Genomic DNA, 72,089 nt, shown 5'->3' on the forward strand with positions numbered 1-72,089 from the left:
ATTCAGTTTAGTCTTTCCCACTTACCTCTATTCTGCCTTGCATAGGCCCAGGTCAGTTTCTTTATTAACCAAAGGTATTCACAGCATACAGAGGGGAATCCCCAATCCCCTCTCATTTTCTGTTTAATCAAAAAGAATGTTTTAACTTTAACATAGTAAAATTACATAAAACAAAACAAGTATCAAGTAAGAATTACAATTACAACATTTATATCTACTTTATCTTCTATCATAACTAAGAAAATCTATAATTATAGCTATCCGTTTTTCAATTCCATCAAATTGGCACCCAATGTGGGGACACCCTAGTTTGTCTGCCATTTTTAAAGAATATGTAGCTCTTCAAAAATTCTTTCTATGCTAAGAAGTTTTACATCTGCAAGGAGAAGTTATGTAACTACCTGTGTGGAGCACAATGACTGTTTGACTGTTTTGTCAGATGGAGCTGAGAGGGAAATGATTTGGGGACACTACAGGGTATTAAACACCAGAGTTCACTAGTTTATATGGAATACTAGAAAAAGAAAAGTCATTAGAAATGTAGTGGTTCTCAATCTTCCTAATGCTGAGACCCTTTAATACAGTTCTTTATGTTGTGGTGATCCCCAACCATGAAGTTATTTTCATTGCTACTTCATAACCTTAATTTTGCTACTGTTATGAATCTTAATGTAAATATTTGATATGCAGGATATCTGATAAGCAACCCCTGTGGAAGGGTCATTTGACTCTCAAAGGGGTTGTGATCCACAGTTTGAGAACCATTGATTTAGAGATAGGATTGTGTCATCATTTGAATGGGTTGGTTCAGTAGTGTAAAGGTCTTGCTGCCAAGTCAAGTGATCTGAATTCTATCCTTGAGACCCACATGGTGCAAATAAAAACTGACTTCAGGAAGTTTTATCTGACTTCCACACCATGGTACGAGTGCAAACACAAACACACACATGCACACCACACAAGATACACACACTAACACACACAAATTCATGCAGACAGACACAGAAACACTACACTCACACACACATGCACACACAAAAATTAATAAATGCAATTAAAATAAAACAACATGGTCATCCTGTGATGTCCTGTGTTGGGGCTCATGATCTGACCCAGTAGCTTCAGAGCACAGGTAGCATTAGAGAGGTTTGAAATAGTTGAGGCTGGGCTCATAAAACACATGAGTGGTAAATTAAACAGACTGTTTTAAATCATTCTACGGTGGAATGTTATGGATGGTGCAATCATCTCCATTGGTATGTTCTTTTGAAATTATTTTTATGTTTTATTTGTTTGAGACAGTGTATCTTGTATCCCAGACTAGCTTTGAACTTGCTATGCAGCTATGTAGCTGAGGAGGGACTTGAACTTCTGCTTACACTTTGTCTCAGGTAGGGTTTCTATTGCTGTGAAGGGACACCATGACCATAGCAGTTCTTATAAAGGAAACACATTTAATTTGGATGTCTCACATTTCCAAAGGTTTAGTCCATAATCATCATGGTATAACATGGTGGCATGCAGGTAGACATGGTGCTGGAAAAGAAGCTGAGAGTCATAAATCTTGACCTGAAGGCAACAGGAAGTGGTCTGAACTAGGCGTAGCTTGAGCATAGGAGAACTCAAAACCCACCCCCACAGTGACACACTTCCTCCAACAATGCCATATTTATTGAAACAAAGCTACATCTCCTAATAGTGCCTCTCCTGTAGTTTTACACTAGACCTCAATTGTTCGATTTTACCAATAAATACTGGGAGTCAGATGCTTGTGTGAAAGTACCCAGTTTACCTTCCTCCTTTGCCGACATCCCAGAAAAAGCTTTCTCCTATGCTGTCTCAAACAAACTCTTCCAACCAACGTACCTCCCTTCTACTTCTTATGTCTGTCGTCTGTCTGTCTGTCTTTGTTCTCCTGACTTCTTACTCTCCATGGTTATTTCCTGTCAACTAGTTGCTTGCTCCACCATTGGACCTAAGGTTGATTTTTTTATTATTTTTTTCTCAAGACAGAGTTTCTCTGTGTAGCTTCTGGAGCCTATCCTGGATCTCATGCTGTAGACCAGATTGGCCTGGAACTCACAGAGATTCGCTTGCCTCTGCCTCCCGAGTGCTGGGATTAAAGGTATGCACCACTACTGCCTGTCTCTAAAATTGATTTTATTTAATCCTCTTTATAATAATCAGGCAGAAATCTCTTGGATTAAAGGTGTATGCTAGGGCTGAATCACACCACAGCTAGATGCAGGTTTTTCCAGTATATAATGCAATCACAGTGTGATCAAGTATCCTGCAGCACACTCCCTATCAGACTATGGGGACCAATTACATTTAAACTACTATATACTTGAACCTCCTACTTACTTTCAAAGTATTGGCACAGTAGGCATGCATTACTGAATCTGGTTTATGTGGTGTGGATTGAGCCCAGGGCTTCATAGATGTTAGGCAAACACTCTACCAACTGAGCCACATCACCAGTACCAACGTATAATCTAGACTTGTCTTGAACTCATGATAGTCCTGCCCCTGCCTCTTTAGTGTATCCTACCAGCATGCACCAACACAAACTGACTGTATGTTTTTCATATGGAGAGTGGAACACGTTCTGAACTAGACAGATGAATCTGTGGAGGAGTGTTGCAGGATATTTGATCACACTGTGTGAAAATGTGTCTTTGTTTTATTCTGATTTGTTTAAAAAAGAGCAGAATGGCCAATAGCTAGGCAGGAGAGGTTAGGTGGGACTTCCAGGCAGATACAGGACTGAGGGAAGAAGAGAAGTGGAAGATGCCAGTGGAACATAGATGGTGTGGAAAGTACAGAATGAAGGACAGGTGGCAGAACTTAGATTAATTTAAGTTATAAGAGCTAGTTGGGAACAAGCCTCAGTTAAAAACCTCCATGTCATTATTTGGGGGCTGGTGGTCACCAAAAGAGAGTCTGACTACAGGAGAGATATTCTCTTTCCGTGGAGAAGTTTTGGGCCAGACACCTTAGGTTGAAGGTCAGAGTTGGTTCCTTTCTTTGCGTGTGTAAAACATTAATATCTGTTTTGATCCACCAAAGGAAGGATATCTGAATCATTATATAAATTGGGCAACTATCAAAAGTCTATTTTTAAAAGTTCTTAGAAAAGTCTGTATAATGTTATTTGATCATATTCACCCCCTTCTCCAATTCTTTCCAAATCCTCCCTCCTTTCTCTGCCTCCACAACTTTTGTGTCCTTAAAAACAAAATCAAGTCAAATTTGTCTGTCCATATAAGTTTGGATGAATGGCCCAAATGTGGTGATATTTTGTTTGAGATCTAACAAATAAAGCTTGCCTAAAGATCAGAGTACAGATGTAACCACTGGCTAGCCATAGATGCCAGGCAGTGGTACATACCTTTAATCCCAGCACTAGGGAGGTGGAGACAGGATGGGATATGGCTGGGCAGAGAGTGTAGTAGGAGCTGTAGGCTGCGTTCCAACCCAGATCCGCACGGCTAGCTTTACCCGAAATAATTACACAGAAACTGTATTCTTTTAAATACTGCCTGGCCCGTTATCTATAGCCTCTTATTGGCTAATTCTCACATCTTTCTTAACCCATTTCTATTAATGTGTGTAGCACCACGAGGCCATGGCTTACCGGAAAGGATTCTAACCTCTGTCCATCTTGGAGAGGAGAGGAATGGCATCTGACTGACTTGGCTTTCTTTCTCCCAGAATTCTGTTCTGTCTATTCCACCCACCTAAGGGCTGGCCTATCAAATGGGCCAAGGCAGTTTCTTTTTTATTTTATTTTATTTATTACTATTTTTTTTTGTGGCTTAATTTAATAGCAGCATAGGGGTAGGTTGTGAGTTCCAGGGTCCCACAGTGGCTGTCACAGCAGCAGGTACCTCCTCCATGGGACCCTTTATCAACTTCCCTCGTTGATGTTAGGTCATCTTACACTTCTGTCATTCTGCGAAACTGACTCAGGATCCTGGGCTCACCATGTGGCCCTGTGGTTGTCAGTTCTTTTTTTTAATTAATTATTTAATTTATTAAAGATTTCTGCCTCCTCCCCGCCACTGCCTCCCATTTCCCTCCCCAATCAAGTCCCCCTCCCTCATCAGCCCAAATAGCAGTGAGGGTTCCCTGCCCTGTGGGAAGTCCAAGGACCTCCCACCTCCTTCCAGGTCTAGTAAGGTGAGCATCCAAACTGCCTAGGCTCCCACAAAGCCAGTACGTGCAGTAGGATCAAAACCCCGTGCCATTGTTCTTGAGTTCTCAGCAATCCTCATTGTCCCCTATGTTCAGCGAGTCCAGTTTTATCCCATCCTTATTCAGACCCAGTCCATCTGGCAAGGCAGTTTCTTTATTAATCAATGAAATCAACACAAAACAGAAGACTCTCCCACATCAAGAGAGAAATAAGGCAGATGGAGATAGGAACTCATTGCATTCTGTCTGAGGACTTGTAGAGACAAGATACCCCCTTTGGTCTGAGGATTTTGTAGAGATAAGAACTAGTGGCTAGTTGCTCTGCTTCTCTGATCTTTCAGTTTTCACCCCCTAATATCTGACTCAGAGTTTTTTTTTTATTAAGACCAATTAGAACTCTCACTACACCACCAGTGTAGCATGGTAGACCTACCAGGAGTCACACCCTTTAAGAAAACTCACCCTCTGACAGCATCAATCAGCTGTCAATAGCTCCTCAGCTAGAGGTGAGACTGTGCCAATGTCCCCACTCTATGCTATTATCTGGTTTGTCTTGTGGATGCTGTCACAAGCACTGTGAGTTCATATGTGCAGTTGCCCTGGTATGTCCAAAAATAGCTTTTTTGTAGTGCCCCATCATCTGGTTTTTGTAATCTTTCCACCCCCTTTTTCTCATTGATTCCTGAATCTCGGGAGGAGCGGTATGATATAGATACCCCATTTAGGGCTGAACATTCTGCAGCCTCTTATTCTCTCCACCTGGACTAATGGTGGGTCTCTGTGTTAATCACCATCTACTGCAAAAATAAACTTCTGTGATGAGAATTGATACATGAATCACCTATGGGTATAACTGTAATTCATGAGGAGTCAATTTAATTCTATTCCTATTTATCAGATCAACAGCAGTAGGCTCTCTCCTAGGGCATATGTCCTACCTAGACTCAGGATCTTGGCTTGTTAATGGTGTCAATATGGGCTCAATTTTATGGAATAGGCCTTAAATCTAAGCACAAAGTGATTTCTTGCTTCCATGACATTTGTGCCATTATTACACCAGTGGGCATGTATGAAAAACATGTCATTATTGTTGCATTCAGGGTTCATAGCTGGGTATGAGTGATGATTGCCTTTCTTCATTAGTGACATATCTCTATGTATGTATGTATGTATGTATGTATGTATGTATGTATATATGTATCTGTATCTTCCAGCACCATGATCTGAAGCCAGAAGGTCAAAGCTTTTGTGTTAGTAGCTGCTTGATTTCTTCACAAACTGGTTTGTAGTATCCTCTGCGACAGGGTCTTACTGTTAGTTTCTCGAGGCCAACCAAGAACATTGGCAATAGCTTGTAATGTTTGGGTGTCTATGAAATATCACTGTATAACACTCTCAAAATAGGTAACTCGTGTCTATCAATTGATGAACAAATAATAATAATAATATATATTTTAAAATTAAAATTTAACATATGTGAATGTTCTGCTTGCATATATGTCTTGTATCATGTGTGTGTCTGGTGCCCATGAAGTCAGAAGAGGGTGTGGGAACCTCTGGAACTGGAATTACAAATTGTTCTACGCCACCGTGTGGGTGCAGGAACTGAACCTGGGTTGTCTGGTAGAGCCAACAAGTGATCTTAACTGTTGAGGCATCTCTCAAGACCCACCTATCCATTCTAACAACACTGACACAAGTATAACTCATAAATTATGACTGTTTTTCTATTTAAGGTAGGCTACATTTATTTGGGGAAATTTATTTGTTGAATGGTTATCACACATTCTTTAGAAGAGGGCTGTTCAAGTTGGGTGTCACAGCACAGACCCTCATCCCTAGTACATGGGAGGTACAGTCTGAGATTTAGAGGCCAGCATGGTCTACATAGTGACTTCCAGGACTACGTAGTGACACACTGTTTCAAGAAACAAAAATAAATAAATAAATGAAAAGGATTGTTCAAAAGAAGTTTTATTCAAGATACAATTAATATATTTCAAATCTTCTAATTACAAATTTTAAGAAAAAAATCATGAAGGAGAATAAAAAACTTATAAAATAGTCCAATGTGATGGTGCATACCTTCATTCCCAGCACTCAGGAGGCAGAGGCAGAGGCAGACAGATCTCTTGAGTCCCAGGCCAGCCTGGTCTACAAAATGAATTCCAGGAAAAGCCAGGGCTATATACAAAGATCCCGTCTCAAAACAAAAGAAAGCAAAATACATATAAAATAAACATTTTTGTTTTTTAATTAATTAAAATTTTTATTAATTAAATGTATTCATTTATTTTACATCTTGATCACATTTCCCCCTCCCTCCTCACTTCCCTCTCCCTCTTTTCCATCCCCCTTCAATCCACTTCTCTATTCCTGTTCAGAAAGAGTGAGGCCTCCCAAGGATTTCAACAAAGCATAGCATATCCAATTGAGGTAAGACTAAGCTCCTCCCCTTGTGTTAAGGCTGGTCAGGGAAATCCAGTATGAGGAACAGGTTCCCAAAAGCCAGGCAAAGCGTTCGGGACAGTCCCTGCTTCCATTGGTAGGATTCCCACATGTAGACCAACAGTCACACATATGTGGAGGGCCTAGCATATGTCACACACATGCAGGCCCTCTAGCTGTAGATCCATACTCGGTGAGCTTCTATGAGTCCTGGTTAGTTCTTGCTGTGTGTTCCCTTGTCATGTCCTTGATCTCCTTGACTTGTACAATTCTTCCTCCTCTGCAGTAGTATTGCCTAAGCACCATCCAATGCGTGGCATTGGGTCTCTGCATCTGTTTCCATCAATTACTGGATGAAGACTCTCTGAAGACAATTGGGATGGTCATCAGTCTACGAGTACAGCAGAATATCATTAAGCATCTTTATATTGACTTTTTCTCTTCAGTTGTGTTTGGTTCTCTCCTAGGTCTTTGGGACATCCAGTCTCTGGGTCCTTGGCACTTCAGGCAGTGTCAGGAGTGGGTTCATCCTTGTGATACGGTTCTGAGGCTGGACCAGATATTAGTTGGCCGCTTCAGCAATCCCCTCCTCCCTGCCCCACACATCCCAGAGGCAGGGCAGACTGTAGGTCAAAGTTTGTGTGACTGGCCGTGGTCCCAATCCCTCCATTAGAAGTTCACCTGGTCACAGGAGATGGCCAGTTCAGGCTCCACATTCACCATTGCTAGGAGGCTTACCTGGGGTCATCTTTGTAGATTCCTGGGAGTTTCTCTTCCAGTAGGTTTCTACCTGACCCTGAGATGTCCCTCTGTGGTGATGTTTTGTTTGTGCTCTAACAAATAAAGCTTGCCTGAAGATCAGAGGGCAGAGCTAACCATAGTGAACCATAAAGGTCAGGCAATGGTGGCATGTAACTTTGTTTCCAGCTCAGGGGAGGTGGAGACAGGAAGTGATATGACTGGGAAGAGAGAGGAATATAAGGCAGGAGGAGACAGGAGCTAGGCCCTTTTTGGTCTGAGGATTTCATAGAGGTAAGAACTCTCTTGGCTGGCTGCTCTGCTTCTCTGATCTTTCAGCTTTCACCCCCTAATATCTGACTCTGGGTTTTTATTATTAAGACCACTTAGAGTTTGTACTACATCCTTCCACCTACCAGTCATCTCTTTCAGTACTCTCCCCCTTCTTCCGCCCACCAAACCGATCCTGCACGTTCTCATCTCTACCTGCCCCCAGCCCACCCATGAGATTTCTTGTATTTCCCCTGCCCAGAGAATTTCATGCAGCCCCCTTGGGCCTCCCTTGTTAAATAGCCTCTCTGGGTCTGTGGATTTTTGCACAGATATCCTTACTTTACGGCGAATATTCACTTATAAGTGAGTACATACCATGTTTGTCTTTCTGGGTCTGGAATACCTCACACAGGATGATTATTGTTCTGGTTCCAACCATTGATCTTCAAATTTCCTGATGTCATTTTTTTTTAAAGATTTAGTTATTTATTTATTATGTATACAGTATTCTACCTACATATATCCTTTAGGCCAGTAGAGGGCATCAGATTTCATTACAGATGGTTGTGAGCCACCATGTGGTTTCTGGGAATTGAACTCAGGACCTCTGGAAGAGCAGTCAGTGCCCTTAACCTCTGAGCCACCTCTCCAGCCCTGATGTCATTGTTTTTAACAGCTGAGTAACACTCTATTTTGTAAATGTACCATTTTCTCATCATCCATGTTTCTGTGAGGGTCATCTAGGTTGTTTCCAGGTTCTGGCTATTACAAATAAAGTGGATATGAACATAGTTTAGCAAGTGTCCATGTGATATAATCAAGCATCCTTGGTTATATGCCCAAAAGCGGTATAACTGGGTCTTGAGGTGTATCGATTCCCAATTTTCTGAGAAACTGCCATATTGATTTCCAAAGTGGCTATATAATAATTACTTAACTTTATATCCTTGCTACAGTTTTCCCTTTCTCTTCTCATCTCACTCCCTGACCCCCCCGACCCCATTCACTCCCCCTTCATTTCTGTTCAGAAAAGAGCTAGCCTCCCATAGACATCAACAAAACATGGCATATCAATTTGCAGTAAGACTAAGCACCTCCCTGTGTATTAAAACTGTGTAAGGCAACCCAGTATGAGAAATAAGGTCCCAAAAGTCAGCAAAAGTGTCAGAGACAAACCCTGCTCTCACTGTTAGGAGTTCCATAAGAAGACCAAGCTACACAGCTGACAGGGACATGCAGAGTGCCTACATCAGTCCTAAGCAGGTTCCCTGGTTGTTGATTCAGTCTCTGCAAGCGTCATGAGCCCAGGTTAATTGATTTTGTGGGCTTTCTTGTGATGTCCTTGACGCCTCTGATTCCTACAATCTTCTCTCCCTTTCTTCAGCCAGATTCACTGAGCTTAGCCTGGTCAAAATATCAAAATAGAAAACCACATGTTTGCCGGGCGGTGGTGGCACACGCCTGTAATCCAAGCACTCGGGAGGCAGAGGCAGGCGGATCTCTGTGAGTTTGAGTCCAGCCTGGTCTACAAGAGCTAGTTCCAGGACAGGAACCAAAAGCTATGGAGAAACCTTGTCTCGAAAATAAAAAAAAAAAAAAAGAAAACCACATATTTGAAAAGTCTATCTCTCTATCTGTCTGTCTCTCTGTCTTTGTATGTGTGTAGAATTATGTGTGTAAAATGTATGTGGGTGTCACAGAGTTAAACATGATGATCTTTTTTTCAAAGCTCCAAAGTATTATAAATTAAATGGACAATAAATATGAAATTATCGAAATGTTATGGACATACTTTTTATTGAGACATAATATTAAAAATCTAAAATTGGTAAATGTACAACTTGTGTGAATTCTAACACGGACCAAATCAAGGATTCAAGAGCCACACAGCTTTCACCTTATCACGTACATCATTAGAGAGATTTGTTTGTTGAGGAGGACGTTTGGCCTTCATATCATCCACCAAATGCTCTTTGAAAACAGGTAATTCTCAGTATTGATAAAGAATAAATAAACTGGGAAATTATTTTATTATTGCTCATTAGTAGAAATGGGCAGAGAGTGGGGTAGAACGACGACACAATTACAACAATTATCCCCAATGTTGGTATTCTTTCATGTGAATAAAACCCATAAAGGGTGATGAAATTGTTCAACCAGTAAAAGATCACAAAACAGCTCATCATCAGCAAGATGCTGTGAGTGGCTCTGAGCTCAGGAGATTGCTGGCTGGAGAGGCTTTGGCTACGGAGATACTGGGCTCCCTTGCGATGTTTGTAAAGGAGAGTCACCATGTAGAAACTGGTCAACATCATGATGATCATAAAGAGAACGTCTCCTGTTATGATAACACCCAGGAATAATTCCTTAGTGCGGGAATCGCTTAGTCTTATTTCACAGTAAACATGATAATATCCATCACCAACATCAGTGTAATTGATTTTTGCTACCACAGTCTCAATGACGTGCACATATATGAGCAAGTTGATGAGCCAGGAAAACAGGAAGGAGCAACAAGTCCATGTAGAGAGTTTAGGCTTAAGCCATGCCCACTTAGAGTTACTGGGAATGATGGTGATGGCTTGGAACGTGCTTAGAATGGAGGTAGTGCAGATGGACAAACCCCGGGTGACTCTGAACACATATAAAACTGCCTTACAGCCGGCATCATCCAGAAAGTGTCTGACTCCAAAGGATGACATGATATATGATATCATAGCAAATATGACTGTCAACATGTTGACAACCACCAGGTGCATGAAAATGGGATTGATAGGTCTGCTAAAGCGGGATCTGACTAAGAAGCTGTACACATACAGCATGAAGAGCAGTGAGTTCCCTATGACACCCACACAAAGCTGGGATACGAGGAACCCCCGCAAGATGGTGTTGCTTGGAGACATCACCTCAGTGATGTTTTAGATATTAATTAGGCTTGTCAGGCCTTCACTGAAATCTAAGTGGGTTCAATCATAACTAATTACATACTGATGTTTGTGGGGAAATATACTGATTGACACTTCAGGAGGAGAGAAAGTTGGAGAAATGCCAAACTCCTTTGTTTCTCAGGTCCAGACGTGGTGCCTCGTGGAACTACATTCCAGGGAGTCTTGAGAACATCAGAGGACGGAAGGTGTTGAAGCAGGTGTGCTTAATGCAAAATTCTTCTGCGTGCTGTTATATTAAGTGGCAGGATCTGTTAATAAGTGGAAATGCAAATTTGCATGTCATAGGGTTTTTATTCAGTAGCTCATCTTATGTATTTTAAAAATCCTGTTTGAAAGGTCTGATCTTTCCCAAGAAGACTGTATAAAACAGAGACAGTAACATGAATATTTAAACATCTTTACAGTTTTGATTGCATGCAACACTCTCCCAAGGTATTTATCTTTAAATTCTCAGTAAAGGGGCTGTAGAGTTGGCTCAGCAGTTAAGAGCACTAGTGGCTCTTCTAGAGGACCCAAGTTTGATTCCTTGCATTCACTTGAGGGCTCACTACTATTTTTATCTCCAATTTTTAGAGGATCTGATACCTTCTTCTGGCCTCTGTGGGCCCCAGACATGCACAACCACACAAACATACTTGCAGGTAAAACACTTGTACACGTAAAAAAAAAAAAGAATAAAAACAATTATCCCCCAAAGTAGATTCTCCACTTGGGTTTTGTCTCTGAGTCCAATCCTCTGTCATTAGCAAATTTCTGAAGCAGTTTAGGAGCTCAGTCCCTGTGAAGAGCTGCAGAACACGAAGGGACAGTTGCTACTATACGTGCCCCAGTGTTGACAGCATTCTCAGAGAAATATATTTTCTGTCACCATTTCTATTATTTGCCAGGAAATGAACAAAACTGTAGGTTATAGTGTTATGTGAAATAAGGTAGTCTCACACAGGTAAACACCATATATGTGCTCACATGTGGAACCTGGTAGAGAAATTTACAGACCCAATGGGAGACTCTTAGCAATGTGTAAGCAATGGAGGTTGGAGAGTGATGTAAGCCATGGGAGAGTATAATGAAAGTCACATTTGTGGATGTGTGTAAATGTCATAATAAAACATGCAAATGTGGTATGTATTTGCCAATAAGCCTTCATAAAGGCTCAATAAATTAACAACAATAACAAAACTGAAATTGTACTACAGAGACTAAATGTGTAGCAAGGAGGGTGCTTGTTTGTTCCCGGCCACTTTTCCCTGAAATAATCACACAGAAACTGTATTAATCAAATCACTGCTTGGCCCATTAGCTCTAGCTTCTTCTTGGCTAACTCTTACATAATTTAACCCATTTCTATTAATCTGTGTATTGTCACGTGGCTGTGCCTTAGTGGCCAAAGTTTCATCTGGCTCCAGATACATGGCTTCTCCTTCACTCTGCCATCTTTCTCCCAAGCATTCAGTTCTGTCTTCCCCACCTAGCTCTGTTCTAACCTATCAGGCCCAGCCAGTTGTCTTTATTCATTTATGGTAATCACAGCATTCAGAGGAAAATCTCACATCATAAACGTATGATTTTTCTATCATATTTCAAATGTAGCATATATCATCACTCAAGCATGACATTCCAGCTACCTGTTATTATATCCATGATTTAATAAAAATGCAAACAGGTCAGAGGTCATTGTTAGGTACAATTACATTGTGTAAATGCTGATGAGCACATAACTCCAGTTCTCATGGGTACATTAGATATTTGCTCTTTACTACATTGCATATGCTGTATGAGATTTAATGTTAATGAACATGTAGACAGTTTAGGTGGAAAAAGAATGACAGAGGAGCTGGGGAGATGTTGGCTCAGTGGTCAAGATAACTTGGGTTGAGTTTGCAGCACCCACATAACTGCAAACTACCATCTGTAACGCCAGTTCAAGGGGATTCGGCCTCTCAGGCACTGCACACATGGTTGCAGATATACATGCAAGCAAAACATCTGGCCATAAAATAAAAGAAATGGCCAAGCAGTGGTAGCACATGTCTTTAATTTCAGTATTTGGAGGCAGACAGATCTCTGATTTGAAGCCAGCCTGGTCTACAGAGTGAATTTGGGACTGTCAGGACTACACAGAGAAACCCTGCCTTGAACAAACACATACACAAATCAACAAATAAATAAGTAAATGGAATGACTTGGGGGTCACAAGGGCAGTGGGTTGGAGGTTGTGATGGGTCTAAATCATCCAAACATATTGTAAAAATGTATGAACATTTCAGAAGATGCATATAAAATAGTAGTAAAATGTTTTTCAACAAACCAACAGAAATATGTCATCTTAAATAAATAATGCCACACAAGGATACTGATAAGGGAAAAGAATTACTTTCTTAAGCAATCCCATGTCTTTTTTACATTCAAATTGTATTATTTATCTTCTTATTAATGTTTAATATATATATTTTTCTTTTGAGATTATAAGGTAATTACATCAATTCACCTTCTCTTTCCTCGCTCCTTATCCTCCCATGTATCCTCTCTCTTTCTCTCATTCAAATTCATGGCCTCTTTTCTTTAATTGCTGTCATGTACATTCATATAATGTATGTATTGTGGTCTGGGATCATCCTGGACCATAAATTATTTCTCTGGACCAGCGGGGAGGCATGAAAAGAAAGACACAACTACATCATTTTATCGGGAGGAGTTTTCAGGGGTCCCTCATGAAATCCTGAGTTCACATCCTGAAAATTCACACGCGTTTATTCTCCAAACAGCTTTTATACAAAATGTAAACCGAGCAAAAAGTTCATTCACGTTCTGTTTCCTAGGTAGCCAAGGATCACCCCTTTCTAGGGGATCTCCCAAAATTAGAAAGAAGGAGCAGAGCAATATTAGCATATCCTGGTAATGTTTAGGATGGCTTCAGTTTGTTTAGGATGGTGGCAAGGTGACCACCTCCTGTGTGGCCAGGTGCAAACTGTGGCCTAAAAATTTGGCCGCCATACAATGTAAAATTATGGGCCTGTATAAGATGGCCCTACAATGTGTGGAATTCCTAAGTACATAAATACGACCTGCTCAGTCTCTATAATGTTACTTGCATGCATGTTTTCAGGGATGACCATTTGGTATTGGACAACCAATTGCTGTGCTCAACACTGGGAAGACTATTCTTTCCATTCCCAGCATTCCTTGCATTTCCATGTCTTTAATTATAGAAAATTTAAATTTGGGTACAGTTCAGAGACATGGATAAATTCAGACCCCTCTAGCAGAAAGAGTATAGCCAAAAATCTAGCAGGGAGAGAAGAACCAAAAATCTAGGTTAGCTGGTTCAGTGATCCTGTTTTAGGAACTAGCTGACCAAAGAGTTAGATTATAACCTTGAGAAACAGGGAGTTACCCCCTTGTGATTATCACTAGTATTTTTGGAATTTTCCAATGATGCCCCCCTACCCCTTTTGGGTTATTGGGTTACGGTTTCATCCCTTAAACATCTCTTCTCCCAGTTACTCGGGTTGAATTCTACCCCTGTGTGGGAAATGAGTTTCGGCCCCAGTGCACTGGTTCTTGTCCTGTCAATAAACCTGGTGTGATTGCAGCAAGGATGCTCTCTCATGAGTTCCAGGGAGTCGTGTTATCCTGAGACTTGAGTGAGAGTCTCCCTGCTCCAGGGGTCTTTCACTGTTAGCATTCAGGCACCTGTAGTGGCCTACCCTAGGGGTCCTGAAGGAAACATCCTCAGCTCCAGCCACTAAGTGCACCCCCTGTGTACATTATCTATGTTCCTCTTTAGACGGTGGGTCTTGCCCACCTTCCATCTCTTTCTCTTTCTCTCCCTCTCTCTCTTCTGCTACTTTTGACCATGGAGACCAGTCACTGAACCCTTCTCTGTCCCCTTTTCTGCCCCTTCTCTCTCCTCTTCCAATAAACCTCCCATGAAAGCCCTGCTGTATGGCATTTTTAAAAATTTAGCAGGTACAGAAATACTATGACATGTGATTTTATACAGAATATCAAACTTAGAAAATTACAGAGTGAAAGCATATAATGGGATATTTCAAGAAGTCTTACAATACTTGACAAAACTAAAGGACATGAGAGAAATAGCATTTAAGTGGTCTGAGTGAGACCATTTATATAACTAACACACACACACACAAACACACACACACACACACGAGGAGAGGGTCTCCCCAAGTTTCCCTGGCTGTCCAGACTATGTAGATCAGACTGGCCTCATATTGGCCTGCCTTTGCCTCCTGAGTGCTGTGGTTAAAGGCATGTTCCAGTATCCCTGGTCTTGAGACCATTCATATCTTTAAGATAGGTAACTCTCATAGCACAATCACTACAAATACAGATCTGTCTCTATCAGACACACAGATGGGGGTGATAAACAACACTGAAAGTCATAGCTCATTTGCCCTTTTCTGTAGCAATTATGAATTTTAGAGAAATTACACAAGTATTTCTCAGTACATTGAAAACAGAAATCACATATTAGTAATTATGTAATGAATAACCTTATCATGAAAACAAATTACAGGGCTGGGGAAATGCCTCTGACTCCAGTTTCAGGGATCTGACACCTTCACAGAGATGAATGCACAGGCAAAATATAAATACACATGAAATAAAGTAAATAGTTATTTTTAAATAATTTTTAAAAAGGAAAGGAATTACAGAGTCTCTGTGACACGAATATGTGTGGATAATGAATGAGAGGTTTGAAGATGCAATGACATTAAGAGTGAAATTAAAAATGGACCCTTAGATTAGGCATTGAATCCAAAGACAAAAGCAGAGTAATAGGAAACAACTGAGAATGAGACGTGAATCTAAAGTCAATCAATCCTTGTAGAGACAGCATCAGGATTCAAATGTTGTTGCTGTGTGTGGTGTGCCACACCTTTAATCACAGCACTCAGGCGGCTGTTGGTTCTCTGCGAGTTTGAAGCCAGCCTGGTGTACAAAGCGAGTTCCAGGACAGCTAGGGCTACACAGAGAAACTCTGTCTTGAAAAGCAAACAGACAAACAAAAATGTTGGGGATGGTAACTGCAAAACTGCAAATACTTGTTACAAGATTATATTATAATTATCTATGCAACAAGTTTTGGAAGTTTGAGTGAAAGGGAAAATTTCTCTGAGCTGTAATTTCTTTTGGAAGACGAGAATTATAGAAGGAAATAAGTGCCGATGATCCTCATGAAATTGAATCTTCATCTAGAACAGATGCAAAGACAGAAAAGGAAGAAAAGGGTGAAACTATTATGGATTAAAGACAAGGACTGCTAAGAAAAACAAGAAGATACAATTTAAATAACTTGAGAGAAAAACGTGAGAAAAGAAAGCAGAAAGAAAATCCTAAGTCTAAGAAAGGACAGAGTGGGGAAGAGGAGCAGTGCGGTCATCATACCTCTCTCTTGCTCTGGGAGGATCACTCACAGCCCTGTGAATCCCATAGATGTGAAGGGGCTTGGAAAGTCTACCTAGCAGCAGGAGCCATGATGAAATCAAGGACAGGATGGCAGGACTCTTCCTCCCAGTGGACACAAGCCAGCTTGTGACCCATGATATCAACGACCTTGTTTACTGTGCATCGTTTGATGCACCCGAGAGGAAAAGATTTACTCTCCCAGATGAAATGTGAATCTCAGATAACTTTAGTAGGCTGAGTGTAAAGTCTGTATCTGAAGATGTGCATTTTCCCAAGATGAACTACACCAGAAAGTAAACTTGAGGACTGAGAATGTCATTAAAAGTTTTAAGACAGTGGTGGGAATTATCACAGCTGTTAGACCAAGCTGAGCACTGAGCAGGGCCACAGAGACCACTTGTACTGTTTTATTGGAGACAATTGTGCCGTCTGCTCCTACGGTGTATTTTAAGGTTCCATAGACAACATGAAACTACACTTGAAGCTTTATTTTGACCACAGAATATGTGGATTAGTCATAGTTTCATACATAGTCAAAGTATCACATGCTTTACTGAAGAATAGAGTTCTACCCTAAGATTGCTCAGTTTTGCAAAACAGACACTGTTTTCGGCCTTCCAAATATTTACGATTATACAGACAAGTCCTGCTTCAGCCTGGATTTGAGAAACTTCTTATCAGAGGTTGATGGTTAACACAGAAACTCCTAAGTATTCAAAGTGTTGAGAATACCTGGCCATTAAGTCCAGATTCATAAACGTGACATCTATTACATCCTCTCTAAGACTCAGGGAATACTGGGAGGAGAGGGGCAAAGATTGTAAGATCCAGAACAGCACTGTTATGAAACGCTGTCTGCTGGTTATGACATGGCCATGGCAACCATGAGCACCCCATAGTGGTGCTCACCTACTCAAGGCCTGCATACAAAAGAGACAGCCCAAAAGGACAGGTGGCTGGGTGTAGCGGATTCTTTTAATCCCAGTACTTGGGAGGCAGAGGCAGGTAGCTCTTTGAGTTTGAAACAAGACTGATCTACAGAGCAAGTTCAAGGCCAGCCAGTGCTGCATAGTGAGACCCTATAGAGAAGAGAGAGGAGACAGGGAGACAGAGAGAGAGAGAGAGACAGACACACAGAGAGACAGAGAGAAGACTAGAAATCCGGTCGGGGAAAAGAAACGTATTAGAGAAGGCAGTAAGAAGTATACAAGCACAATGATGATATACATAGATGAAGAAATAAATATTAAAAATTTTTATATAAAAATTAAGCAACTACAAAAGGTTACAGACTTCAGTTGAATCATTGAACTATTGAGGGTCTTTTTTTTTTCTTGGTAGGTTCTATCTACAGAGTCCCAATTGCCCTGAAACTTACTACGTAGACCAGGCTGGCCTCGAACTCACGAACAGCTGGCTGTCTGTGTCTCCAAAATTCTGGATTAAGGTGTATATGACCATGCTTGGCTGTATCATTAAATTTAATTGGATATCTCTCAAAATATTTTTGATTGAAATGATGTCATTTATTATAGAAACCATGTTGGAAAAAGCCCACTCAGGCAGGTGTGCTGGAGTGGAGCTTGCACGGTCCCTGTCCCCATTTTCCCTTGTGTCATCATCTAGCCCAGCTTTTCACACCCTATGCCAGAGTCTTCTCCAAGAAATCACACCCCATCAAGGACAACAGCCCTTTATTTTAAGGCAATGGCCGTTAATACTCTCAGCAGGATCCCAATACTCATCCTGATTCATGCAGATCTCTGCTGAGGTTAGGGACCACAGAAAAGCCTTACTGGGTGAGGCAGGGGTTGCAGGACACTGGGGCATTAGGTGAAGGTGTCTTGTGCCTGGTGTCTATAGGTCTATATTTCTATATGGTGTGGCAACCAGGCTCTAAAGCCATAGTCAGTATCTGAAGATGGTCACATAGCCTACCAAAGAGGCCTTCCCTACCTAAGAAAAGGTCAGGATGTTGTTGCTCCTTTCTTTGTAATTTGGAGGATGCTTGATTGAGATGCTAATTCAAACATAAGTGACAGCTAGCATACACAGCTGACAGGTAGTTGTGGACTTGACAAAAGCCATTCACCTGGTTACCTAGGAGATAGAATGCTGGTGTATTTCCACTCAGTTTATGTTTTGATATAAAAGCTGTTTGGAGAATAAAGCAAGAGGAATTCTTCAGGATGTGAACTCAGGACTTCATGATGGACCACTGAAAATCTCCCTCCTGATAAAGCCACGCGAGTTGTGTCTTTATTTCCACATCTCCACTCTGGTCCAGAGAGACAGATACTTTATGTTGGGGTCTGGTCAAGTGAAATAATGGAGGGTCTGGGCTAGCACCGGACTCCGACTGGTCTCTCCCAGCTTCATACCATCCTCCATCCCCTTGATCTGCTGCCTCAGGTCATAAGAATCTGTTGACAATTGGGGCCGACTGAGGGGCCAATGACAATGGCATTAGGATTTGTCTCTACTTCATGACTTCATGTACTGGCATTTTGGGATCCTATTCTCTTTGGATGCATACTTTGCTCAGCCTGGATGTAGGGGGGTGGGCCTTGGACTTCCAACAGGTCAGGGTACCTTGCCCTCTCTTAGGGCTGGAGCATATTGTTCAGGAGGGTGTTTGAATGAGCTGGAGGGAAGTGGATGGAGGGGAGGAAGTGGGACTTAGGATTGGTATTATTTATAAAGTAATAATATTAATAAAAAGAACTTGCTTCTTCACTTCATCTATCTTTTCTCTCTCCAGAGCCACTGAGAGCACCTTCCCCAGCAACTCGACTTTGTTCACAGTGATGTTAACACTTTCAGAAATTCTCCAAAAGAGTTGTCCCTGTTCATCCATTCACTGGCAGATTTCTTAGATTTCTTCTTCTTTTTTTCTTTTCTTTTCTTTTCTTTTCTTTTCTTTTCTTTTCTTTTCTTTCCTTTTCACTTTCACTTCTCTTCTTTCCTTCCTCCATCCTTTTCTCCCTTCCTCCCTCCCTCCTTCTCTTCCTCCTTCCTTCTCAGTGAGGTCATATTATACTGTGTAAATGTACTATATTGCCTTTATCCATTTATCAGTGGGTGGAGATCTGGTTTGATTCTATTTCACAACTTCTGTGACTGTCATTAAAATTGGTACTAATCTCTCCAATCTTGGATTTTCTCAGGTGTGTAAAATCAATAAATAGTGACAAAGTTGTTCAATCATTAAAAGAACACAGCAGCAAGGTGCTGGGCATGAATGTGTGCAGGAGACTGAGGGCAGGAGAGGCTTGAAGTGTGGAGATGCTGGTTCTCTTGTGTAAAAAGAGGAGAGTCATCATGCAGAGGCTGGTTCACATCTTGACAGCCACAAAGAGACCTCTAATCAGGATATTAAGAGTTTGCCTGGTGGTGGTGGTGCATGCCTGTAGTCCTAGCTATAATGGTTGTTCTGCTTCTTTAAGAGACAAGCCACGCCCACTCCCTCCCTGCTTGAAGCCTTTGTCTCCTCCATCTTACTCTGGAAGAAGCAGCTTCTGCCACCCCCTACTACTCCCCCCCCTCTGTCTGTCTCTTCTTTTCTCCCCTTTCCCATACCCTCTGTAACACACTTAATAAATGTATAAATGTCCAACTTCACTCTGTAATAAAAAAATCATTACACTTGCACTCTGGAGAAATAGGTAGGTGGATTTCTCGCAGCTATCCTGGTCTATAGAGCTAGTTCCAGGGCAGCTAGTGCTGTTATACAGAGAAACCCTGTCTCAAAAAACAAAACAAAACAAACAAACAAAGAGAGATAATTCTGGGGCTCACAGGTTAAGAGCACTTGCTGCTCTTGCACTCGACCCTGGTTCAAAACCCAGCACCTACAGGGTGGCTCACAACCATCTATAATTCCAGTTACAGGTGATACCATGCCCTCTTTTGGCCTGGGATGCACAGCACACATGTGGTGCAGGCAAAACTCTAAAACACATAATAAAATAAGTCTAAAAAAAGAGAGAGAGACCCTGGACTGCTGTGAAACCAAACTTCTCTGTTTTCCCTATAAGCAGGGGTATGTCCATGACTAGCACCAGTGCAATTAGTTCTGGGTCTGTGTGGAACATTCCTTTACGCTTTGTGAATATAAGCCACTATGATAGCTTTAGTAGACAGGCTCCATAGCGGAACAGGGTAAAGATAGGCGGGAGAAACAAACTGAAAATGCTGGGAGGAAGTAGGGTGAAATGTGAGTTTTGAGGAGATGCAGAGAAAAGCAAGATGGGCATGCCGTGCTGAGAAAAGTTACCAAGCCACATGGCAAAGCATAGATAAGAAATATGGGTTAATTTAAATGTGAGAGTTAGCTAGTAACAAGCCTAGCCATTGGCTGAGCATTTACAATTAATATGAAGTTTCTAACTGATTATTTGGGAGCAGCTGCTGTACAGGAACCCCGCATCTACCGGTCTTCCTGTCATGTGCACACTTGTGCATGTCGTGTGGGAGCCAGGTACCAGCCTTGGTATCTTTCCTCATAAGCCTGTTTTTGATATTTGTTGCTTTACGAAATAACATTTTTTTTTATTCTTTTTTTAATTAAAATTTCCACCTGCTCCCCGTTTCCCATTTCCCTCCCCTCCTCCCAAATATTGCCCCCTCCCCCCACTTCCCTCCCCCTATCCCCACTCCTCTTCTCCTCCCCCCACACCATTCCCCCTCCCTCTTGATACTGAAGAGCAGTCCAAATTCTCTGCCCTGCGGGAAGACGAAGGTCTTCTGTCTACTTCCAGGAAGGTGAGCATCTAAACAGGCTAAGCTCCCACAAAGCCGGTTCATGTATTAGGATCGAAACCTAGTGCCATTGTCCTTGGCTTCTCATCTGCCTTCATTGTCCACCATGCTCAGAGAGTCCGGAATCAACCCATGCTTATTCAGTCCCAGACCAGCTGGCCTTGGTGGGCTCCCAATAAATCAGTTCCACTGTCACAGTGGGTGGGTGCATCCCTCGTGGTCCTGATTTTTTGCTCATGTTCTCCCTCCTTCTGCTCCTCATTTGGACCTTAAGAGCTCAGACCGTTGCTCCAAATTGAGACTCTGTCTCTACCTCGATCCATCGCCTGATGAAGGTTCTAAGGAGATATGCAAGATATTCATCAGTATAGGATAGGGTCATTTCAGGTTCCCTCTCCTCAGTTGCCCAAGGTACCAGCTGGGGACATATTCCTGGACACCTGTGAACCCCTCAAGAGTCAAGTCTCTTGCCAACCCTAAGATGGCTCCCTTAGATAGGGTATATACTTCGCTGCTCCCGTATCAATCCTTCCTATATCCCAACCATCCCAATCCCCCGAGCTCCTCCCATCCTCCCCTTCTCATGTTTCTCATCCCATTTCCCCTTTGCCCCATGCCACCTCACCCGCAAGTTCCCAGTTTTTGCCCTGCAATCTTGTCTACTTCCCCCTCTCCATGCGGATGACTATATGATTTTCTTTGGGTTCACTTTCTTATTTAACTTCTATAGGATCACAAATTATATGCTTAATGTCTTTTATTTATGGCTAGAAACCGATTATGAGTGAGTACATCCCATGTTCCTCTTTTTGGGTCTGGGATACCTCACTCAGGATAGTGTTTTCTATTTCCATCCATTTGCACGGAAAATTCGAGAAGTCATTGTTTTTTACTGCTGAGTAGTACTCTAATATGTATATATTCCACACTTTCTTCATCCATTCCTCCATTGAAGGGCATCTAGGTTGTTTCCAGGTTTTGGCTATTACAAACAATGCTGCTATGAACATAGTTGAACAGATACTTTTATCATTTGATGGGGCATCTCTTGGGTATATTCCCAATAGTGGTATTACTGGATCTTGGGGTAGGTTGATCCCAAATTTCCTGAGAAATCGCCACACTGATTTCCAGAGTGGTTGCACAAGTTTGCATTCCCACCAGCAATGAATGAGTGTGCCTCTTTCTCCACAACCTCGCCAGCAAAGGCTATCATTGGTGTTTTTGATTTTAGCCATTCTGACAGGTGTAAGATGGTATCTCAAAGTTGTTTTAATTTGCATTTCCCTTATCGCTAAGGAGGTTGAGCATGACCTTAAGTGTCTTTTGGCCATTTGAATTTCTTCTGTTGAAAATTCTCTGTTCAGATCAGTGCCCCATTTTTTTATTGGGTTCATTAGCATTTTAAAGTTTAGTTTCTTGAGTTCTTTATATATTTTGGTGATCAGACCTTTGTCTGTTGCAGGGTTGGTGAAGATCTTCTCCCAGTCAGTGGGTTGCCTTTTTGTCTTAGTGACAGTGTCCTTTGCTTTACAGAAGCTACTCAGTTTCAGGAGGTCCCATTTATTCAATGTTGTCCTTAATGTCTGTGCTGCTGGGGATAAACGTAGGAAGTGATCTCCTGTACCCCTATGTTGTAGAGTACTTCCAACTTTTTCTTCTATCAGGTTCAGTGTGTTCAGACTAATATTGAGGTCTTTAATCCATTTGGACTTGAGTTTTGTGCATGGTGATAGATATGGATCTATTTTCATTCTTCTACACGTTGACAACCAGTTCTGCCAGCACCATTTGTTGAAGATGCTCTCTTTTTTCCATTGAATACTTTTAGCTCCTTTATCAAAAATTAGGTGTTCATAAGTTTGTGGGTTAAAATCAGGGTCTTCTACTCGGTTCCATTGATCGACTTCTCTGTTTTTATGCCAATACCAAGCTGTTTTCAATACTGAGGCTCTGTAATAGAGTTTGAGGTCAGGGATGGTAATGCCTCCAGACGATCCTTTATTATATAAGATTGTTTTGGCTATCCTGGGTTTTTTGTTTCTCCATATAAAGTTGATTATTGTCCTCTCAAGATCTGTGAAGAATTTTGATGGGATTTTAATGGGGATTGCATTGAATCTATAAATTGCCCTTGGTAGAATTGCCATTTTTACTATGTTGATCCTCCCTATCCAAGAGCAAGGGAGATCCTTCCATTTTCTGGCATCCTCCTCAATTTCTTTCTTCATTGACTTAAAGTTCTTGTCAAATAGATCCTTTACTTCCTTGGTTAGGGTTACCCCAAGATATTTTATGCTATTTGTGGCTATCGTGAATGGTGATGCTTCTCTGATTTCCATCTCTGCTTCCTTATCCTTTGTGTATAGGAGGGCAACTGATTTTTTGGAATTGATCTTGTATCCTGCAACGCTACTAAAGGTGTTTATCAGCTGAAGGAGTTCTTTGCTGGAGTTTTTGGGGTCGCTTATGTACACTATCATATCGTCTGCAAATAATGAAAGTTTAACTTCTTCCTTTCCGATTTGAATCCCTTTGATCCCCTTATGTTGTCTTATTGCTATTGCTAGAATTTCAAGCACTATATTAAAGAGGTATGGAGAGAGTGGACAACCTTGTCGTGTTCCTGATTTTAGTGGAATAGCTTTGAGTTTCTCTCCATTTAATTTGATGTTAGCTGACGGCTTGCTATAAATAGCTTTTATTATAGTTAGGAACGACCCTTGTATTCCTAATCTCTCTAAGACCTTTATCATAAAGGGATGTTGAATTTTGTCAAATGCTTTTTCAGCATCTAATGAAATGATCATATGGTTTTTTACTTTCAGTTTATTTATATGATGGATTACATTGATAGATTTTCGTATGTTGAACCAGCCCTGCATCTCTGGGATGAAGCCTACTTGATCATAATGGATAATTTTTCTAATGTGTTCTTGGATTCGGTTTGCCAGTATTTTATTGAGTATTTTTGCGTCGATGTTCATGAGTGAGATTGGCCTGTAGTTCTCTTTCTTGGTTGTGTCTTTGTGTGGTTTTGGTATCAGAGTAACTTCAGCTTCATAAAAGGAATTTGGCAATGACTTCTCTGTTTCAATATTGTGAAATACATTAAGGAGTATAGGTATTAGGTCTTCTTGGAAGTTCTGGTAGAATTCTGCATTGAAGCCGTCTGGACCTGGGCTTTTTTTGGTGGGGAGGTTTTTTATAACAACTTCTAATTCTTCGCGACTAACAGGTCTATTTAGATTGTTCACCTGGTCCTGGTTTAACTTTGGTATATGGTACTTATCTAAAAAAGTGTCCATTTCTATAACATTTTCCAATTTTGTGGCATACAGGTTTTTGTAGTAAGATCTAATGATTCTCTGAATTTCCTCTGAGTCTGTGGTTATGTCTCCCTTTTCATTTCTAATTTTGTTAATTTGCGTATTCTCTCTCCGCCGTTTGATTAGTTTGGATAGGGGTTTATCAATCTTATTGATTTTCTCCATGAACCAGCTTTTTGTTTCATTGATTCTTTGGATTGTTTTCTGTGTTTCTATTTTGTTTATTTCAGCCCTCAATTTGATTATTTCCAGTCTTCTACTTCTCCTAGGTGAGTCTGCTTCTTTTTTTTCTAAAGCTTTCAGGTGGGCTATTAAGTCTCCAATGTGTGCTTTCTCCGTTTTCTTTAAGTGGGCACTTAATGCTATGAATTTTCCTCTTAGCACTGCTTTCATAGTGTCCCATAGGTTTGAGTATGTTGAGTCTTCGTTTTCATTGAATTCAAGAAAGACTTTAATTTCTTTCTTTATTTCTTCCTTGATCCAGGTGTGGTTCAGTAGTTGACTGTCCAGTTTCCATGAGTTCATAGGCTTTCTGGGGATAGCATTGTTGTTGAATTCTAACTTTAATCCATGGTGATCTGATAAGACACAGGTGGTTACCGATATTTTTTTGTAACTGTGTAAGTTTGCTTTGTTACCGAGTATGTGGTCTATTTTCGAGAAGGTTCCATGAGCTGCAGAGAAGAAGGTATATTCTTTCCTATTTGGGTGGAATGTTCTATAGATGTCTGTTAAGTCCATTTGATTCATTACCTCCCTTAATCCTCTTATTTCTATGTTAGGTTTCTGTCTGATTGACCTGTCCATTGGTGAGAGAGGAGTGTTGAAATCTCCTACTATTAGTGTGTGTGGTTTGAGGACTGCCTTGAGTTTTAGTAACGTTTCTTTTACATAAGTGGGTGCTTTTATATTAGGGGCATATATATTCAGGATTGAGATTTCATCCTGGTGAATTGTTCCTGTTATGAGTAAAAAATGTCCATCTCCATCTCTTTTGATTGATTTTAGTTTGAAGTCAACTTTCTTAGAAATTAGTATGGCCACACCTGCTTGTTTCTTAGGTCCGTTTGCTTGATAAACCTTTTCCCAGCCCTTTACTCTGAGTAGATGTCTGTCTTTGTGGTTGAGGTGTGTTTCTTGTAAGCAGCAGAATGTTGGATCCTGTTTTCGTATCCAATCTCTTAGCCTGTGCCTCTTTATAGGTGAGTTGAGTCCATTGATGTTAAGTGATATTAATGACCAGTGGTTGTTAACTCCGGTCATTTTTCCTTTCTTTCTTTCTTTCCTTTGGTAGTAGAGTTTGTGTGTTTCCCTTCTTCAAGTTGTGCTGGTGAAGGGTCATTAGATGTCTGAGTTATTGTGGGCATTGTTGGATTCCTTGGTTTGTGATTTTCCTTCAATTACTTTCTGAAGGGCTGGATTTGTAGCTACGTATTGTTTAAATTTGTTTTTATCCTGGAAAACTTTGTTTTCTCCATTTATAGTGAACGAAAGCTTGGCTGGGTATAGTAGTCTGGGCTTGCATCCATGGTCTCGTAGTTTCTGCAGTATATCTATCCAGGACCTTCTGGCTTTCATGGTTTCCATAGAGAAATCAGGTGTAAGTCTGATAGGTTTACCTTTATAGGTAACTTGACCTTTTTCCTTTGCGGCTCTTAATATTCTTTCTTTATTCTGTATGTTTAGTGTTTTGATTATTATATGACGAGGAGATGTTTTTTTTTGATCCAGTCGATTTGGTGTTCTGTATGCTTCTTGGACCTTCAAAGGAATATCTTTCTTAAGGTTGGGAAAGTTTTCTTCTATAATTTTATTAAGTATATTTTCTGGACCATTGAGTTGTACTTCTTCTCCTTCTTCTATCCCTATTATTCTTAGGTTTGGTCTTTTTATTGTGTCCCAGATTTCCTGAATGTTTTGTGATGAGAATTTGTTGGTTAGGCTGTTTTCTTTGATGAGAGTGTTTATTTTCTCTATGGTATCTTCAGTGTCTGAGATTCTTTCTTCTATCTCTTGTAATCTGTTGGTGGTACTTGTCTCTGTAGTTCCTGTTCGTTTATTCAAATTTTCCATCTCCATCCTTCCCTCGGTTTGTGTTTTCTTTATTACTTCCACTTCATTCTTCAAGTCTTGAACCGTTTCCCTTACCTGTTTGATTACTTTTTCTTGTTTCTCTTGGTTTTCTTGGGTATCTTTGAGATATTTATTCATTTCCTCTACCTTTTTGTTTGTAATCTCTAATTGGTTGTGGCAGTTTTTCACCTCCTGTTTAAGGTCCTCTATTATTTTCATAAAATTCACTTTTGAGTCGAATTCTTCTAATTCTTCTGAATTAGGGTGTAGACTTCTCATTTCGGGATTCCTGGATCCTGGTGATGTCACGTTGCCTTTCAAGTTGTTGGGGGAATTCTTGCATTGGCGCCTGCCCATCTTTTCCCGTCCCGATGAAACTTCTCGGCACCTACACAGGAACTCCTGGATGCCCCAATGAGCCAGAGACTAAGGGAAGTAGGGCGCAGGCAGAGCAGGTCCAGCAGATCAGAGCAGAGACTGCAGACCCAGCAGCGGGGGCCCGCTTTCCCTGGCGGGGACCTTGAGGCCTGCCCTCTAGTCAGGGACTCACTGCTCTGGGTTGGTAGCCTTAGTGAAATGGCAGGAAACTGCTCCACAGCTAAGGACCTTGCAGACAAGGCAGGCTTGGGGGTTGGGGTGGGGGCGGGTGTGTAGGAGAGAAAGCCCTACAGCAGGTACTGGGGGAGGGGCGTTTGTGCTCTCTACCGGGACAGTCCGCCCCAGGATAGCACACACTCACCCGTCCCGATGAAACTTCTCGGCACCTACACAGGAACTCCTGGATGCCCCAATGAGCCAGGGACTAAGGGAAGTAGGGCGGAGGCAGAGCAGGTCCAGCAGATCACAGCAGAGACTGCAGACCCAGCAGTGGGGGCCCGCTTTCCCTGGCGGGGACCTTGAGGCCTGCCCTCTAGTCAGGGACTCACTGCTCTGGGTTGGTAGCCTTAGTGAAATGGCAGGAAACTGTTCCACAGCTAAGGACCTTGCAGACAAGGCAGGCTTGGGGGTGGGGGTGGGTGCGGGTGTGTAGGAGAGAAAGCCCTACAGCAGGTGCTGGGGGAGGGGCGTTTGTGCTCTCTACCGGGACAGTCCGCCCCAGCATAGCACACACTCACCCGTCCCGATGAAACTTCTCGGCACCTACACAGGAACTCCTGGATGCCCCAATGAGCCAGGGACTAAGGGAAGTAGGGCGCAGGCAGAGCAGGTCCAGCAGATCACAGCAGAGACTGCAGACCCAGCAGTAGGGACCGGCTTTCCCTGGCGGGGACCTTGAGGCCTGCCCTCTAGTCAGGGACTCACTGCTCTGGGTTGGTAGCCTTAGTGAAATGGCAGGAAACTGTTCCACAGCTAAGGACCTTGCAGACAAGGCAGGCTTGGGGGTGGGGGTGGGTGCGGGTGTGTAGGAGAGAAAGCCCTACAGCAGGAGCTGGGGGAGGGGTGTTTGTGCTCTCTACCGGGACAGTCCGCCCCAGGATAGCACACACTCTCCCGTCCCGATGAAACTTCTCGGCACCTACACAGGAACTCCTGGATGCCCCAATGAGCCAGGGACTAAGGGAAGTAGGGCGCAGGCAGAGCAGGTCCAGCAGATCACAGCAGAGACTGCAGACCCAGCAGTGGGGGCCCGCTTTCCCTGGCGGGGACCTTGAGGCCTGCCCTCTAGTCAGGGACTCACTGCTCTGGGTTGGTAGCCTTAGTGAAATGGCAGGAAACTGTTCCACAGCTAAGGACCTTGCAGACAAGGCAGGCTTGGGGGTGGGGGTGGGTGCGGGTGTGTAGGAGAGAAAGACCTACAGCAGGAGCTGGGGGAGGGGTGTTTGTGCTCTCTACCTGGACAGTCCGCCCCAGGATAGCACACACTCACCCGTCCCGATGAAACTTCTCGGCACCTACACAGGAACTCCTGGATGCCCCAATGAGCCAGGGACTAAGGGAAGTAGGGCGCAGGCAGAGCAGGTCCAGCAGATCACAGCAGAGACTGCAGACCCAGCAGCGGGGGCCCGCTTTCCCTGGCGGGGACCTTGAGGCCTGCCCTCTAGTCAGGGACTCACTGCTCTGGGTTGGTAGCCTTAGTGAAATCACGAAATAACATTTTGTTTAATTTTTTTTTTTTTGAAAATTGCATACAACATATCTTGATCATATCCACTTTCCTTAGCATCCTCCAAACACCTCTCTCCTAACTTCATGTGCTTTAAAAAAACTTAACACCCTATTCCGGAAGACCCATCAGAGGGTGAAGTGTGTTCTTGACCCACAGCAGGAGACCAGAAATGGAACATGGACATTCTCTGACCACCTTCACTCCCCAGTCATTTGGCAGGGGCTGCTCCCCTCTGCTAAGGCCTCTCTCTCCCTAACCCATCCCAGTTTGCACCCAGGAACCTCTCCCCTTTTTCCTCCCTTCCGCGGGGCCACAAGATCCGCCAGCTCAGCCTGTTTGGTCTCTGGGACAGGGTGCTGAGGGCAACAGGGCAGGTGGGAGTTCCTTTGCTTCAATAGCCTGCCTGCAACAAGGTAGGCCTTTTGTCAGTGAGGTCCCTGGCCAGGAAGGGAACCTGATCCTGTTCCATAAGATCCATCGGATATCATTTGAAGGAAGAGATGGGCAGGCGCCAAGGCAAGAATTCCTCCACCAATCTGAAAAACAACATGAAAGCACCAGAACCCAGTGCTCAGACAACAGAAGGTCTTGAACACCCTAATCCAGAAGAAGGGGAAAAATTGAAATTATGAAAGCGATAGAGTCCCTTAAACAGTATGTAAAAATGCCCTTATAGAAATGGATGATAAGTATAACAAAAAGTTTGAAGAAATGAATAAATATGTTAATGATACCCTGGGAAACCAAGAAAAAAACAATCAAAGAGGTAATGGAAACAGTTCAAGAATTGAAAACTGAAATGGAGGCAAGGAAGAAAACACAAACTGAGGACTGACTGGATATGGAAAATCTAGGTAAACGAACAGAGACTACAGAAACAAACATAACCAATAGAATACAAGAGATAGAAGAAAGAATCTCAGACTCTGAAGACACCATAGAGAATATAAACGCACTGATCAAAGAAAACAGCAAATCTAACTAATTCTCATCACAAAACATTCAGGAAATATGGACACAATAATAAGACCAAACCTAAGAATAATAGGGATAGAAGGAAAAGAATTACAGCTCAAAGGCCCAGAAATTATATTTAACAAAATTATAGAAGAAAACTTTCCCAACATAAAGAAAGATATTCCTATGAATATTCAAGATGCATACAGAACACCAAAAAGATTGGATAAAAAAATTCCCTTGGATATAATAATCAAAACACAAAACATACAGATTAAAGAAAGAATATTAAGAGCTGCAAAGGAAAAAGGTCAAGTAACTTATAAAGGTAAACCTATCAGACTTATACTGGACTTCTCTATGGAAACCATGAAGGCCTGAAGGTCCTGGATAGAGGTACTGAATAAACTAAGACACCATGGATGCAAGCCCAGATTACTATACCCAGCCAAGCTATTGTTCACTATCAATGGAGAAAACAAAATATTCCAGGATAAGAACAAATTTAAACAATATGTAGCTGCAAATCCAGCCTTACAGAAAGTAATAGAAGGAAAACCACAACCCAAGGAATCCAACATTCTCTACACTGCCTATAATAACTCAGACATCTAGTGACCCTTCATCAGCACAACTCAAGGAAGGGAAACACACAAACTCTACTACCAAAATAATAATAATAATAACCGGAGTCAACAACCACTGGTCATTAATATCACTTAATATCAATGGACTCAATTCACCTATAAAAAGGCACAGGCTAAGAGATTGGATATGAAAACAGGATCCAACATTCTGCTGTTTACAAGAAACATACCTCAACCACAAGGACAGATATCTACTCAGAGTAAAGGGTTGGAAAAAGGTTTTTCAAGCAAATGGACCTAAGAAACAACCAGGTCTGGCCATACTAACTTCTAACAAATCTGACTTCAAACTAAAATCAATCAGAAGAGATAGAGCTGGTCACACATAACAGGAACAATTCATCAGGATGAAGTCTCAATCCTGAATATCTATGCCCCTAATATAAAAGCACCCATGTATGTAAAAGAAACATTACTAGAACTCAAGGCAGACATCAAACCACACACATTAATAGTAGGAGACTTCAACACACCTCTCTCACCAATGGACAGGTCAACCAGACAGAAACCTAACAGAGAAATAAGAGAATTAATGGAGATAATGAAGCAAATAGACTTAACAGACATATAGGACATTCCACCTAAATAGGAAAGAATATACCTTTTTCTCTGCAGCTCATGGAACCTTCTCGAAAATTGACCCCATACTCGGTAACAAAGCAAACCTCCACAGATACAAAAAAATTTTAGTGACCACCTGTGTCTTATTGGATCACCACAGATTAAAGTTAGAATTCAACAATGAGGGTACCCCCTGAAAGCTGACAAACTCATGGAAACTGAACAGTCAACAACTGGGTCAAGGAAGAAATAAAGAAAGAAATTAAAGTCTTCCTTGAATTTAATGAAAATAAAGAGACAACATACTCAAACCTATGGGACACTATGAAAGCAGTGCTAAGAGGAAAGTTCATAGCACTAAGTGCCCACTTAAAGAAATCCGAGAAAACACATATGGGAGACTTAACAGCACACCTGAAAGCTATAGAAAAAAAAGAAGCAGACTCACCCAGGAGGAGTAGAAGACAGGAAATAATCAAACTGAGGGCTGAAATTAACAAAATAGAAACACAGAAAACAATCCAAAGAATTAATGAAACAAAAAGTTGGTTCTTGGAGAAAATCAACAAGATCGACAAACTCCTATCCAAACTCATCAAACGACAGAGAGAGAACACTCAAATTAAAAAGATCAGAAATGATAGTGGGAAATAGCCACAGACACAGAGGAAATTCGGAGAATCATTAGATCTTACTACAAAAGCCTGTATGCCACAAAACTGGAAAATGTAAAAGAAATGGACATTTTTTTAGATAAGTACCATATACCAAAGTTAAACCAAGACCAGGTGAACAATCTAAATAGACCTGTTAGTGGCAAAGAATTAGAAACTGTTATCAAAAACCTCCCGTCCAAATAAGCCCAGGACCAGATGGTTTCAATGCAGAATTCTACCAAAACTTCCAAGAAGACCTAATACCTATACTCCTTAATGTATTTCACAATATAGAAACAGAAGAGTCATTGCCAAATTTCTTTTATGAAGCTACAGTTACCCTGATACCAAAACCACACAAAAATCCAACCAAGAAAGAGAATTACAGGTCTATCTCACTCGTGAACATCGACGCAAAAATCCTCAACAAAATAATGGCAAACCGAATCCAAGAACTCATTAGACAAATTATCCATTATGATCAAGTAGGCTTCATTCCAGAGATGCAGGACTGGTTCAACATATGCAAATCTATCAATGTAATCCATCATATAAATAAACTGAAAGAAAAAACCATATGATCATTTCATTAGATGCTCAAAAAACATTTGACAAAATTCAACACCCTTTTATGATAAAGGTCTTGGATAGATTAGGGATACAAGGGTCATACCCAAATATAATAAAAGCTATTTACAACAAGCTGACAGCTAACATCAAATTCAATGGAGAGAAACTTAAAACCATCCCACTAAAATCAGGAACACGACAAGGTTGTCTTCTCTCTCCATACCTCTTAAATATAGTTCTTGAAGTTCTAGCAATAGCAATAAGACAACATAAGGGGATCAACGGGATTTGAAATGGAAAGGAAGAAATTAAACTGTCGTTATTTGCAGATGATATGATAGTATACATAAGTGACCCCAAAAACTCTACCAAAGAACACCTACAGCTGTTAAACACCTTTAGTAATGTGGCAGGATACAAGATGAACTCCAGAAAATCAGTTGCCTTCCTATACACTAAGGATAAGAATACAGAGAGGGATATCAGAGAAGCATCACCTTTCACGATAGCCACAAATAGCATAAAATATCTTGGGGTAACTCTAACCAAGGAAGTGAAAGATCTATTTGACAAGAACTTTAAGTCTTTAAAGAAAAACATTGAAGAGGATACCAGAAAAAGAAGGATTTCCCTTGCTCTTGGATTGGGAGGATCAACATAGTAAAAATAGCAATTCTCCCAAAAGCAATCTACAGATTCAATGCAATCCCCATCAAAATCCCATCAAAATTCTTCACAGACCTTGAGAGGACAATAATCAACTTTATATGGAAAAACAAAAAAACCCAGGATAGCCAAAACAATCTTATACAATAAAGGAACGTCTGGAGGCATTATCATTCCTGACTTCAAACTCTATTACAGAGCTACAGTATTGAAAACAGCTTAGTATTAGCATAAAAACAGAGAAGTCAACCAATGGAATCGAATAGAAAACCTGGATTTTAACCCACAAACCTATGAACACCTGATTTTCGATAAAGGAGCTAAAAGTATACAGTAGAACAAAGAGAGCATCTTCAACAAATGGTGCTGGCATAACTGGATGTCAACCTGTAGAAGAATGAAAATAGATCCATATCTATCACCATGCACAAAACTCAAGTCCAAATGGATCAAAGACGTCAATATCAGTCTGAACACACTGAACCCGATAGAAGAGAAAGTGGGAATTACTCTACAACATATGGACAGGAGATTACTTCCTACATATAACCCCAGCAGCACAGACATTAAGGGCAACATTGAAAAATAGGACCTCCTGAAACTGAGAAGCTTCTGTAAAGCAAAGGACACTGTCACTAAGACAAAAAGGCAACCCACTTACTGGGAGATGATCTTCACCAACCCCACAACAGACAAAGGTCTGATCTCCAAAATATATAATGAACTCAAGAAACTAGACTTTAAAATGCTAATTACCCCAGTAAAAAAATGGGGCACTGAACTGAACAGAGAATTCTCAGCAGAAGAAGTTCAAATGGCCAGAAGACACTTAAGGTCATGCTCAACCTCCTTAGCCATCAGGGAATTGCAAATCAAAACAACTTTGAGATACTATCTCACATCTGTCAGAATGGCTAAAATCAAAAATACCTTTGCTGGAGAGGATGTGGAGTAAGGGGTACATTCATCCATGGCTGGTGGGAATGTAAACTTATGCAACCACTTTGGAAAGTAGTGTGGTGGTTTCTCAGAAAATTTGGGATCAACCTACCCCAGGACCTACCCCAGGACCTACCCCAGGACCTACCCTAGGACCTACCCCAGGACCCAGAATATACCTAAGAGATGCCCTATCATACTACAAAAGTATTTGTTCAACTATGCTTATGGGAGCATTATTTGTAATAGCCAGAACCTGGAAACAACCTAGGTGTCCCTCATTGGAAGAATGGATGAACAAAGTGTGGAATATATAAATATTAGAGTACTACTCAGCGTTAAAAAACAATGACATCTTGAATTTTGCATACAAATGGATGGAAATAGAAAACACTATCCTGAGTGAGGTAACCCAGACCCAAAATGATGAACATGAGATGTACTCACTCATAATTGGTTTTTAGCATAAATAAAGGACATTGAGTCTATAATTCAGGATCCTAGAGAAGCTAAATAAGAAGGTGAACCCAAAGAAAATCATATAGTTATCCTCGTGGATATTGGAAGTAGACAAGATTGCTGGGCAAAAATTGGGAACTGGGGGGTAGGGTGGTGCGGCGCGCAACTCTGCCAGCAGAGAAGACGACCACAACAGGATTCTTCTTGGAACGTACTTTATTGGAGCGCAGAAGACTGAAGATAAGATGGAGGGAGGCGAAAAGACCCCGAACCCGACCGCGCGCGCGCGGGGAATATATACAGTGCCTGGTCCGCCTATGATGTGTCATTGCTTGATTGGCTAGGCCCACACTGATGCAATTGCGTGAGCAAGACGTGTGAGCAATTGATAGGTGGATTCAAACCACTCTTGGGCCGGTAGCGAGCGTGCGCAGAAGTTGTTTACTACTAGGGACACTAGCAAATGGCGGCAACGGGCTTAGTGCCAGACCCTGTGAACATGACAGCTGACAGCGCCGTGGTGCGCAGAGCGCCTTGGCGCGCTACAGGGTGGGATGGGGGAAAGGGGAGATAGGGAGAGAAAAGTGAGATGAGGAGGATTGGGAGATCTTGGGGGAATGGAATGGTTGGGATAAAGGAAGGGTGGATATGGGAGCAGGGGAGTATATATCTTAATTAAGGGAGCCATTTTAGGGCTGTCAAGAGTCTTGACTCTAGAGGGGTTCCCAGGGGTCCAGAGAGATGTCCCCATGTATGTCCTTGGGCAGCTGAGGTAAGAGAGCCTGAAATGGCCTGATCCTATAGCCATACTAATGAATATCTTGCATATTATCATAGATCCTTCATCTGGCAATGGATGGAGATAGAGACAGAGACCCACATTGGAGCACTGGACTGAGCTCCCAAGGTCGAAATGAGGAGCAGAAGGAAGGAGAACATGAGCAAGGAAGTCAGGACCGCGGGGGTGCACCCACCCCCTGAGATGGTGGGGCTGATCTATTGGGAGGTCACCAAGGCCAGCTGGACTGGGACTGAAAAAGCATGGGATAAAACCGGACTCTCTGAACATGGCGGACAATGAGGGCTGCTGAAAAGCCAAGGACAATGGCACAGGGTTTTGATCCTACTGCATGTACTGGCTTTGTGGGAGCCTAGTCTGTTTGGATGCTCACCTTCCTAGACCTGGATGGAGGGGGAGGACCTTATACTGTCCAAAGGACAGGGAGCTCTGACTGCTCTTTGGACTGTACACGGAGGGGAAGGGGGAGGGCAGTGGGGAGTGGGGGGAGGGGAGGGAAAAGGGAGGCAGGGAGGAGGCGGAAATTTTTAATTAAAAAAAAAAGAAAAAAACTTAACTCATTTCATCCACTCAGTGCTGCCCCTATGCGCACGGGTCTGAGGCCGTTCACTAGGGCCTGGGCAGTCTGCTAATGGCCACTCTCTTATAGAGAAACCACTCTCCTGATCCAGTAGCCATCGACAGTCGATAGCCCCATGTGTACGCCTGCGGCTTTAGGAGCCTCTCTCTCATCCCTGCTGGGTTTTTAAAAATTATTTTCTTCATACAATATATTCGGTTATGTTTTTTTCCTCTCTGCCCACTCCTCCAAGACCATCCTCACATCCCTACCCACCCAACTTCATGTTCTTCTCTGCTGCCTCTTTCCAAAAACAAAAACAAAGAATCAAAAACAAACTTTTGGCTGTTTTGAGCTTCCACGTGGGGTTCTGGGAACTGCACCTGGATCCTCTGGAAGGGCAGCAAGGGGTCTTAACTGGTGAACCATCTGTTGAGCCCTTCAAAAATATTTTCTTTTTGTTAATTTTATGTATTTGAATGTTTTGCTTGAATGAATATATGTGTCCCACACGCCTGCCTGGCGCTGGTGGAGGTCAGAAGAGAGGGTCAGACCCCTGGAACTGGAGTTACAGATAGTTGTGAGCCACCTCTTAGGTGCTGGGAATTGAAAATGGATCCTTTGCAGGAGCAAATAGTGTCCTTGACCACTAAGACATCTCTCAAGGACCTCAAAATATTTTTTATTAAATATTTAATTTAATTTATTTCTGTTTTAAATTTTCATTTTATATTCCAACCACAGTTCTCCCTCCCATCCCTTCTCCTTCTCCTCCTCACCTCCCTCCCCCAGCCGTCTTCCCATCCACTGCTCCCAAAGGGTAAGGCCTCCCATGGGAGAGTCAACAAAGCTTGGTACAGAACTTGAAGCCGGACCAAGCCTCCCTCCTGCCCCCTTTAAGGCTGAGCATGGCATCCTACCATAGCGAGTGGGTTCCAAAAGGCTAGCTTGTGCCTTCCCAGGCGGCTGCCGAAGGTGGCGGAGGGGCAGGTTCTGGTGTTGGATGGCCGAGGCCATCTTCTGGGTCACCTGGCGACCATTGTGGCCAAGCAGGTACTGCTGGGTCAAAAGATGGTCGTTGTTCGCTGTGAGGGCATCAACATTTCTGGAAATTTGTACAGAAACAAGTTGAAGTATCTGGCCTTTCTCCGAAAGCGGATGAACACCAACCCCTCCCGAGGCCCTACCATTTCCGAGCCCCGAGCCGCATTTTTTGGCGCACTGTGCGAGGCATGCTGCCCCACAAGACCAAGCGAGGCCAGGCTGCTTTGGAACGCATCAAGGTGTTGGACGGGATCCCTCCACCCTATGACAAGAAAAAGCGGATGGTGGTCCCTGCCGCCCTCAAGGTTGTGCGGCTGAAGCCTACCAGGAAGTTTGCTTACCTGGGGCGTCTGGCTCATGAGGTCGGGTGGAAGTACCAGGCAGTAACAGCCACTCTGGAGGAGAAACGGAAGGAAAAGGCCAAGATGCACTATCGGAAGAAGAAGCAGCTCTTGAGGCTACGGAAACAGGCAGAAAAGAACGTGGAGAAGAAAATCTGCAAGTTCACAGAGGTCCTCAAGACCAACGGACTCCTTGTGTGAGCCCAATAAAGACTATTTATGCCTCAAAAAAAAAAAAAAAAGGCTAGCTTGTGTGCCAGGGATAGACCCTGATCCCACTGCCCGGGGCCCCTCAGACCGACCAAGCTATACAACTGTCTCCTACATGCAGAGCTTCTAGTTCTGTCCCATGGGGACTCCACCGCTTTCTGTGTAGAGTTCGTGAGTTCCCATGAGTTTGGATCAGCTGTCTCTGTGGATTTCCCCATCATGATCTTGACCTTTCTTACTCATGTATTCCATCATTCCTCTCTTTGACACGATTCATAGAGGTCTGACTTAAATTTGGTTGTGGATCTCTGCATCTGGTCCCCTCAGTTACATCATGAAGGATCTATGATGACAAATTCATATATGGTCTTTGATTATCTTCATTCTTCTCTCTCTTTTTTTTTTAAAAAGTTATTTACTTGTATTTTATGTACATTGGTGTTTAGCCTGCATCTATGTCTGTGTGAGGTTGTGGGGTTTTCTGGAACAGGAGTTAGAGACAGTTGTGAGTTCCCACGTAGGTGCTAGGAATTGAACCTACATCCTCTGGAGAAACAGCCAACGCTCTTAACCACTGAGTCATGGCTCCAGCTCCTCATTCCTCAATCTTCCCCTAGCTCCTCCAAGATCTTTCACTCACTCCTTACAAGTTCAGGTTCTCTTAAATTGTTGGATGGTTCCAATTTGTGTTGTATAAGCTCCTGGTTGTACGGCCATCCACTGGAGAATGGTCAACTCACTAGGGCCACAGTCGTAAAGAATAATGTCTGTCTATCTCTATTAGAAGCCACCAACTATCAATAGCTTATTATTAAAGGGTAGGACTCATGATTGACCCTAAGTTAGGTGTTTTTCCCCAAGATTTCTTTACCACATGTACAATATCCTTACTGCATGTACAGCTGCAGGCCAGAAGAGGGCACCAGATTTCATTACAGATCGCTGTGAACTGCCATGGTGGCTGGTTATTGAACTCAGGATCTCTGGGAGAGCAGGCAGCTCTCTTAAGCCTGGCTGGGCCAACTCTCCAGCCCCCCATGCTGGAATTTTTAATTGTTTTGTTTTTGTGAAGGTCATCACAGCTGCTGTGAGTTCATATTTTCAACTGCCATTTCACTTCTAGGTGTCAGCACCCACATAGCTCTTCCTTATGATCCAGCTTTGTATCCTCAATGACTCTCCTTCACTCTTTCCTTTAGAGACAAGGTCTCCCATGGGACATGGGTATCATCAGTGCGGTTCTTCTGACTGCCGGGGAGGATCAGAAATCCTGATGTCTTCACATTCCTATTTCCGCAGCCACAAACACATGACCCTGTGCCTATGAGCTGTGGATCCCACTCAGGGCCTCAGGGCCTCATGCTTCTGCAGAAAGCATTATCTATCTATCTATCTATCTATCTATCTATCTATCTATCTATCTATCTATCATCTATCTATTATCTATCTATCTATTTATGTTTCTATCTATCTATCTATCTATCTATCTATCTATCTATCTATCTATCTATCTATGTGTCTATATATGTATCTATCTATCTATTATCTATCTATCTATCTATCTATCTATCTATCTATCTATCTATCTATCTATCTATCTATCTATCTATCTATCTATGTTTTTCTAGACAGGCTTTCTTTGTACCTTTGGTTGTAATGGAACCCATTCTCTAGACCAGGGAGGCCTCAAACTCACAGAGATCTGTATGCCTCAGCCTCCAGAATCCCTGGATTAAAGGTGTGTGCCACCGTGCCCGGCTTCAGAAAGCATTTTATGATCTATGTTTATGTGGAGCCCTTTGGATAAATATCAAAGAATGTTACAGCTGGGTGACAAAGTAGGTAGTTTTCTTCTTTTAGTTTATAGTTTTTATTTAAAGGGTTGTTTATTATTTCTGTGCATGGTTTCAGGACTGGCCATTCTTTATTGGAAACCTATTATGGAGGAGGGGTTTCATACCTGGAAAAAGGTAGCTATCCTTTTCCAAGCTGTCATCAGTTTCTGTAGTTTTCTTCCTGGGGTTGGGCTGTCTGCATGTTGTGTGTGTGTATATATTCCCATATTTATAAGCATTGATGGCACACACACTTATGTATTTGTGCATACATACACACATATTTATGTAATAATAATAATAAAGAAAAAGAAACTACAAACTTGAGAGTTGGAGGTCACGGGAGGGGTTTGAGGAAGAACAGCTGGGAGAGTGTGGAAGGAAGAAAGGGAGGAAGAAAGTGACGTCATTCTGACTGGGGTAAGATGAATTTCACTATAGTTTTGCATTTACTTGATGGCTAATGCATCTAAATATACATATACATGTAAAAAGTATACAATAAACAAACTTTTTAATTCAGTTTTTTCATCCACTATATTTTGATCATGTTTTCTCTTCCCTCAACTCATTTCAGATCCTCCCCTCGTCTCTGCCTAGAATTTTCTACTTGCATGTTGTATTACTTCATTTCTGCCCTTCCTCTTTCCCCTCCAATGCTTCTTATGTTCCTCTCCAGCTCCATCTGAGACTCATGATCTTGTCTTCTTCAGTTATTATTGTTACATATGCTCATTGACTCATTACTATTATTATTATTATTGTGAGACAGGGTTTCTTTGTGTAATACTGGATGCTCTGAAACTCACTCTGTAGACCAGTCTGGGCTCAAACACACAGAGATCTGCTTTCCCCTGCCTGTAGGGTACTGGGATTAAAGGTGTGCACCAGCACTGCCCTGCTGCTCATTGACCTTTTGTTTTCTGTGTTTTGAGATCTGCTGTTCATTTCAGTAGCTCATTCCTTGGTTGGGTTGTTTGATTTCCTTATTTAAGAGCTTTTTCTAACTTGGTTTATTCTTTATACATCCTCTATCAGTTGTATAGCTAGCAAAGGTTTTGTCCCATTCTGTGTGCTATCTCTTCATTTACTTTCCTTTGCTGTCAAGAAGCTTTTTACTTATCTGAGATCACGTTTGTCAATGGCTGACACTGGATGTCGAGGGTCTGGAGTCTTATTTAGAAAGCATTTCCTGTCTCTACATCCTGCAGTGTTTTCTCTTTATTTTTCTTAGAATGGTTTTAGAATACGGGGTCCTGTATCAAGATTTAAAATCTAATTGGGGATGATTTTTGGATGCAACATTTTTTTCTCTACCCATGGATCATCAGTCTTTATTTAATCATTGTCAAAGAGGTTGTTTCTTTCTACACTGCATTTTTGGCTTCTTGTGAATCAAGTGGTTGTTTCTTTGTGGGTTTATATGTCGGATGTCTGTTGTGGTGACCTGTGTGCTTTGTCCCTACGGACAAAATTATTCTCACCTAGGGACGAATCCCCTTCATTGTGGTACAATACAGAATGGTCAACACTGAAATATTATAGAAACAACAGAAACAGCCCTATCAGATTGTATCTATATCTCTTTGTGTGTATGTATATATATATGCATATATGTGTATGTAACAATAATAAGAAAAAATTGGTTATCAATTTGAGAGTGTATGGGAGGATATGAGAAGTAGGGTTTGAGAAAAGGTAGTTGGGAGAGGATGGAAGGAGAAAAGGCAGTGAGAAAGTGATGTAATTCTATTTCAATTAATTATTTTTTAAAAAGAAAAAATACAACAAATATTAAACAGCGAGGTTGATGATACTCCATGGGTGCAACTTCTGATATTTCCAGGTGATACAATACCATAGCCGATTCCCTCATCCACAGGCTCTTTAAACCTTCTGTCCTGCCTTCATCAATGTTCCCTGAACCTTAGGTGCAGAAGCTGTAATGCACATACAGCCACTGGGACTGGGCTTCACTATTCTGTATTTCGACTGGTTGTGGTTTTCTGTAATGATCTCCATTGTTACAAAGAGAAATTTCATTGATTCTGTGTGGGGACTACACTTATGAGGCCTGCATCCTACACAAAGAACTGTACACAACTAAGAAAAGTCAAGAGTGGGAGAAAGAGTCATCCCCAGGAAAGAGCATACCAATTGGTTATCCAATACCAAGTGGTCAGCCCCGAGTACATACATACATGCAACATTATAGCGACTGAGCAGGTAGTATTGATGTGTTTAGGGACACACACACACACAAACATACACAGACATGTATGTAACAATAATTAATTAAAAAAGAGGCCTTTAATTTGAGAACGTAAAAGGAGAGGCATTGACAGGAGGGTTTGAGGGGCAGAAAAGAAGGGGGAAAATGCTGCAGTTATATAATAATTTCAAAAATAGCAGAAATAACTAAAAACATACTGAAACAGTAAATTAAGACAGCGATGGTACTAGGACATCCACTATAGACCTGTCAGTTATAACACTAAAGAGTCCCACCCACAGCAGTACCTTAGGTAGGTAACAGTTAAGATAGGGAAATGTATTTGTTCAATGGTTAAAAGACATTCTTTAGGACAGAACACTTCACAAAAAACAACCCTAGCTCCAAAGGGTATTTTAATTTTTGATTAGAAGTATTTTAATAGAGAAAAATTTAGAAGTAGACTATTGTTCAAAATACTTAAAAAGAATTCATTTTTCCCATAGTGTCAACTTTAGTCGGCAGTAAATGTTGAAATTATTAAAATTATGAACACAAAGTTATATTCAAGAAAAAAAATGTTAGGGCTGGAGAGATGGCTCAGTGGTTAAGAGCATTGCCTGCTCTTCCAATGGTCCTGAGTTCAATTCCCAGCAACCACATGGTGGCTCACAACCATCTGGAATGTGGTCTGCCTCTTCTGGCCTGCAGGCATACAAGTAGACAGAATATTGTATACATATTAAATAAATACATTAAAAAAGAAAAATGCTAGCTCCTTGAATTTTAATAGCAATACAGAATGTCTGAGTTATAACTAGGTCATATCAGATATTTGAGGTCCACATTCAAATTCTTCATTCTCATGGGAATCATTAAGAAGTGTTCAAACCTGAGAAACTATGGGTTTCAGTTCAGCCATGGCGTGCACGTTGAAAACAGGTCATTCTCAGTGCTGAAAAGGAAGAAGTGAAGTGCAAAATGAGTTTATTATTCTTCATTATTAAAAAAGGGCAGATGGTTGGATAGCATGTTGCCCAAAATGCATTCATTGCCTCCAATCTTGAAATTTTTGTTTGTGCATAAAACCCATAAAGGGTGATGAAATTGTTCAACCAATACAAGATCACAAAACAGCTCACCAGCAGCAAGATGCTGTGAGTGGCTCTGAGCTCAGGAGATTGCTGGCTGGAGAGGCTTGTGCTGCGGAGATACTGGGCTCTCTTGCGGTGTCTGTAGAGGAGAATTACCATGTACAGGCTGGTCCACATCATGATGGTCACATATAAGAGATCGTGCATGAATATGATACTCAAAAATGATCCTGAATTTTTGTTCCCAAAATTCTTGTTTTGACAGTAAGCATGTGAAAATCCATGTCCAACTTTTGTAGAATTGGTTTTGGCTATTACCATTCCAACCATATATCCATAGATGGCCAGGTTAATGAGCCAGGAGCAAAGTAAAAAAGAAAACGTCCACGTTGAGAGTTTGTGCTTAAGCCAAACCCACTGAGAATTACTGGGAGTCACGGTGACGGCTTGAAATGTGCTTAGAATACAGGTGGTACTGATGGACAGACCACGGGAAATTCTGTATATACATATAACAACCTTACAGCCGATATCATCCAGAAAATTGGGTACGTCAAACGTTGCCACGATATCTGGTATCAACGTGAATATGATCGTCACCATATTAGCTATTGTCAGGTGCATGAAAAACAGATCTATCAACTTCTTAAAATGAGGCTTAAAGAAGAAAATGTAAATGTATAAAATGAACAGTGATGTGTTCCCTATGACACCAACACATAACTGAGATATGAGAAAGACACTCAAGACAGAATTACTCATAAACATGATGTTCATCAGATGTGTTAGGCCTGGAGTGACAGGTAAATGGACTGTATCATAAATTTATTTTTGAAACGGCAATTGTGGGAAAATTAATGATTGCCAGCTCAGGAGCAGAGGTGATAAATGATGAAATGTCCAACTTATTTCCTTTCTTCTTTTCTTCTTTTCTTCTTTTCTTTCTTTCTTTCTTTCTTTCTTTCTTTCTTTCTTTCTTTCTTTCTTTCTTTCTTTCTTTCTTTCTTTCTTTCTTTTTTGTCTTTTTGGACAAGGTTTTTCCAAGTATCACTGGCCGTTCTGGAACTTGCTCTGTATCCCAGGCTGGTCTTGACCTCACAGATTCACCTACCTCTGGCTCTTCAGTGCTGGAATAAGAGACCTGTGCCCCACCGCCTGGAGAAATGTCCAAATCCTTTCATGTTAGGTCCACAGATGACCTCTTAGCAACTGCATTCCAGGTATTCTTGACCATCTTAGAGGATAGAATAAAGTGTTGGAAAGTAGGCAGTAGAATCCACCCGATATCCTGAACACTGTTTTGTCAGGATGAAGGATGTGTTGACCTAGGTGAAAGCCAAATTTGCATGTTATAAGAATTTTAAAAGTTATGTATTTTTGTGTATGGGCACCTTGCGTGTATGTCTGTACACTATATGATTGCCTGGGAATCGAACCCTGGCACTCTGGAAGAGCAATAACAGTCTTTAACTGTGAAACCATCCCTCCAAGCCCCAGGAATTTTCATTCATCAGTTGATATTGTTTCCATGTTTAAAATAATATTTGTTTCTAACACATATATAGTAACATGCATATTTGAACATCAGTGTTTTGGCTGCAGATACGTTTCTGTAGCTTAGTGATGAGTAAATACTCAGACTTTTCATGTGGGACTCTGCCTCTCATTTCACCTTACAGGGTAACCAGCACGTCCTGAAGCATTTCTTTTCATTTTGTCTATTTCGCTGACAACTTAGAGCTGAGCTGCTGATATGCAGACAGTGACAGCAAGGGTGAGACTGTGTATCCCACAGTGTTGAGCACATCTTCACAAAAGTGTGCTTCCTGTGAGATTTGGTCATGAAAACAGTCAGGCTGATTCTGGCTGATAACCCCACTGTAACAAAGAGTTATATATTTTGCAACACCTGAATTACATTTTGGATTAGAAGATTCTTCTGTTTTGCTATTGCAGAAGCAGAGATCTCAGGTCCACAGTTACACAGAGAGTAGCAAAGACATGATACTCATGAAGTTTGACCTTAAATTTTACAACATAGTGATATCACCCATGTTCAATGGATTTGGGGAAGTTTTACTGTATATTAATTTTAGACCCATTCCTCCACTGATCTAATTATTTCTGTCACCTGAAATACAAACCTTTTTCTTTGGCAGACATCTATGGATTTCTTAGCAGTCTCTTTTATTCTGACAAGGTCTATTAGACTTTTCTCAGTGTGCCGTCTGAATTTCTCCATGCACCACAAATCGCTACCTTGACACGAGTCCCTACCATAGCCAAGGTATTTATTATGAGTGACCAACATTTAAATTACTTCGTGAATTCCACTACACAGAGATATTGTTCTTCCCCAATCTCAGTTATTCATTATATCAGTGTTCAACTTGTTTCATGACTTGTCATTGTTTGCCACTGTCACAAATTATATAGTTAGACTGCACCCGCCTTCTTCTAAGCTTTGAAAACACATCTCATCTCTACTGTGCCATATGGCTTTTGCTGACCCACATTTATTTCTTGCATCATTCACATTTTCCCAAGTGTTATCCTGGATTGATTGTCATTCTCCTCACCGTTCACCAGAAATTTGTTTTCTGTTCATCTTTTCTCCTTGCTCTGTATCTCCCCTTAAATGCCTTTACTTTTCATAATTTTGTTACTCAGCACGGTCCTGAAAATCCCCTCCATGTTACTGCAATTTTTTTTCCTGAAAAAATAAGAGTTCTGGGATAAAATGCCAAGCTGTTATCTGAACCCTGATGAAACAGATTTACACTATGACTTGCACAGGAAGATGCTATCAATGAAACGTGGAATCTAAAAAGATTATCATGCACTATTTTTGACATTCAAAAATATAAAACTACAAGATTGTGGTGGCACAGTTCTTTATTCCTAGCCTTTGAGAGACAGACACAGGTGGATGTCAGTGAGGTTGAGGTCAGCTTGATCTACAAAGTGAGTTTCAGGACAGTTCGTGGTACACAGAGAAACCCTGTCTCAAAAACAAGGAAAACAGAAACAAAAAAGAAATGGAAATTTGAATACTGAGGAATAGTCATATTCCTAAACAGCAGAGCACCTGCTATGTATATGTAAAAAGATGTGAAGCATTTAAAACAAGTGTTATCATACTTAATATAATACATAAGTCACATCTTCAAAAATAAAAGTATAATAAAAATTAACCTTAGCAAAGCTATAGATGCATTAAAAACAGAGAAATAAACTATCCAGTTGTATAAAAATTTTGTAAGTAATCAAACATAACAGCGATAATCTTAATGCAGTCACATTCACAGTCCACAAAATACAGATGACACATAGTATTTTGAATAGGCTATTTGAATTTTACTGAGAGCAAAACAGGAAGTGTTCTCTTTTTCCTTTCTGTGAATGAAACCGTCAGCATGTTGGCACATTGAAGGAGAATGAAAAAATCCACATTCTGTTCGAGTGCTAAAAGATTCACCATTTACACCAGTTCAAATATATCAAGCACAATGGAGAGATTAAAGTTCCCTTGTGCAAGTGATGATCAGTGCACAGCTAGAGTGTCACAATGAAAATGGGAAACATTAGTCTTTACAGCATTGCTTACATTGTATATGGATTCGATTCTATTTAAGAAAGATGCAAAATTAAAAAAATGGAAGAACATTTTCAAACTAGAAGAAAATTTTCACCTTAAGTAAATTTTATTTCACAAAAGAAATGCTAAGGGGACACACTACATGCAATCATCCAACTTTTGCAGCAACATTAAACTTAAATTTGAGAATAAAAATACACAGATATCATGTATAGATTTTCAATCTTAGAACCTTAGATGAGGCATAAGGATCAGAAGCAATATGATGGCATTTTTTTCAAGACAGGGTTTCTCTGTGTAGCCCTGACTGTCGTGGAGCTCACTCTGTAGACAGGACTGGTTTTGAACTCACTGAGACACCTTGCCTCTCTCTGCCTTCCAGTGCTGGAAGTCAAAGTGTTTGTCACCATCTCCACCTTGATGGGAAATCTTACCAATGGCTTCTTGCAGTTAACCAAGCGAAGAGATAAAAGAGGAAATGAGATACAAAAATTTGAGCTAGAGAACCTGGAGAGATGGCTCAGTGGTAAAGAACACAGGCTGCGCTTTCAGAGTATCCAGGTTCATTCCCAGCACCCACATAGCAACTCATAACTGTCTGTACCTCCATTTCCAGGGGATCTGACAATCTCACCCAGACATGAAAGCAGGCAAAGCACCAATAAACATAAAATAAAAATTAAACAAATTATATAAAAAGAAAAAATCTTAAAAATGTAAGCTGGAGAACTGATCGCCTCAGTGTAACAAAACTGCACAGTTACAGGACAGCAGCAATCGTTTGCCATGCGGCACGTAGGAATTGAGAAGGCAATGTGACTGTATAACCAATGTCAAAGAAAGGATCATCAATGGTCTAGTTTGCTGTTAGACTAAATTTTATGTCTATCATGCTGTGTTATAGAGAAACTTAGTAGGGCTGGAGAGATGACTCTGAGATCAAAGTGTTTGTCATGCGAGCACTGGAAAGTGAGCTCAAACACCAAGCACCGATGCAAAGGCTGAGTGTGGTGGGTTAGACAGGCTGGTGACAGGTGGATCCCCGAAGCCCATCGAGCAGCTGATTGAGCCAACTGATGTGCTCCAGGCGGAATGAGAGATCCTGTCTCAAAAAAATTAGGAGGAGGTAGAGGAAGGCACATGATATAGTGTCTCTCCTGTACACACATGAACAAGCGATCACACAGTCGCATACATGCATATACCACACACAAAAGAAAGCGAAAAACTCCCAATTCCCATCATGTTAAAAACAAATGAATATCTTGGCAATGACAGAATGAAAAAAGTCCATTATGAAAATGAACCGTAGAGTGTCTCTTGTAGAAATGTGTGTGTGAAATAGATAAAAGACGTTAGGAAACAATGGAATTATATTGAAAGAATTTCAGATGAAATCTAAAATAAAGGAGCTGAATAAATAAAATCAGAACAATAGCAAGCAACAGAAATATACAAGAAACATAAAGCCAAGGCCACCACCTTGAAGGGAATACTGCAGCACTGCTCTGTGAGACTGCACTGTTGTCCGGGAGGAAAGACAGAGACTCGGACAGAATGCTGCATACAGCGTCTGGAAAACGGCAAAGGCATCTTCAAAGATTATGTTATGACTTCCTAGGCCGATAAGGGGCTTTAAGAGAAATGTGCAAAATCCTATAAGATGTAAGGTCCGAATTCTAAAATGTCATAGATGGGCAATATTCTCACGAGATTGAATCATTGGCCAGATCAGATAAAAAAGTCTTAACAAAGAATGAAAATGGTGGCTTGAGATGTCTCAGTGGTTAAGAGTACTGGCTGGTCTACCTGAGAGCCTGGCTTTGATTACCAACACCACACAGATGCCCTTAATTGTCTGTAATACCAGTTCTAGGGTATCAGACATCTCAGACTGTTTTCCTGGGGAATTGCACCCATGTCATGCACAGGGATACATGCAGTCAAATCACCACACAATAATATACATGAATAAAAATTAAAAGCAAAAAACGGTAAAAGGATATGAAGATCAAGAGAAGTAGTGTACAGAAAAATAATAAAGGAGATAGACTAAACTGACAGAGACATAGGGAAAATATAAATCTAAAAACAAAACAAAACACCCAACGTGTATGGATGGTATACGAGGGGAGAAGAGAGCAACAATGGAAAGGTTGCCATACCTCCCTCCTAGTCTGAGTGCTGAGGCTGAGAAGTCTTATTCAGGGCAGTGTGAATCCCACAGCCACGAAGCATCATAGCAAGAAGTGTCTTGGAAAGGCTGCCTAGCAGGAGCTATGACTAAATAAGGGGCAAGATAAGAGGACTCTTCTTCCCAGTGGACACAGACCAGCTTGTCACCAGTGGCGCCAGTGACCTTGTTAACTGTGCATCATTCTGATGCACTCCAAGGAAAATTTCACTCTCCCAATACAATGTGGGTCCCATGGTAATTGACTAAACCAACTAAATAAGAATGCAGTCTCTGTCTGAAGATGTGTGTGCATTTTCCCAAGTTGAACTACATCAGAAAGGAAACTTTACAATCTAGGAAATCATTAAAAGTTTTCATGTAGCTGTGGAAATTATCGCAGCCATTATCATCTGATGCCAGGAAAGTCTACACTTCCCTGTTGGTGTCTCCAAAGGCCCACTGTTCATTCACAACTGTATTGTTCAACCTTCACATCTTTGTGCAATTTCTCTTGCTACTGATTTCTAGTTTTATTGCACTATTATCTGAGAAGGTACAGGTAATTACAATGGTTCTTTTGTCTTCCTTCCTTCCTTCCTTCCTTCCTTCCTTCCTTCCTTCCTTCCTTCTTTACTTCCTTCCTTCTTTCCTTCCTTCCTATTTTATTTTATTTTTTGAGACAAGATATCTCTGTGGAACATCCCTGGTCATCCTGGAACTTCTGTAGATCAGGCTGCCCTTGAACTCACATGATCCACCTGCTTCTCCCTCTTGAGTCCTGGCTTAAAGACATGCACAACCTCTGCCAGGCTCTTTTGTATTTCCTTAAAATATTATTTTAATTTATGTATTCAAAAGTTTTTGGCATGTTAGTCTTGGCCACACATGCATGCAATGCTCACAAAGACATGGATAGGGCATTGGAATCCCTGGAACTGGAGTTACAGATGATAATGAACCATCATGTAGGTCCTGGGACTCAGTCTAGCCAGGGTCCTCTGGAATAGCAGCAGTGCTCTTAAACTTTGGGCAATATTAGTTTTTTTTTTTTTATGTAGGCACTTAATGCTATGAACTTGCTTCTTAGAACTGCCTTCATTGTGTCCCTAAGTTTGGGTATGCTGTGTATTCATTTTCCATCAGTTCTGATACATTTTAAATTTCCTTCTTGATTTATGTCAACTCAGTTTTCATCCAGTTGTTCAGTTTCTATTAGTTATTTTCTTGAGACAAGGTCTGTTAATGTAATTCTGGCTACCCTGGAACTTGCTGTATAGACCAGGCTGGCCGTGAACTCACAGAGAGATCCTCCTGCCTCTGCCTTCTGAGTTCTGGAATTAAAGGAGTGCACCACCATGGGTTGGCCCTAATTTTCACGACTTAGTATACCTTGTGTTGCTTATTTTGTTGATATCCATCTTTAATCTATGGTGGTCAGATAGTATGCAGGGTGTTATGTTAATTTACTTATATCTGTGGAGGCTTGCTTGGTTTCCAGATATGCAGTCAATTTTGGAGAATGTTTCACGAGCTACTGAGGAGAAAGCATATTCTTTTGTGTTTGGACGAAATGCTCTGTAGCTATCTGTTATGTCCATTTGATTTATGATGTCATTTAACTCTAGAATTTGTCTTTTTAAATTTGTCTGGGAGACCTGCATATTGCTCAAAGTAGGCTATTGAAGTCACCCACTAGGACTGTGTGAGGGGCACTATGAGATTTAAAATGTAGTAGCATTACTTTTATGACCTTGAGTGCCCTTGTATTTGTTGCATACATGTAGATTTGCAATATCCACTTGGTGGATTTTCCCCTTGATGAGTATGTAGTGTCCTTCCCTATCTATTCTGATTAGTATTCATTTGAAGTATCTTTTGTCAGATATTAAAATACTTATGCATGCTTGCTTCTAGGGTTCATTTTCTTGGAATACCCTTTCTCATCATTTTATTTTATTTTATATGTGTGAAACAAAGGATATCAGAATTTTACTTTTTATTATAAGATTTCTAGTACTATTTGGCCTTTGATCAAGGCACATGAATTTATTTGGCAACATATTGTCATAGAGTCAAAATACAACTCAAAATACGTACTAGATATGCCTACCAGCTGAGCCCTACACAACAGTAGATACCAAGTCTGAGCCCTCTTCAATATCTTTTTTAGACACAATTTCTTTATTGAGTCTTTGAAAATTTCAAATCATGAACTCTAATATTTCTCACCTCCCGGTTCCTCTATATCCTCTCCTCATCCCTGCAGTGACCCTGACTAAGAGATATTTAAAAAAACCAAAAAAAAAAAAAAGAAAACAAAAAACCAAAAACAAATTAAAACTAACAAAGAACAACAAGAACAGAGCAAATAAAAAAAATCCCCAAATCTCTTCAATTCTCCTTCTTTTCCAGTTTCTCCAACACCTCTTCATTCATCCTGGTTGCATTAGGAGTTGGCATGTTACATAGTATATACCATGTTTTCCTAATCAGCTTTTCTAGCAAATGTTCATTGCAATGAGTCACTGGACTGGTTCAAGGCCTCTGGTTTTTGGCACACTGTCGTCACTGGATTCTACCTGAAACTCCTCTGGGGCATGCCAGAGCCACACCTAGTCATAGACATCCTGCGGGTACAATTCCTTAGGACCAATCCCTTCAAGAGCTTCAGCTGACCCTAGATGGGGTAGATGTTAGGGTGGGCCAACTCAAGACCCAGCTGTGGGTCTGGGTGGTAGCTGAGCTGGACAAACCAGGCCACTGGGACTGCCCACCTCAGAGGAGGGGGCAGAGCCAGCTACCCTATGCCTTTGCCCTCAGGGTCAGTTCTCTTTCACTTGTGGTACGGGGTTTGTCCATCTCTCCCAGTGCACGGACTGACTCTCCTATGAGGGTCGGGGCCAGCTCTCTTGCTGCAGGGTCCAGCGAGAGGCAGGGCTAGTAAGGGTGGGGCATGCTCAGCTTGGACCTCTGATTTCACCACCCACGCTTTCTATGGCCTCCTGAGGTGACACAGGCCAGAGACATCAACAGACCCTAGCTGCAGGTGGACCACCTACCCAGACATGGCCCTTGGCAACAAATTGGGCCGGATGACCTCCTGGCTCCAGGTGGAAGCACTGGCCACTTATCAGGATGGCTCGGGTAGTGCCACGGTCCCGGACACCAACATGGTCACAGGTTGCGGCTTCAACCCCGGGCTTCCATGTGACTTTTCGTACTTCAACACAGACCTCAGCATGATGGGACCATGAACCTAGACATGGCCCTCAGCTGCAGCTCTCGTCCACAAGTCACCATGGCATTGGGTAGAAGCACAGGTCACTCAGATCTGAATGATCCCAGCTGAATCATGGCGCTCAGATCCCGACAAGGCCAGAGTTTTTGACCTATACTCTGGGCCTCCATGTGGTCACAGACTTCAACATAGACCCTAACTGTGGTAGGAACACATATTCAGACAAGGTCTTTGGAACCACCCCGGGTCTAGATATCACCGGGGCCCCGGTGGTACCGTGGTCATTGGACACCAACACAGTCCCAGATGACAGCCCTGGGAATCAGCATAGCCCTCAATGGCAACAGGAGCCATGGACATCAACACAGACCCTGGCGGCATTGGGGTCACGGACACAGGCATGGCACCCAGTTCCAGCCCTGGCCTGGATGCCAGCACGGCACCAGGTAGTAGCATGTGCCACTCACATCTGTATGGCCCTGATTGCATCATGGCCTCTGGGCACCAACATGGTCACAGGTGGCTGTTCTGATCACAGGCCACCACATGGCCTTTGGTTGTAACAAGAACCACAGATGTTGTCTCAGACCCTGGCTGCTATATGAACAGAGAGCTAGATGTGGCCCTTGGCAGCAGTAGTGTTGTTGAACAACACCAAGACCCCGGGTGCAGCACAGGCCACTCAGACCAGTGTGGCTCTGGTTGTGGCCCAGCCTGCAGACACCAACAAGGCCACAGGTTGAGGCCCAGACCACGTGCCATTTCTTCCTGCTGTTCTGGAACTCATTGCTGAGATCTCTCTAATTTTTTTTTTATGTAGGAACTTAGTGCTGTGAACTTGCTTTCACAGAACCACCTTCATTGTGTCCCATAAGGTTGGGTATGCTGTGTATTCATTTTCATTCAGTTCTAACAAATTTTAAATTTCCTTCTTGATTTTTGTCTTAACTCATTTTTAATTCAGTTGTTCAGTTTCCATTAATTTTTTTTTAGACAAGGTCTGTTAATGTAATTCTGGCTGTCCTGGGAGAAACAGCACCCAAAAAACGTATACTGCAAGAAATTATTAAACTCAGGGCTGCAGCGATGAAATAGAAACAACAACAAAAACACAATCAGTGAAATGAAGAGTTGATTCTTTGAAAACAATCAACAAGATTGACAAACTTGTAGCCAAAGTATTGAAATGATGGAGAGAAAAGAACAAAATTAATAAAATTAGAGTTGAGGGGCTAGGGCGAGAGAGATTGCCCAAAGGTTAAGAGCACTGCTACTATTCCAGAGGACCCTGCCTTGATTGAGTCCCAGGACCTACATGGTGGTTCACAACCATCTGTAACTCCAGTTCCAGGGGGTCCACTGCCCTCTTCTGGCCTCTGTGAGCATTGCATGCAAGTGCGGCAAAGACCTACATGCTAAAAACATTTAAACACATAAAATAAAATAATAATGATATTTTAAAAAAGAAATATAAGAGAACCAGGCAGTGGTGGTGCACGGCTTTAATCCCAGAAGTCAGGAGGCGGATCTCTGTGAGTCGAGGCCAGTCTGGTCTACAGAGAGATTTCCAAGACCAACAGGACTGTTATCCAAAGAAACCCTGTCTTGAAAGAAAGAGAGAAAGACAGAGACAGAGAGACAGAGAGAAGGAGGGATGAAGAAAGGAAGGGAGAAACGGAGGGAGAAATGGAAGGAGAAAGGGAGGGAGAAAGAGGGAAAGACAGAGAAAGAAATCTATAAAGGCTGTGATAATTTCCACAGCTGAGTGAAAACTTTTAATGATATTCTAGATTATAGAGTCCTTTCTGATGTAATTCAACTTGGGAAAATCACACACATATTCAGACAGAGACTGCATTCTTATTTAGTTGGTTTAGTCAATTACCATGGGATCCACATTGTATTGAGAGAGTGAAATTTTCCTTGGAGTGCATCAGAATGATGCACAGTTAACAAGGCCACTGGTGCCACTGTTGACAAGCTGGTCCGTGTCCACTGGGAAGAAGAGTCCTCTTATCTTGTCCCGTATTTAGTCATGGCTCCTGCTAGGCAGCTTTTCCAAGACACTTCTTGCCTATGAGACTTTGTGCCTGTGGGATTCACACTGCCCTGAATAAGACTTAGCAGCCTCAGCACTCAGACTGGGAGGGAGGTATGGCAACCTTTCCATTGTTGCTCTCTTCTCCCCCCAGACCCCTATCCCGTCTACCATCCCTACACTTTGGGTGTTTTGATTTGTTTTTAGATTTATATTTCACCTACTTCTCTGTCAATTTAGTCTATCCCCTTTGTTATTTTTCTGTACACTACTTCTCTTGATCTTCATAAATACTTTTACCGTTTTTTTGCTTTTAATTTTTATTCATGTATATTATTGTGTGGTGATTTGCCTGCGTGTATCTCTGTGCGCCACATGAGTGCAATGCCCCAATAAAACAGTCTGAGATGCCTGATGCCCTAGAACTGGTATTACAGACAATTAAGGGCATCTGTGTGGTATTGGTAACCAAAGTCAGGCTCTCAGGTAGACCAACCAGTACTCTTAACCACTGAGACATTTCAAGCCCCCATTTTCATTCTTCATTAAGACATTTCATATGATCTAGTCAATGATTCAATCTCATGAGAATATTGCCCATCTATGACATTTTAGAATTGTAAAATCTTTGGAGGGACGTTACATCTTAGAGGATTTTGCACGTTCCTCTTAAAACCTAGGTAGTCATAACATAATCTTTGAAGATGCCTTTGCCGTTTTCCAGACGCTGTATGCAGCACTCTGTCCGAGTCTCTGTCTTTCCTCCCGGACAACAGTGCAGTCTCACAGAGCAGTGCTGCAGTGTTCCCTTCAAGGTGGTGGCCTTGGCTTTATGTTTCCTGTATATTTCTGTTGCTTGCTATTGTTCTGATTTTATTTATTCAGCTCCGTTATTTTAGATTTCATCTGAAATTCTTTCAATATATTTCCATTGTTTCCTAACGTCTTTTATCTATTCACACACACATTTCTACAAGAGACACTCATCAGTTCATTTTCATAATGGGCTGTTTTCATTCTGTCATTGCCAAGATATTAATTTGTTTCTAACATGATGGGAATTGGGAGTTTTTCACTTTCTGTTGTGTGAGGTATATGCACGTATGTGACTGTGTGATCGCTTGTTCGTGTGTGTACAGGACAGACACTGATATCATGTGCCTTCCTCTACCTTCTCCTAATTTTTTTGAGACAGGATCTCTCATTCCGCCTGGAGCACATCAGTTGGCTCAATCAGCTGCTCGATGGGCTTCGGGGATCCACCTGTCACCAGCCTGTCTAACCCACCACACTCAGCCTTTGCATCGGTGCTTGGTGTTTGAGCTCACTTTCCAGTGCTCGCATGACAAACACTTTGATCTCAGAGTCATCTCTCCAGCCCTACTAAGTTTCTCTATAACACAGCATGATAGACATAAAATTTAGTCTAACAGCAAACTAGACCATTGATGATCCTTTCTTTGACATTGGTTATTCAGTCACATTGGCTTCTCAATTCCTATGTTCCGCATGGCAAACGATCTTTGCTTTCCCATAACTGTGCAGTTTTGTTACACTGAGGCGATCAGTTCTCCAGCTTAATATTTTTAAAGATTTTCATTTTAAATAATTTGTTTAATTTTTGTTTTATGTCCATTGGTGCTTTGCCTGCATTCATGTCTGGATGAGATTGTCAGATCCCCTGGAAATGGAGGTACAGACAGTTATGAGTTGCTATGTGGGTGCTGGGAATGAACCTGGATACTCTGAAAGCGCAGCCTGTGTTCTTTACCACTGAGCCAACTCTCCAGGTTCTCTAGCTCAAATTTTTGTATCCCATTTTCTCTTTTATCTGTTCGCTTGGTTAACTGCAAGAAGCCATTGGTAAGATTTCCCATCAAGGTGGGGATGGTGACAAACACTTTGACTTACAGCACTGGAAGGCAGAGAGAGGCAAGGTGTCTCAGTGAGTTCAAAACCAGTCCTGTCTACAGAGTGAGCTCCATGACAGTCAGGGCTACACAGAGAAACCCTGTCTTGAAAAAAATGCCATCATCTTCCTTCTGATCGTTTTGCCTCATCTAATGTTCTCAGCTTGAATATGTATAAATGATAATTGTATATTTTTATTCTCAATTTTGAGTTTTATGCTACTGCAGATGTTGGTTGACTGCATGTATAAGTGTGTCCTCTTAGCATTTCTTTTGTGAAAGAAAACTTATTTATGATAAAAATTTTCTTTTAGTTTGAAAATGTTTTTCCAGTTTTTAAATTTTGCATGTTTCGTAATCAAGCTGAATTCATATGCAGTGTATGCAATGCTCTAAAGACTGATTTCCCCAGTTCATAGTGACACTCTCATCACTTGCACAAGCGAACTTTATCCTCTCCATTGTGCTTGATATATTTGAATTGGTGTAAAATGGTGAATCTTTTAGCACTCAGAGAAAATGTGATTTTTTTTCATTCTTCCTCCAACATGCCAACAGGCTGACAGTTTCATTCAAAGAAAGAAACAAGAGAACATTTTTGCTCTCAGAAAATTCAAATACCCCATTTCAAATGATATGTGTCATTTATATTTTGTGGACTGTGAATGTGATTGCATTAAGATTATCATTGTTAGTTTTTATTACTTACATATATTTTTACACAACTGCATAGCATATTTCTTTGTTTTTAAAAGCATCTGTATCTTTACTAAGGTTAGTTTTTATTGTAATTTTTATTCTTGAATATTTAACGCATGTATACAATTAAGTATGATAATATTGATTTTAAATTCATCACATCTTTTTAACATACGGATAGCAGTTGCTCTGCTGTTTAGAAATATGTCTATTCATTGGTATTCAAATTTCCTTTTTTTTGTTTGTTTTTTTCTTTGTTTTTTGATACAGAGTTTCTCTGTGTACCACTAACTGTCCTGAAACTCACTTTGTAGAACAAGCTGGTCTCAATCTCAGTGATGTGTATGCCTCCCAAAGGCTAGGAATAAAGAACTGTGCCACCACAATCTGGCAAGTTTCAATTTTTTAATGTCAAAAATAGGACTTGATAATCGTTTTAGATTCCATTTTCCATTGATAGCATCTTCCTGTGCATGTCATAGTGTGAGTCTGTTTCATCTGGGTTCAGATGGCACCCTGGCATTTTATCCCAACACTTTTATTCTTTGCAGGAAAAAATTGTAATAACATGGCTGCTGGAGGGAATTTTCAGGACCGTGCTGAGTAACAAAATTATGAAAAGTTAGGGCATTTAAGGGGAGATACAGAGCAAGGAGAAAAGATGAGTAAAAAAATTCTGGTGAACGGCGAGGAGAATGACAATCAATCCAGGATAACACTTGGGAAGATGTGAATGATGCAAGAAATAAATGTGGGTCAGCAAAAGCCATATGGCACAGTAGAGATGAGATGTGTTTTCAAAACTTAGAGGAGGGTGGGTGCAGTCTAACTATATAATATGTGACAGTGGCAGACAATGACAAGTCATGAAACAAGTTGAACACTGATATAAGGAATAACTGGGATTGGGGAACAACAATATCTCTGTGTAGTGGAATTCACGAAGTAATTTAAATGTTGGTCACTCATAATAGGATACCTTGGCTAGGTAGGGACTTGTATCAGTGCAGAGATTTGTGGTGCATGGAGAAATTCAGGCGGGCACACTGAGAAAAGTGTGATAGACCTTGTCAGAATGAAAGAGACTGCTGAGGAATTTACAGATGTCTACCAAAGAAAAAGGTTTGTATTTCAGGTGACAGAATAATTAGATCAGTGGAGGAATGGGTCTAAAATTAATATACAGTAAAACTCCCCCACATCCATTGAACATGGGTGATATCACTATGTTGTAAAATTTAAGGTCAAACTTCATGAGTATCATGTCTTTGCCATTCTCTGTGTAACTGTGGACCTGAGATCTCTGCTTCTGCAACAGTAAAACAGAAGAATCTTCTAATGGAAATGTAATTCAGGTGTTGCAAAATATATAACTCTTTGTTACAGTGGGTTATCAGCCAGAATCAGCCTGACTGTTTTCATGACCAAATCTCACAGAAAGCACACTTTTGTGAAGATGTGCTCAACACTGTGGGATACACAGTCTCACCCTTGCTGTCACTGTCTGCATATCAGCAGCTCAGCTCTAAGTTGTCAGCGAAATAGACAAAATGAAAAGAAATGCTTCAGGACGTGCTGGTTACCCTGTAAGGTGAAATGAGAGGCAGAGTCCCACATGGAAAGTCTGAGTATTTACTCATCACTAAGCTACAGAAACGCATCTGCAGCCAAAACACTGATGTTCAAGTGCACATGTTACTATATATGTGTTAGAAACAAATATTGTTATAAACATGGAAACAATATCAACTGAAGAATGAAAATTCCATAGGCTTGGATGAATAGTTTCACAGTTAAAGATTGTTGGTTGCTCTTCCAGAGTGCCAGGGTTCGATTCCCAAGCAATCATATAGTGCACAGACATACAGGCAAGGTGCCCATACACAAATATAAATAACTTTTAAAATTCTTATAACATGCAAATTTGGCTTTCACCTAGGTCCTTCAGCCTGATGTAACAGTGTTCAGGGTATCGGGTGGATTCTACTGCCTACTTTCCAACACTTTATTCTATCCTCTAAGATGGTCAAGAATACCTGGAACGCAGTTGCTAAGAGGTCTTCTGTGGACCTAACCTTGAAAGGATTTGGACACATCTCCAGGTGGTCAGGCACAGTCCTCTATATGCAGCACTGACAAGCCAAGGTAGGTGAATCTCTGTGAGGTCAAGACAAGCTTGGGATACAGAGCAAGTTCCAAGTTTCAGATCAGTCAGTGATACTTGGAAAAACCCTGTCCAAAAAGACAAAAAAGAAAAAGAAAGGAAAGGAGTTGGACATTTCATCATTTATCAGTTCTTCTCCTGAGCTGGAAAATCATTAATTTTCCCACAATTTCAGTTTCAAAAATAGATTTATGATACAGTCCATTTACCTGTTACTCCAGGCCTAACACATCTGATGAACATCATGCTTATAAGTAATTCCGTCTTGAGTGTCTTTCTCATATCTCAGTTATGTGTTGGTGTCATAGGGAACACATCACTGTTCATTTTATACATTTACACTTTCTTCTTTAAGCCTCATTTTAAGAAGTTGATAGATCTGCTTTTCATGCACCTGACAATAGCTAATATGGTGACGATCGTGTTCATTTTGATACCGGATATCGTGGCATCCTTTGGAGTACCCAATTTTCTGGATGATGTTGGCTGTAAGGCAGTTTTATGTATACACAGAATTACCAGGGGTCTGTCCATAAGTACCACCTCTATTCTAAGTACATTTCAAGTCATCAGAGTCACTCCCAGTAATTCTCAGTGGGCTTGGCTTAAGCACAAACTCTCAACATGGACGGTTTCTTCCTTACTTTGCTCCTGGCTCATTAACCTGGCCATCTATGGATATATGGTTGAAATGGTAATAGCCAAAACCAATTCTACTCAAGGTGGAAATGGATATTTGCATGCTTACTGTCAAAACAGGAATTTTGGGAACCAAAATTCAGGATCATTTATGAGCATCATATTCACTCATGATCTCTTTTATGTGGCCTTCATGATGTGGACCAGCCTGTACATGGTAATTTTCCTTTACAGACACCGCAAGAGAGCCCAGTATCTCCGCAGCTCGAGCCTCTCCAGCCAGCAATCTCCTGAGCTCAGAGCCACACACAGCATCTTGCTGCTGGTGAGCTGTTTTGTGATCTTGTATTGGTTGAACAATTTCATCACCCTTTATGGGTTTTATGCACAAACAAAAATTCCAAGCTTGGAGGCAGTTAATGCAATTTGGGCAACATGCTATCCAACCATCTGCCCTTTTTTAATAATGAAGAATAATAAACTTATTTTGCACTTCACTTCTTCCTTTTCAGCACTGAGAATGACCTGTTTTCAGCGTGCACTCTGGCTGAACTGAAACCCACACTTTCTCATCATTTGAACCTTGTTAATGATTCCCCTGAGAATGAAGAATTTAAATGTGAACCTGAAATACCTGATCTGACCTAGTTATAAACCAGACATTCTGTGTGCTATTTAAATCCACGAAGTTAAAATTTTTCTTGAATACAACTCTCTGTTCATAATTTTAATAATTTCAACATCTACTATCGACTCAAGTTGACACTTTGGCAAAAATGAATTCATTTTTAGTATTCTGAACAATAGTCTACTTCTTGATTTTTTTCTCTATTAAAACACTTTTCATCAAAAATGTGAAATACTTTTTGGAGCTTTGATTGTTTTTTGTGGAGTGTTCTGTCCTAAGGAATGTCTTTTAACCATTGGACAAATAAATTTTCCTATCTTAATTGTTATCTACCTAAGTTACTGCTGTGGGTGGGACTCTTTAGTGTTATAACTGACAGGTATACAAAGGATGTCCTAGTACCATCGCTGTCTTAATTTACTGTTTCAGTATGTTTTTAGTTATTTCTTTTATTTTTGGAATTAAATATAATAACAACATTTCTCCCCCTTCTTTTCTGCCCTTCAACCCTCCTGTATATGCCTCTCCTTTTTCTCTCTCAAATTCAAGGCACTTTATCATTAATTATTGTTACATACGTTTGTGTATGTTTGTGTGTGTGTGTGTGTGTGTCCCTAAATACATAAATACTACCTGCTCAGTCGCTATAATGTTGCATGTATGTATGTACTCGGGGCTGACCACTTGGTATTGGATAACCAATTGGTGTGCTCTTTCCTGGGGATGACTATTTCTTTTACTCTTGACCCTCCTTAGTTGTGTACAGTTCTCTGTGTAGGATGCAGGCCTCCTAAGTGTAGTTCTCACACAACACCAATGAAATTTCTCTTTGTAACAATGGAGATCATTACAGAAAACCACAACCAATCGAAATGCAGAATAGTGAAGCCCAGTCCCAGTGGCTGTATGTGCAATACACCTTCTGCACCTAAGGCTCAGGGAACATTGATGAAGGCAGGGCAGAAGGTTCATAGAGCCCGTGGATGAGGGGATCGGCTGTGGGATTGTATCACCTGGTATATCAGAAGTTTCACCCATGGAGTATCACCTCCCTAGCTGTTTAATATTTATTATATTTTTTTCTTTTTTAAAAAAATTCAATTGAAATAGAAGTACATCACGTCTCACTTCCTTTTCTCCCTCCTGCCCCTCCCAAGTATGTTCTCTCAAACCCTTCCCTCTCATATCCCCTAAACACTCTCAAATTGATAACCACTTTTTTTCTTATTATTATTTTTACATACCCAAATAGATATGGATACAATCTGATAGGTCTGTTTTTCTTGTTTCTATAATATTTCAATGTTGATCATTTCGTATTGGACAACCAGTAAGGGGGTTCATCCCCAGGTGAGACTAATTCTACTTTTCCCAACAGTCATTAGTTGCCTCTAATTCTTTATCTAGGAGTGAGACCCCATGAAAATTTCTCCCTTCCACGTTAACACCTCCATTTATGTTGCCATCGGTCTAGTTTTGATTATATAGTCTTTTCTAGGATAGACCCTTTCAAAGCAGATATGCTGATATCCTAGCTCTTACAATCATTTCCACCCTCTTTTGAAATGTCCTTTAGATCATAGACACAGGATCTGTGACGTAGATGTAGTCCTTGGAGCTGCACTCCACACTGTCTGCTGATTTCTGCATTGTGACCAGTGGTGGTTTTCTGTGATCACCTCCATTTGATCTGAGGATTTGGAGCTAAGAAACAAAGATGAAAGAGAACATGCATTTGCCTTTATGAGTCTGGTTGCCCATATTTTTGTAATGAATTCAAATAAAACATCTTTTTACAAGTAAAACACCTTCAATAGTCTGTCCTTGACTAGAATCCTATTGTGAGAACTCCTTCACCAATGGCCTTCAAGATCCTGGCCCTCTCTGGTCATGCTGTCATCTACTAGAAGTGCAAACAAAAGCACACACGGTCCTCTTTCTGCTAAATCCAGTTCCAGTTCCCACTGTACACAGTCTGCTGGATTCTATTCCAGTTACCAGTGCATTCAGAGGACTATGAATCATTACCCTTACTGTGAGTTAATCCCCCCCAAATAAAACTTTGTTATACTTGATTCTGGTCTATTATGGAACTACACATAATACTACCCAAATTGTACGCAACATGGGGTCCAAACCCAAAACCCTGAGACTAAGAGTCTCATGCCTTAGTGACTGAGCTAGCAAAAATAGAACCAGCAGAATTCTAGTACCTTTTACTAATGATGAAATTATCAAATTATGGCAAGACAATAAACTCTGGCAAAAGCTTGTACTAATTTTTTGGGAGAGATTAATAGCAACTATTCTAAAAGTGATAGGATTAGACTTATAAAGAGAACTAATTGGTTCCTTCCTTGCTTTGTACATGACACACCAATAACTGCAGCTCCTACAATCTATACTGATGCAAATAAATCAGGAAAGGCAGGTTACAAATCTGAAAACTTAGGTAAAGTGGAACAAAGCCCTTATAATTCTGTACACAAGTGAAAAGTATATGCTATTCCCATGGTACTAAGGAATTTTAAAGAACTTCTCAACATAGTTACTGATTTGCAATATGCAGGAAAATTGTTTTGTATATAAAACCACTGAATTTATACAAGATGATACATAATTGACTTTATTATTTATTTAAGGTCAAGAATAATATATAATCAGGATATAATCAGGAATAGGCTTTATCACATATACATAACACACATCCAATCCCACATGGGTCTGCTAGGTCCTCTACCACAAGACAATGCAGAAATTGATCAATTAGTGATTGGAAATGTGCCAAAGACCTCAGAATTTCATAAAAAGTCATTTCAATAGCAAAGGATTAAAAAACACTTTTCTATTACATGGCAACAAGCCAAGGAGATTATAGGGAGATGTCTTACTTGTTCTTCATACAACCAAACATCATTATCTGCAGGAAGTAAATCAAAGGGTACTCAAAGGAATGAAATCTGACAGATGGATGTGCTCCTCTTTGTAAAATTTGAAAAATTAAAAAATGTACACCACACAATTGATACGTACTCAGGTTTGTAATGGGCAACACCTTTGAGTTCAGAAAAGACTGATTCGGTTATCACACATTTACTAGAAGTTAGGGCTATCATGGGTATACCTGCACAAATAAGGACGGAAAATGGTCCAGCATATGTCTCTAATAAAGTGATACAGTTTTTGTTTATTATAATATGAAGCGTATTACAGGTATACCACACAATCCTTCAGTCCAGGCAGTTATAGAAATATCAAATCAAACTATAAAGGATATGTTAAACAAACAGAAAGGCATGAAAAATGCCCCAGAAAGAGATTGCATAATGCTTTATTAACTTTGAATTTTCTTAACACTAATGAGAAAGGAACAACGGCTGCAGAGAGACGTTGGATAGTAGAAAAAACTTCTGAATTAAATCAGCTACTGTATTTCAAGGATGTGTTGACCTCAGAATGAAAACCAGGAGATGTATTATGTTCGGGAAGGGGTTTCACTCTTGTTTCCACAGGACAAGAAAAACTATTAATACCGTTAAAATTAATCAAGATTCAGTTTAAAAAGGAGAAATCTCCTGATAAAGAGAAATGACAGCTCATCCACACATATGACAATCCACAGGTTGTAAGGAAACCTCATAAGTGTTGAGGAAGGGTTCTGTTCTTGTCTTTGCAGGAAAATACCCATCTAAGTCAAGAAACTTTGGACATCTAGATACTTAAAGAAGAAAAGATAGCTTTCCAGAAAGAATCACAAAGCAAATAGAAATCTAACTTATGATACCAATACAAATTCAAATTATAGTTGTTATGTTGAATATACTCCTGTTTCTGTTTACCACATTTGTGCACCTATGTGAAGTTATTTTGTCATATTGAATGCATGCATGTTTCTACCCCTGCTTAAAATATTTTGAATATTAATAGAAATTTAGGATATATTTATCATATTGCACTGTACATTTCTACCTCTTACCAAGATACTTGTATATATTGTTTACATTTTGAGGTCATTTGCTCCACATTTTTTAAAAGACTTTAATTTTTTAATATGAAGTCTTAGACTTTTGTTTTTGGAAAGAGGCAGTAGACAAAGAACATGAAGTTGGGTGGGTAGGGATGTGAGGAGGATCTTGGAGGAGTTGGCAGAGAGGAAAAAACATAACCGAATATGTTGTATAAGGGAAATAATTTTTTAAAAACCCGGCAGGGATGAGAGAGAGGCTCCTAAAGCCTCAGGCGTACATATCGGGCTATGGACTGTCAATGGCTACTGGATCAGGAGAGATGGTTCTCTATAGGAGAGTGGCAATTAGCAGACTGCCCAGGCCCCAGTGAACGGCCTCAGACCCGTGAGCATAGGGGTAGCTGAGTGGATGAAATGAGTTTAGTTTTTTTTTAGAACCACTCAGCAAAATAAAATTCCAGTTTATTGTAGGACATTGCTTCACACATAATAAACTTTTTATCTTTGGCCTTTTTAACCATCTCATACAAACCAACTACTTATCATACAACCAGGTACAAACACAAAAAAAGTTACTGGAATGCTCGGAATAAGATTGTTTTGTTGTTATTGTTGTTGTAGTTTTTGTTTTGTTTTACAAGGTTTTGTTTTCTCCTTTGAGACTACAATGAACACGGTCATGCCACAAGTATGGTCAGAAGTAGGACAGAGAATGCTCTGAAGGCTGGTCTGGTCACTCAGTATCATTAAGAATGGCTGACCCCTAACAATATGTACAAAAATATAAAATGTAAATAAAAAATACAAATTTTCCTTTTAAAGTATTTTTAGAAAAAAATCAGGGTGTTGGAAGTTTTGGTTTTTTCCTTCCCTGTTGCAAATTCATGTTGTGGTTTTGATGAGTTGATGAAGAGAGCATGTCATCTGTGGGTGGCACTGCCCACTGTGTGTGGGCGGGGCCTGCTCTTCTACTTGAAGGTGACCACGTTTAAATTCTGAGAAGGGAAGTGGCAGGTGAATAGGTCACGGTGGCTGTAAGTTTAGCTTTTCCTTTTGCTGTCCAGTCATCCTCATCAGTCTTCTGCTTCTTGGTGCTAACACCGCTCTCCTCATCGTCTTCAGTTACCCACTGTAAGAGCCTTAGCGTCCTCATCTTCATCTCCATCCTCTTTCTCACCATCACCTTCTCCCTCTTCTTCATCTACCTCATTGTCGGCCTCCCGCTCCCCATTTTCCTCAGTAGCACTGTCATTGGCAGGTGCGTCTCTTCCATTCTCTGCGTCCTCCACAACTTCCTTCTTCTCCTTCAAGTCCTTGGTGGTGGTCTCGGAGCTGGTGACCACGGCCACATCTTGGGGGCACGGCGGTGATCCGGTGCAGTAAGGGAGAGACGAATCGAATTCGGAGACTCTGGAGAGAAAGCTGCCAGAGTCCGCCTTGAAGGAGGAGGCAGGTAGCAAAGGCTGCTAGAGCGAGCGTGGAGCAGGACCAGGAACAATGCAAAGATGGCTTTTCAGAGCAGACAGTGGGGCATGAGTTAATTTTCTTTTAAAAGCACATGAAGTTAGGAGAGAGGTGTTTGTAGGATGCTAAGGAAAGTGGATATGATCAAGATATGTTGTATGCAATTTTCAAAAAAAAAAAATAAACAAAATGTTATTTCGTAAAAAAACAAATATCAAAAACAGGCTTATGAGGAAAGATACCAAGGCTGGTACCTGGCTCCCACACGACATGCACAAGTGTGCACATGACAGGAAGACCTGTAGGTGGGGGTTTTCTGTCCAGCAGCTGCTCCCAAATAATCAGTTAGAAACTTCATATTAATTGTAAATGCTCAGCCAATGGCTAGGCTTGTTACTAGCTAACTCTCACATTTAAATTAACCCATATTTCTTATCTATGCTTTGCCATGTGGCTTGGTAACTTTTTTCAGCACGGCATGCCTATCTTGCTTTTCTCTGCATCTCCTCAAAACTCAGATTTCACCCTACTTTCTCCCAGCATTTTCAGTTTGTTTCTCCCGCCTATCTTTACCCTGTTCCGCTATGGAGCCTGTCTACTAAAGCTATCATAGTGACTTATATTCACACAGCGTAAAGGAATGTTCCACACAGACCCAGAGCTAATTGCACTGGTGCTAGTCATGGACATACCCCTGCTTATAGGGAAACCAGGAAGTTTGGTGTCACAGCAGTCCAGGATCTCTCTCTTTTTTTAGACTTATTTTATTTAATGTGTTTTGGAGTTTTGTACCACATGTGTGCTGGCATGAAAATGCCAAAAGAGGGCACCAGATCCCCTGTAATAGGAATTGCAGATTGTTGCGAGCCACTCTGTGGGTTGCTGGGTTTTGAGCCAGAGAGCAACAAGTGCTCTTAACCTGTGAGCCATTGGTACAGTCTCAGAATTACCTCTTTTGCTTGTTTTTTTTTTTTTTGGTTATGTTTTTTGAAACAGGGTTTCTCTGTGTAACAGCTCTAGCTGTCCTAAAACTAGCTCTATAGACCAGGTTAACCTCGAGAGATCCACCTGCATCTGCTTCCATAGTTCTAGGACTAAATGCATGCACCACTACCACCCGACAATCTCTTAATACAGTGAGTAGAGTTCTCTTTGTGGCTGTCATGATATGGACCAACCTCTATATCATGACTCTTCTATGGACACAAAAAAGCCCAGCATCTCCACACCTCAAGCCTCTCCCCCCACCCCCCACCATCTCCTACACACAAGTCTTGCCTAGCACCTATTTGCTGTGTTCTTTTAAGAGTCGAATAACTGTTGAGGTTTGGTGCCAGACCAGACCATAAATTATTTCTCTGGACTAGTGGGGAGGTGTGGGATTAAAGGCACAATTCACATGGCTTTATCAGGAGGGAGATTTTCAGTGATCCCTCATGAAATCCTGAGTTCACATCCTGAAAATTCCTCTGCGTTTATTCTACAAACAGTCTTATATACCAAAACATAACTGGGGGAAATTCATTAGCATTCTGTTTCCTAGGTAACCAGGTGTATGGCTGTGGTCTCGGCCACACATCTATCTATGTCTGCTTGGTCACGTCTTTCTATCTTCCTGCTCTGTGTGCTAGCTCCTTCATGTAGGCCAAATTAGCATCTCTATCCCAGGTGTCCTCCAAATTAAAAAGAAGGAGCAGAACAACATCCTGGCCCTTTGTTAGGGAGGTGACCACCTCTTGTGTGGCAGGTGCAAACTATGGCCTGAGAGTCTGGTTGCCATACCATGTAGAAATATTAGCCTACAATCCACTCTCTCTTATTAATTTTTAATAAAACCTGTGCTTCTGCAACAGGACATATGATCATATCTGCCTTAGGCAAAGACTTCTCCATTTACTTAAATTTATTCATCCTTGGAATAGACATTCCATTTTATGCAAGCTCCTGTCTTAGGCATCTGGGGAGAAGAAGCTTAAAAGCTGTCATTGACTGCTGATCTCTATGAAGAAAAGAGATTAAGGGAGAGAGGTACCTTTGGGCTGTGTGTCTTGGAGCCATACTTTCTTGTCAGGTGAAATAATCGTGTGTTATGAATAATCATGCTCCTAAAAGCTATAGTCTCCCATTTAAAGAAAAAAGGATCACCTGAGTTGAAAATGTTTCTTCAGCTAGTTTAGAGCACCTCTTAAATTTTTTTACATTGTATCAAAATCCAACATTCTTTTTTTTTTTAGTAATTATATTTTAATTTCACAAATTTAAAAGATTATTTTTATCAAATTTGGATATTTTGGTGTTTTTTTAATTAATATTTCCACCTGCTCCCCGTTTCCCATTTCCCTCCCCTCCTCCCAAATATTGCCCCCTCCCCCCACTCCCCTCTCCTTATCCCCACTCCTCTTCTCCACCCCCCACACCATTCCCCCTCCCTTTCAATACTGAAGAGCAGTCCAAATTCTCTGCCCTGCGGGAAGACGAAGGTCTTCTATCTACGTCCAGGAAGGTGAGCGTCTAAACAGGCTAAGCTCCCACAAAGCCAGTTCATGTATTAGGATCGAAACCTAGTGCCATTGTCCTTGGCTTCTCATCAGCCTTCATTGTCCGCCATGCTCAGAGAGTCCAGTTTCAACCCATGACATATACATTAATTCTAAACATTTACAGGGTGTGTCAAACTTTTCTCAACATCTTATAAGTGAAAGACCCCGATGGGACCTTCCCTCAGGTGGAGACCCCCGGACACAGAGACCAGGCCGAGACCACGGGTCGGATGCAAACTGCAAGAGGTTTATTAGGTAGACACAGGTACCTGCGGGCGGCAAAGTCTTTCGGAGGACTTGCGCACCTGCAGACTGGGAGGAGGACTTTTTATAGAAAAGAGGGCAGCAAAAAGCAATTTACAGAAGCAGAAGCTTGGTTATCAGAATGAGGCGGGGGCATGAATGGTTTTCCTCTCCCAGCATGGATGTCTGGCAGCAGACATCCTGCTCTTATCTTATAGATATCCTACTTTGCAGTCATCTTGCTTTGTAGATGTCCTATCTTATAGATATCCTGTTTTCCTCTCATGAGAGCAGGCTAGCTGCTGATCTTGAGAATCTTTCAAGCAAACAGGACATTTTCCCGGGGAGCCTGCTAGCTGCGGGTTCTGAGGAGGGGGTCTGTAGGGTCTTTCAATAAGCAGTTATGAACATTATCAGGTCAATACCATAATTCTAGAATGGGAATTAACAATAAATCCACAATTAAACATGTCACGATTTTCTTAAATCCACATTAATCAGAAGTCAAGAAAAGCATTTCTGATGGGTAAGAGTACAGTGACATTGCTGTTATCAAATACCAGTTCCAGTCTCTGAACAGCAGTTAAACCGTTAGACTGTCCCCCTTCTTAACTGAAGAGGGTTTCAGTCATTCTTTATTTTGAGTCTTTCTTTCCCTAAGGGAAAAGCTTAGGTCTTAGTTCTCAGGTCCGATATTTTAATGAAAATGAGTAAACAGTCAGATGTCCATTTCTAGTTCCAAAGCAAACAGGATTCAAGCTGCAGAAAATTGTAGTCCTCGCAGTCAGTCATCTCAGCAGGGCCTCTGGGTCTCTGTGTGTCCCAAGTGTCTGGAAGCAGCTCAGCATTTGTCCCTCAGAGCAGCATGGCCCCCTACAGTGCATAGTGCTAGCAGCAGGTCCTGCAGATCAAGACTGGGCCAATGACTCCTCTCCAACTCCTATCTTGAGCTCCTCTATGGGGGCGTTTGCAGCTATGATGTCATCAGGCCTGCCACTCCTTTGCTGTATATGCAGTCATCTCATCTAGTTTCATTTTCTTTCTGTGAAAAAAGCACAAACTCATCCTCGACCCCAAATTAATATAGGTCGGGTCTTTTTTATCATTCATCACAAGGGCTTTTTCACCTTGCCTTGGCAAAGTCACCTTGGTGTCACCATGCCAGATCTCTCTGCAGCAGATCTGTCTGCAAATTTTATCCTCTTAAGTTGTTTTCAAGGAGCCAGATCACACTCCACAAATCCTTTTCATTATTAACGATATATGCAGTTCTTCCACTGGAAGAGCCATTTATATAGTTTAGCATAATAGCCTCTAATGGATCTTTAGCTATAACATTAGCGAAATATAGTTCTGTGAATTGCAGCAATGATCATCTGGGAAAAGATTATTACTCTGGCTTTTTAACTGAGCAAACACAATTGTCCAAGAATCACTATTTTAAAATTGTCAATTAATCTATTGCTTAGTATAAGAAACATTGATCATAGTAAATTCTCTGCTAAACTATCACCTAGATTTCATCCTGTTCTTCTGTATTAGACTAGCTACTGCTTTAAATTAGGAGTTTAATATCTTTACTGGCAAAAATGGGAAGGTGCAGCCATAAAAAAGCATTCTTTTTTTTTTTTATAAAACTGCTGTAGAATAAGTTTTGTATTTAATACACACACTGCCATAGCTGAATCATAATTAATATACTGTACTTGCTGATTTATACTCCACCTGCTCTAGTACATGTTTGGCAGCTTCTATAAGCTCTCTACTGCAAATTGGTTCATTGCTCCCTTTAGGAATTTTATTTAGTGGCTCAAGATCTCCCATAAGAATATTATAATTAGGGCTTTAGCCATTGAATAGCTAATTAAAAGTTTGTAAACCATCCTCCTCTTAAGTTGCAAGACTGCCTAACGGAAAAAAAATTGGAAAAAGAAAGCATATTCAACTAATGGTGCTAGCCTAATTAGAAAATCAACATGTAGAAGAATGAAATAGATCCATATTTATCTCTATGCACAAAACTGAAATCCAAATGAATCAAAGACCTCAACATAAAACCAGCCACACTGAACCTCAGAAAAAGAAAGTTAGAAGTGCACTTTGGCACATCTCAGTTACAGCCCCAGTGGCACAGACACTGAGAAGCTTCTGTAGAGCAAAGGACATGGTCAACAAGGCACAGTATCAGCTTATAGAATGGGAAAAGATCTTTACTTATCACTATTCCACTCCAAACAATACAAAGAACTCAGGAAATTAGTCATCAAAAGAACAAATAATCCAATAAATATATGGTACAGACCTAAACTGAAAACTCTCAACAGATGATCTCAAAATGATTGAAAGATACTTAAAAAAATTCTCAAGCTGGTATCTCAAAGTTGTTTTAATTTGCATTTCCCTTATCGCTAAGGAGGTTGAGCATGACCTTAGGTGTCTTTTGGCCATTTGAATTTCTTCTGTTGAGAATTCTCTGTTCAGATCAGTGCCCCATTTTTTATTGGGTTCATTAGCATTTTAAAGTTTAGTTTCTTGAGTTCTTTATATATTTTGGTGATCAGACCTTTGTCTGTTGCAGGGTTGGTGAAGATCTTCTCCCAGTCAGTGGGTTGCCTTTTTGTCTTAGTGACAGTGTCCTTTGCTTTACAGAAGCTACTCAGTTTCAGGAGGTCCCATTTATTCAATGTTGCCCTTAATGTCTGTGCTGCTGGGGATAAACGTAGGAAGTGATCTCCTGTACCCATATGTTGTAGAGTACTTCCAACTTTTTCTTCTATCAGGTTCAGTGTGTTCAGACTAATATTGAGGTCTTTAATCCATTTGGACTTGAGTTTTGTGCATGGTGATAGATATGGATCTATTTTCATTCTTCTACACGTTGACAACCAGTTCTGCCAGCACCATTTGTTGAAGATGCTCTCTTTTTTCCATTGAATACTTTTAGCTCCTTTATCAAAAATTAGGTGTTCATAAGTTTGTGGGTTAAAATCAGGGTCTTCTACTCGGTTCCATTGATCGACTTCTCTGTTTTTATGCCAATACCAAGCTGTTTTCAATACTGAGGCTCTGTAATAGAGTTTGAGGTCAGGGATGGTAATGCCTCCAGACGATCCTTTATTATATAAGATTGTTTTGGCTATCCTGGGTTTTTTGTTTCTCCATATAAAGTTGATTATTGTCCTCTCAAGATCTGTGAAGAATTTTGATGGGATTTTAATGGGGATTGCATTGAATCTATAAATTGCCCTTGGTAGAATTGCCATTTTTACTATGTTGATCCTCCCTACCCAAGAGCAAGGGAGATCCTTCCATTTTCTGGTATCCTCCTCAATTTCTTTCTTCATTGACTTAAAGTCAAATAGATCCTTTACTTCCTTGGTTAGGGTTACCCCAAGATATTTTATGCTATTTGTGGCTATCGTGAAGGGTGATGCTTCTCTGATTTCCATCTCTGCTTCCTTATCCTTTGTGTATAGGAGGGCAACTGATTTTTTGGAATTGATCTTGTATCCTGCAATGCTACTAAAGGTGTTTATCAGCTGAAGGAGTTCTTTGCTGGAGTTTTTGGGGTCGCTTATGTACACTATCATATCGTCTGCAAATAATGAAAGTTTAACTTCTTCCTTTCCGATTTGAATCCCTTTGATCCCCTTATGTTGTCTTATTGCTATTGCTAGAATTTCAAGCATCTTACACCGGTCAGAATGGCTAAAATCAAAAACACCAATGATAGCCTTTGCTGGAGAGGTTGTGGAGAAAGAGGCACACTCATTCATTGCTGGTGGGAATGCAAACTTGTGCAACCACTTTGGAAATCAGTGTGGCGATTTCTCAGGAAATTTGGGATCAACCTACCCCAAGATCCAGTAATACCACTATCGGGAATATACCCAAGAGATGCCACATCAAATGACAAAAGTATCTGTTCAACTATGTTCATAGCAGCATTGTTTGTAATAGCCAAAACCTGGAAACAACCTAGATGCCCTTCAATGGAGGAATGGATGAAGAAAGTGTGGAATATATACATATTAGAGTACTACTCAGCAGTAAAAAACAATGACTTCTCGAATTTTGCGTGCAAATGGATGGAAATAGAAAACACTATCCTGAGTGAGGTATCCCAGACCCAAAAAGAGGAACATGGGATGTACTCACTCATAATCGGTTTCTAGCCATAAATAAAAGACATTAAGCATATAATGTGTGATCCTATAGAAGTTAAATAAGAAAGTGAACCCAAAGAAAATCATATAGTCATCCGCATGGAGAGGGGGAAGTAGACAAGATTGCAGGGCAAAAACTGGGAACTTGCGGGTGAGGTGGCATGGGGCAAAGGGGAAATGGGATGAGAAATATGAGAAGGGGAGGATGGGAGGAGCTCGGGGGATTGGGATGGTTGGGATATAGGAAGGATGGATACGAGAGCAGCGAAGTATATATCCTATCTAAGGGAGCCATCTTAGGGTTGGCAAGAGACTTGACTCTTGAGGGGTTCGCAGGTGTCCAGGAATATGTCCCCAGCTGGTACCTTGGGCAACTAAGGAGAGGGAACCTGAAATGACCCTATCCTATACTGATGAATATCTTGCATATCACCTTAGAACCTTCATCTGGCGATGGATCGAGGTAGAGACAGAGTGTCAATTTGGAGCAACGGTCTGAGCTCTTAAGGTCCAAATGAGGAGCAGAAGGAGGGAGAACATGAGCAAAAAATCAGGACCACGAGGGATGCACCCACCCACTGTGACAGTGGAACTGATTTATTGGGAGCCCACCAAGGCCAGCTGGTCTGGGACTGAATAAGCATGGGTTGATTCCGGACTCTCTGAGCATGGCGGACAATGAAGACTGATGAGAAGCCAAGGACAATGGCACTAGGTTTCGATCCTAATACATGAACTGGCTTTGTGGGAGCTTAGCCTGTTT

The 72,089-nt window shown here is 41.1% G+C and overlaps 4 protein-coding genes and 1 pseudogene across 4 annotated transcripts; 2 read left to right on the forward strand and 3 right to left on the reverse strand.

Moving 5' to 3' along the window:
• Positions 1 to 9,611: 9,611 nt before the first annotated feature.
• LOC130870559 (vomeronasal type-1 receptor 90-like) lies at positions 9,612 to 10,559 on the reverse strand. Its single transcript, XM_057763372.1, has one exon. The coding sequence runs from the start codon at positions 10,557 to 10,559 to the stop codon at positions 9,612 to 9,614; it is 948 nt and encodes a 315-aa protein (XP_057619355.1).
• Positions 10,560 to 16,124: 5,565 nt separating this feature from the next.
• On the forward strand, positions 16,125 to 36,726 carry LOC130868543 (60S ribosomal protein L13a-like). Its single transcript, XM_057760727.1, is given in 3 exon segments — positions 16,125 to 16,246; positions 36,083 to 36,297; positions 36,300 to 36,726. Coding segments are annotated over 3 exon segments (744 nt in total). The 3' UTR covers positions 36,707 to 36,726.
• Positions 36,727 to 41,676: 4,950 nt separating this feature from the next.
• LOC130870347 (vomeronasal type-1 receptor 4-like) lies at positions 41,677 to 42,633 on the reverse strand. The gene has a single exon (XM_057763038.1). The coding sequence runs from the start codon at positions 42,631 to 42,633 to the stop codon at positions 41,677 to 41,679; it is 957 nt and encodes a 318-aa protein (XP_057619021.1).
• A 15,281-nt stretch (positions 42,634 to 57,914) lies between these two features.
• LOC130868554 (vomeronasal type-1 receptor 4-like) lies at positions 57,915 to 58,874 on the forward strand. Its single transcript, XM_057760729.1, has one exon. It carries the CDS (start codon positions 57,915 to 57,917, stop codon positions 58,872 to 58,874), a length of 960 nt encoding a protein of 319 aa, XP_057616712.1.
• Positions 58,875 to 60,518: 1,644 nt separating this feature from the next.
• On the reverse strand, positions 60,519 to 64,649 carry LOC130868565 (prothymosin alpha-like; annotated as a pseudogene).
• Between the last annotated feature and the right edge of the window lie 7,440 nt (positions 64,650 to 72,089).

Source organism: Chionomys nivalis, chromosome 2 (assembly GCF_950005125.1).
Source record: "Chionomys nivalis chromosome 2, mChiNiv1.1, whole genome shotgun sequence".
NCBI lineage: Eukaryota > Metazoa > Chordata > Mammalia > Rodentia > Cricetidae > Chionomys > Chionomys nivalis.

Coding starts and splice junctions, on each gene's coding strand:
- LOC130870347 (XM_057763038.1), bottom strand. CDS start 42,633: ATGAACATCATGTTTATGAGTAATTCTGTCTTGAGTGTCTTTCTCATA.
- LOC130870559 (XM_057763372.1), bottom strand. CDS start 10,559: ATGTCTCCAAGCAACACCATCTTGCGGGGGTTCCTCGTATCCCAGCTT.
- LOC130868554 (XM_057760729.1), top strand. CDS start 57,915: ATGAACATCATGCTTATAAGTAATTCCGTCTTGAGTGTCTTTCTCATA.